General features: G+C 42.4%; 2 protein-coding genes across 2 annotated transcripts in view; both read left to right on the forward strand.

Moving 5' to 3' along the window:
* The first annotated feature begins 17132 nt into the window (after nt 1-17132).
* atf7ip (activating transcription factor 7 interacting protein) lies at nt 17133-51102 on the forward strand. Its single transcript, XM_030352819.1, has 13 exons — nt 17133-17712; nt 39501-39989; nt 40331-40835; nt 41053-41231; nt 41334-41471; nt 41582-41653; nt 41736-41869; nt 43627-43697; nt 48526-49104; nt 49317-49418; nt 49505-49576; nt 49848-49927; nt 50208-51102. Exons 2-13 carry the CDS (start codon nt 39507-39509, stop codon nt 50652-50654), a joined length of 2862 nt encoding a protein of 953 aa, XP_030208679.1. The 5' UTR covers nt 17133-17712; nt 39501-39506; the 3' UTR covers nt 50655-51102.
* Nucleotides 51103-69046: 17944 nt separating this feature from the next.
* Nucleotides 69047-72089, forward strand: part of grin2bb (glutamate receptor, ionotropic, N-methyl D-aspartate 2B, genome duplicate b) — a gene marked incomplete at its 3' end in the record, with an annotated part of 81764 nt that continues 78721 nt past the window's right edge. The window contains 1 exon segment of the mRNA XM_030352816.1: nt 69047-69827.

The following is a 72089-nucleotide window of genomic DNA, read 5'->3' on the forward strand; positions in this document are numbered from 1 at the left end:
TGAATCAGGCAATAAATCCACTTTCCTTGACAGCGGTGAAGTTCGGTGTGCTTAAAAGTACCGACGGAGCTTAGTGGAATTGCGAACTACTGCGGCTGCTCTAAGTTAAACCCCAATCTATGCGGAATAAGTGTATACATGGCGATTTAAAACGGACTACACCACCTATTCTATTCGGCATAGAATCTATGCCGAACAGATAATTGTATTCCGAATGAGGCGTATACATGACCATTTTCTATGCCGCATAGATGTGTCCATGTAAACGCGGCTACAACAGACGTCTCTACCAAAGAGTGTGTGATCGTCTACAGCCGCATTTTGCGCAAAGGGAGAGTGGTCAACATTTTAATTGTGTAATACTTTAAGCACAAAAAAAGTTTTATTTTGCTTAATGGTTTAGTTCGAAATGTTCAATTTCAGCTCAGTGAAGCACTTTAAACACCTTATTTTTCTTTTTATTTATAATTGTGCTTCAAATAAAGACATGCCTTTCTCTACACCTTATTCTTGTTTAAAAATCATTCACATTATATGAAAGTTATGAAAAGAGATATAAAGGTGACCTCATGGCGTCTGGAGCCCTGTGAAGTATTGATAAATGTAATGCATTCGTTAGCCCACCCACCCAAAATCACCACCAGCCGCCACTGTGTGTAATTAATTACTACATGTAATATAGTCGTGTATTCGCTTAAGCAAGTCATGGCATGTCAGTGAGCACAGTTAGATGCCAGGACTAGTGCTATTCCGGTTTTAAACGAAATATTGGCGCCCGTAATAGTAACTGTTCACTGTCATGCCATGACGCAAGTGACGTTTATGTTACAAAAATAGGATTTGATTAGCCTACTTCTTGATATTAATCATAGGGCATAGCCTCTGCTGAGGTGGATACATAGAAAAATCGTATATTGTGTTTCTTTGTTGTTGGTTTATTATATTTATTTTAATGTGTGTGTGTGTAATTTATGTTTTCAGGGATAAGAAGAATAGTGTGGAAAATTACTTTCGCAAGAAAAATACAACCACCTGCACCCCCCAGGAGGCTGCCATACTTACTGAGAGTGTCTTATCAATGATTTGTAAAGACATGAGGCCGATTTCTGTGGTTGAGGGCGAGGGATTTAAAGAAATGCTGACGTACTACAAAAGCACTAAGAATATCTGCTTTGAGGTAACTGCTTGCCTCTGTATGATTACATTTAGATTTAAGACCGCTCCTGACTTACTTCTGACCAATCAGGACATGTCATCCCTGAAAGGTTTGGGGTATCTATCTGGCCTGAGGGGGGGGTCGTTTCCAGTTTTACCGCTATGTTAAGATGTACAAGCTTACACTGTTTGATTGTATGCAAACCAACTGTAGGACTTTGATAGATCTGGCAAATTATAACGTTGTCTACTGCTTACATCAGCAACTTGATGCTGATGTAAGCTGTCAAAAGCAAAATTAAAAGTGTTATGGATTGGTGATGAGTGCCACGCAGCAACATGTGCAGGGTAATGTCCATTTGAGAGGGAGGGTTTTTTTTTGGGTTCGAGTTTCTAAATTTTTCTCTCCTCCTTGTCAAAAAAAAACAAAAAAACAAGTATAATGTTTAAGACTTGACTCGTTGATGATACATTTTCCTTGAAAAACCCAGCTTACCTTATATATTTGGTGACCTTGGCTGTGTCCATGATCACTAATTACACGCTATATGTATGGTATATATTATACATAATCCTCCATATATTGGGAATTTTATGTATATGCATTACGCTATTAAGGCACATATTTCGATGTGAAGTGTGGTGTGGTGCGATGTGGTGCCACATGTGGACGATGTTGCAAAATGTATTCACCTGAGAGTTATGTGTTAGTATAATCACACCCCTGTGCTTATTTGAATGGCCCAAGTGTGCTCCATCTGAGGCAGAAATTGTGAGAAATGGCACAACCAGCCATGACCTTCACTGCAGAAACAGGGTGCACTTCCAGAGCCTTGAAAATATAGATTGCCTCTTGGTCTTCATAATGTCAAATGCCATTTCGGTCATAGAACAGACCTTTGGCTGGTGCATGTGGAACCTTGCTGCAACTGTACTCCTCACTGGCTCCCTGTAAGGTGTTGAGTGTGATTGACCGTGCCATAGAGGGATGTCCACCATTTGGAATAATTTGGAATAATTCTGGAATCATGGAGCCTTGGTAGCCAACAAATAAATTCAGAAACTGACACTGGGGATCAGCCACTGCTTGCATCGGTACGGAGTAAAACAATTCAATTTTTAATTGATTCTTATTACAGCATCAGTGCTGCCCAAAACTGTGGCGCATTGAGCAGATGCAGCTAGACTATGGAGGTAGATTTGTGTCTTTATTATGCAATCAAAAATAATAGGTTTGAGAGCGAAACTTTCCACACTGCAATCAAAAAATAGGTTTGTGAGCAAAACTTTCTACACTGCAATCAAAAAATAGATTTGAGAGCAAAACTATCGACACTGCAATCAAAAAATGTTTTATTGCAAGATAAATTAATGTGATAAAAAAAATATTAATGGGAATCCAAAAGTTTTGTTTGCAAATCCAAAAGTTTTGTTTGCGAATCCAAAAAGTTTTGTTTGCGAATCAAAAAGTTTTGTTTGCGAATCCCAAAGTTTTGCTTGCAAATCCAAAAGCTTTGCTTGCTGTTGAGCTGAATCTCGTGGGCGGGACCTACGCCGAAAGATGTAAGTCTCCATTGGCCAGTCTCGATCGGATTGACAGCTTGGCAACATCCACAGTTAGTCACGAGAGAGGGAGCGCCCGATTCACGCTCTGTCTCATCATGGACTTCAAAACTCCCTCTCTCGTTACTAACTGTGGATGTTGCCAAGTCACTCCGATCGAGACTGGCCAATAGAGACGTGTCTTACATCTTTCGGCGTAGGTCCCGCCCACGAAATTCAGCTCAACAGCAAGCAAAGCTTTTGGATTTGCAAGCAAAACTTTAGGATTCGCAAACAAAACTTTTTGATTCGCAAACAAAACTTTTGGATTTGCAAACAAAACTTTTGGATTTGCAAACAAAACTTTTGGATTTGCAAACAAAACTTTTGGATTCCCATTAATAATTTTTTATCACATTAATTTATCTTGCAATAAAACATTTTTTGATTGCAGTGTCGATAGTTTTGCTCTCAAATCTATTTTTTGATTGCAGTGTGGAAAGTTTTGCTCTCAAACCTATTTTTTGATTGCAGTGTGGAAAGTTTCGCTCTCAAACCTATTATTTTTGATTGCATAATAAAGACACAAATCTACCTCCATACTAGACCAGGGGTGCCCAACCTTTTTTGACCCAAGATCTACTTTTCAAGCAGCCAACCTCCCGAGATCTACTCGGGAGGTTGGGGGGGGGGGGGATGATAACATTCACAGCCAAATGTGGGATGCAAAACACTCTTGACACAGTAAGAAACTTGCAGGCCAACAGCTTATATCCAATGTTTGACCTATCTACAGTGTTGGGCTTAACTAGGCTAAGTTACACTGACTTACCTCTCCTCTCCACAACGGAATTAATAGTACTCTATGTAGGCAGTAACTTGCAGATACTAAAACGAATGTGCAGTGATCCATGTCATCCATGGTCCCTGGCGTGACCGCAACCGGTTTCAGGTTCAGTCAGGGGAAGATCGTAACGATTAAAACCGGAATTCCTAGGACTTTTTATCTAAGGTGTGAAACTATCTAATTTGCTGCTCTCATGGTTTTTCCGCCCGTGTGCATATATAAACCAAGGATCCTACAGCTTAAGTCTTTGTCAAACTTGGTCCCACCTCTGCCTGGGCAGATAGTCAATCATAGTTTAAGGGTTACCCGTGCCACCCCTGAAGACAACCTTGCACTGTAAATAAAGACAACATGGCATCATGTAATGAGATGTGACTAAAAGCTATGTGACAATGCAATCACACCCTGTAATTGTTTAATGTTTGTGAAACATTTACATTTACATTTAGGGCATTTAGCAGACGCTTTTATCCAAAGCGACTTACAATAAGTACATTTTTCATAAGAAGTGCATCAATATATCGCTGTCGGTACAGAAAGGATGTTCATAGAACCAAGTGCAAGTACCACAATCGCTAGGCTAATCAATTCCCCGTATTACAGACATGACAGCAGCTGCTGCAGTTGCTACACAGTTAAGTGCTACAATACAATACAATACACTATTATTAAGTGCTACAATACAATACAATACAATACAATACACTACAGTGTACAATGGTGGTCAGAAAAAAAACAAAATTATATATATACACTATATATATACACTATATATATACACTATATATATATATATATATATATATATATATATATATATATATATATATATATATATATATATAGTAAATAAAACTGCAAAGGCCTAGCATCATCATCATTTCCCCCAAATCATCAACGTCTTGCTAGTGCAGCAAGAGTAGCACATCTCAGTTTGCTTTTGTCACTGTCTAGTAATTAGTTTTTTTCTCAAAAATATTTGAATGATACTGCGAACAAACAAGGAAAGGTTGATATTGGAAGACATTTGCACATAGTCCTAAAAGCTTTTTATAACGTTTTTTTTATGAAAGCTGGTTTATAGTATTGTATAGTAATGGTTGCGGACGAAGCCCATGTCTTATGGTACGGCCACACCAACCGCGTTGCTCGCGTTAGGGGCGTTGAAAATCGGCATTTTTGCATAGGGAACCATTGGTTTAGGCGCGGTACACGCGTTGAAGCGTTGAAGCGTTGCGTTGGGGGCGTTAGGCGCGGCAGTTGCACGTAATTACGCACGTAAACGCAGTAACGCGCCCAACGCACCAACGCCCGGAGTTCAGAAAATTGAACTTTCAACGCTCCAACGCGTGACGCTAAGCCGCGGTAGCCAATCAGCGTGGAGCTTGACCCGACGTCACTGGCAGAGAGTAGTGAGCTTGCACAGAAGCATACGGCCGACATCTTTCTTTTTTCTGGGTGGAAATAGTAACATAGTTACGCCATTAAATGCGTTTATGGAAACATTTCTAGCGAGAAATGTGCATTTTACTTTCATAATGTTCGCTCGGTGAATGTGAAGGATGTTTGGTTTGATAGTTATGACGAAGAGGGAACGCTCCGTTCACTTGCATGGACAGAGTCTCTGGTTGCTAAGCAACCTCAACGTCTTGGCGGACTGCTTCTCTGCTGATCAACACTGCGAATGCTGGAAACACACCAGACACACCATGTGAAGTTATTTAACCCGATTATTGTTATTTATATCCGAGATTATTTAATCTAACCCGATCTAAACTCTATCACCCAAACACGGCGGCGTTTGGGTTTCCTACATCGGACTCCAGCGCAGCCACGGCCGACATTTTTCTTTATTCTGGGTGGAAATAGTAACATAGTTACGCCATTAAATGCGTTTATGGAAACATTTTTAGTGAGAAATGTGCATTTTACTTTCATAATGTTCGCTCAGTGAATGTGAAGGATGTTTGGTTTGATAGTTATGACGAAGAGGGAACGCTCCGTTCACTTGCATGGACATGGACTCATCTAGCTGCGTTGGCGCGTTGACGCGTTGGAAGCGTTGAACCACCACACACTGGTCAAGCGTCAGGTTAGGCGCGTTACTCGCGTTGTCCAACGCGAGTAACGCGGTTGGTGTGGCCGCACCATAAGCTTGCATATTAATTCCAAGCTGGCAGAGGGAGGCTTGTTATTTCCATATACTGAAAACTCATTCTTTCTTTTTACCGTTTTGTATTGGAAGATTGAGATAAACCATGTCATGGCAACCAATGATCATAACTGCTCTGGGGCCGTATTCACAAAGGATCTTAGGGCTAAAAGTAGGTCCTAACTGGCGAATTTAGGAGTAACTCCTAAAAAGAATGGGCGTGTCACTCTTAAATTTAGGACTCCTAACTTTTTTCACTAAGAGCAATTCACAAACTATTTTAGGCCTAAAAGTAGCACCTAAGTCTAGGAGAGCCTAAAAGTCCTCAAGAGGACTCCTAACTCAGTAAGACCTATTCACAAAGAATCGTAAAATGCCTGCGAGACGAAATGTTAGGGTATTAAACTTGTTGTGGAGTTAATGCGCGATGCAATAATATCCCCGACTAACAGGAATAATCCGATTAGTCCCGAAATAAAATGTTTGGCCACACTACGTTTTTTAGCAACAGGGGAAATGCAACTTTGCAATGCCGACGATTTAAAAAAACCGCAACCATCAGTCAGCCGTGCCATAAACTTTCCTTTGGACATTCAACAATTACACAGGATCAAAGCCAACTTCATGGCAATTGCAGGTATGCCCGGTGTGGTCGGTGCTATTGACGGGACGCACATAAAAATAATTGCGCCATCAAAAGACGAGGACGTGTTCGTCAATAGGAAGAAAGTGCATTCCATCAACACGCAGGTTGTTTTTGATGCAAATTTTAACATAGCCTACTGGATGTTGTTGCAAATTGGCTTGGATCTTCAGCTACCCATGATTCGCGCATTTTAATGGTGAGCGGTCTGATGCAGCTTTTTGAGATGTAGGCCTACCAGTTGGGTGTCACTTGCTGGGTGACAGTGGCTATCCATGCAAGACGTGGCTTTAGACACCCTACCTCAATCCACAACTGGGAGCACAGTTTAAGTATAGCCTAACATGTAAGTGATTACGCAGATTACGCTTAGTCCTATGCGTAAAACACATCGTATTGGCCCTTTGACGCCTTTTATTTGTTGAATCCATATTTATTATTGTTTACTGATCATTTCTTCCATATATGCTAGCACACACAAACATACACGAAATGTTGTGGAGAGAGGAATTGGGCAGATGAAACGTCGGTTTCATGTCCTCAACGGCGAAATACGCCTCACCCCAGAGAGGGCAAGCACAGTAATCACTGTTTGTGCCATTCCACACAACCTCTGCAAGCGGAGGAACATTCCACAGCCAGACGGTGATTTAGGGATCACTTTGAAAACACATTTTAGGTAAACACCTTGGCACAAATCAGTCAACACTTGTGTAGTACATAACATTTATTTTCTTTTAAATTTTACGTATTTTTATTGTTTGCTTTCTCTCTCTCTTGAACGTGCAGGCTACAACGTCATTATCGTGGTCTGCACAAAATTGTCATCATGCGTGTATTCTGCTAACTGCACTATAACTACTTAATAGGAATTCATTTCTAGCCTAGGCTATTTCCTTGTTTTTCGGTGATTCAGTGGGCTCGTCTGAACAACCAATCACCGAACTGACCGCTTCTAAACTCGTGCACGAGAATTGACGTAATCCATAGCAACGGCGCGTCACTCTTAGTTCACTCTTTGTGATTTATCCTTCGTAAGAGTAGGTCTCAGCGGCTTTGTGAATAACTTTTAAGAAAAAACTCTTACGTAAAATGTTTTAGCGCGAGTTAGGAGCACTCCTAGCGGTAAGATAAAATGCTTTGTGAATACGGCCCCTGATGTTTATTTTATTATGATGATCATCATTAAAAAATGATTACCCAAGTTCTGGTTTAGGAAAATCGAAGTGTGTCTGAACTTGATTCGTTAGTGCAACATATATCTCAATATTTGTATACTACACAGTGTTTTTGTGTAGATTTGAACATACCAGAGTTTGCGTTGTCCTATAATTACCGGTCATTGACTGGAAAGAAATTAGGAGGACCGAAAATTCTAAATGTCTCCGGTCAGAATGACCAATGGAAATAATTCTCTGCACAATTTGAATTGTGTTTAAATATGCTACAGTGGTCATTTGTTTAGCCAATTCATGTTAAACAATGAGGGTTAACCGACCCGCCGATATTTCCCACCACTATCCTTGAGCCAGGCCGGGCCGGGCCTTTGATCGAGCGTGTGTTTTTTTATTTTTATCATTGCTTTATTGGCCTAATCTGAGGATAAATCTATGCCATGAATTAGAAATATTATAGGCTTTATTACACGGGTCTTCTCAATGCCGTGGAACACTCCGTTCACTTGCATCGGTAGTAGTCCGGTAACTTCGCAACCCCAGCGTCTTCGGTTGCTAAGCAACGTCAATGTGTTTGGCGGACTATTTCACTGCTGATCAACACTATGAATGCTGGCAACGAAAATATTGTAAAAAGACACACCATGTGAATTTTTTTTTTTTCGTTTTGGCAAGTAGCCGGGTAATAAGCGGGATAATGTATAGAACGTCGCCAGTCATTATCGGAATAAGCCCCTTAAGGGCGAAGCAAGACACATCTGCTGCGCATCGGGGTCCTGTTCGCCCTGTCGGGGCTTATTTTCCCGATAATGACCGACGTTCTATACATTATTCCTTACATATATACATTTAGCAGAGTAGGCCTAAGTAACAAATGTGTACAAAGTTACACATGTATTAAAGAAAATGTTGGGTTGAAACCGGGTTCGGGCTCATAATTACAGTTAATGTGTCGGGCCAGGCTGGGCTTGGGCCGGTGCGGGCTTGATTTTCTGGGCCCGATACAAGCTCTAATAAAGACTGCTCAGCGAAGCCGCCTTGGGGAAGGACGATTCATGAGGCTTATGCGCTTCGCAAGCAGCAGAGACGCTCTCGATACATTTTACTTTAAGTCAGCAGCGGCACGCTTCACAGCTGCCAAATATCGAAAGAAGTCAAAAAAAAAAGACCGGCACCAATTTTTTCTAGCGGAAACACTGATAAAGATATCTATCTATAATATGATATCATTTAAATATAGAGCTCCAGGACTCCCATGTGTTCTAGAATATTTACAGAACACGGCTTAAGGCTGTGTGCGCCTCACCATTGCGATACATCCACTGTAAACAGAGCGTATGGTACCGTGGCTGCAAGCTGCTCAGGGCCACACCCCCATCCTCCTCCTTGACCCGCCTCTCTCCTCCTCATTTGCATTAAAGCTACAGACACCGGAACGGCACATTTGGGGAAAGCTCAATGTGCGACTGGCTCGTAGTTGCTGTAATTCCACAACATGGCTGAATTCGGGAACGTCTTCAAATACTGTGTTTGGGGCCTACTAATCTATATTAAAGCATCCATAAAGTAGCATGCGATGGGACCTTTAAAGGAGACATATTATGGTGTTTTCCCAACAAGTAAACATAATATATGAGTTCCAGAAAACATTTGTTTGAAGCTGTTTGCTGGAAATAGCTTTTAGGAAAAAAAATCTCACCTATTGATATTTCCCGCTGTTTCAGTCCCTTCAGAATGTGCTGTTTCAGGTGTCTGTAGCTTTAATGCAAATGAGCTGCTGCCCATTGACCAATGAGCTGTCAGAGTGAACCACAGCATGGAGAAGAGGTGATCGTTGCCGTTTGCGGACTCCTTGAGCTTTATATCTATATAATAAAATATAATATAAAATATATGTATTTATTTAATATCATATCTAATATCACGGCCAAAAGCTATGTGCACCTCGGATGGTATTATGAATTATAAAGGCTGCGTCTGACGTCTCTGGTACTTCCACAACAAGTAAAGACTCGTAGTGGGGGTTATCATAGCCATGGTTGAGAAGAATTCGGGGAAAGGGACTTTGGCCTTGACTCTCTGAAGTCCATATTGAACTGCGACATGGAGGAGAAAGGGATTGTACTCCCAAAGCTGAGCTGCCAGACTGCCGCCAAGCTCCCCCCGCCGGAGCTGCAGGACTGACGCCGAAGCTTCCGGCGGAAGTGTGGCAGCTCAGCTCCAGGAGTACAATCCCTTTCTCCGCCGGAGCAGCCGGACTGCCGCCGAGCTCCCCCCGCCGTAGCTGCCGGACTGCCGGCAGTCTGGCAGCTCCGCCGGACTCCTTGCCAGGCAATCACATGGCAAACTGACAAATTAGACATCTATTTCTGTATGGAATATTCCTGCCTCTGGAATGCGCGAACAACTCCACTCAGCGCTCGTCTGCTGGTCCACAAAATCGCAGCTATGCCCTGATTGGAGGGGGTTGGGGAAGTGGGAGGTAATATTCAAAGGTACCCCCTTCCTAAGTAGAATGGGGCGCCAAAACTGACTCGCTCATTTGGTAGCTGTAGGCGGGGTACTTAAAGAAATGCATATCTCACTCCAAAAATCGTGTACAGATTTTTATTAAGGTTTGTAAGCGTGTGGGGGCGCCAGAGACCCAAAACAACACCCTAAATCCCAGCAAAGTGCTGTTTTCATATTATGTCCCCTTTTAAGTTAAAATATATCCATGCGTCGTCTCTGGTACTACCACAACAAGTAAAGACTCGTAGTGGTTATCTCGGCCATGGTTGAGAAGGAATTGGGGGAAAGAAACTTTGGCTTTGACTCCCTGAAGTCCAGATTTAACTGCAACATGGAGGAGAAAGGGATTGTTGCTGTTTGCATCCCGGAGCTCCCTTACTCCGGGATGTATATACTATATAATATATACATACTATAAAACTATAATATAATATCTATATAATATCTAATATTACGGCCAAAAGCTGTTGGCGCCTCCGGATGATATTATGAATCCCAAACGATTGAGGTGGGTTCTTCGACGTCTCTGGTACTTCCACAACCAGTAAAGAATCACTCCCACGAGTAAAGTTTGTATACTCACACAAGCAAACTCACGAACACGCAAAAATATTTATTTTGATGTGAATGCACGGTTACACACTACCGACGTGTATGTTCCAGGGTTTCCACCATTCTTTTTTTTACTTCTTTCGATATTTGGCAGCTGTGAAGCGTGCCGCAGCTGCCTTAAAGTCAAAGGTATCGAGAGTGTCTCTGCTGCTTGCAATGCGCATAAGCCTCGTGACTCTTCCCTCCCCAAGGCGGCTTCGCTGAGCAGTCTTTATTAGAGCTTGTATCGGGCCCAGAAAATCAAGCCCGCACCGGCCCGAGCCCAGCCTAGCCCGACACATTAACTGTAATTATGAGCCCGAGCCCGATTTGAACTAGGGATGGGCATGATTAATCGACGATCGACTAATTGATCGTAAAGAATTTCGTCGATTACATATATTTTTCATCGATTAAACTAATGCAGTGTGCAATTAAACATTTACCACACGGGGGCAATATTGAAATTTACGCCTCCTCCCCCGCAATAAACATCCCGCTTTGAACGGTGAACTCTTTACGCCTAGCAGCTATAAAAACTGCAAAATGACTATTAATGCAGGCTATGTGGAAAATGCGCCGACTTTGGCTCAGGCTGGCTCTGCCCTCTTCCGCTACGTAGCTAAGATGGCTGCCGTTGAGTACGAAAAGTGTACATCGCCAAACACTTCGCGATTTGACCGTTTTCTGTACACTTATTTTCGCCCGATCTGAATCGGAACGCCCTACGTACTCAAACTTAGGCTAGTAAGTACGGATAGTATGGATATTGGAACACGGCGATGTAATCATGAAGCGGACGAGGCCACGGCGAAGTCTGGTCTGGGACCATTATGATAAAAAAAATTACTTCTTGGGGAGCACTATAGACCTACCACTCATGACGAGGTTAGCATCGAAGCAGAAATAAAGAACTTTCTGAGCCCCTGGATTGTGGAAAGTTGTTCCCCCGCCTTGCCAAGTTAGCACGGAGGTATTTGTGCATCACGGCAACGTCGGTCCCCTCAGAGCGGGTGTTTTCGGCGGCTGGACTGACGGTCACCAGGCTGCGGTCGCGTCTGACCCCAGAGCATGTCAACATGCTCATCTTTCTGAACAAAAATCCGTAGACTGGTTGGTTAAGTTATAACATTATTGTTTAACATGAATTGGCTAAACAAACTACCACTGTAGCATATTTAAACACAATTCGAGCTGCATGCTCCGTTGCTTAGAGCAGAGTAGCGCTAACTATTAGTAACTATTGAACGGATCTGGTTTAACTGAGTTGTTCATCTAATAATAAAGATCCCATTGAAGAAAACACGCTGCTTTCGTATTTTCATTTCATTTTGAATATAGCATGTAAATACTCAAGTAATATCACACGAGAGGGAGTGCGTTGTATCAGCACGGCTGTGATTGTGCCGAAGATAATCACAGCTGTGCTGATATTCACTACCACAGCACGACCTCGAGTGTGATACTGCTTTTATACAACAGTTCTAGAAGCACCATTAATTAGTTAACATTTGTTTGTTTATTTAATTATTTATTTGGCACCGCCAACATAAATGGATCCGCGACTGGGACTGAACTGTTGCAAAGCAACACACACACTAGCTAGCAGAACATAAATAGCGGAGCTATACATGTATAGTTAAAAGTCCCGGATACTTGGTCGGAGCTAAATTTTTATGTAAAATATTAACGATTATTCAACTAATTGATAATTGTTAATTCTCCCGACGATCGACTAAGACCACTTAATCGAATGCCCATCCCTAATTTCAACCCAACATTTTTTTTAATACATGTGTAACTTTGCACACATTTGACGCGCAGCGGAGGTATCTTGCTTCGCCCTTAGGGGCTTATTTCCGATAATGACTGGCGACATTATATACATTATCCCGCGTATTACACGGCTACTTGCCAAAACAAAAAAAATAACCTCACATGGAGTGTCTTTTTACAATTTATTCATTGCCAGCATTCGTAGTGTTGACCAGCAGTGAAATAGTCTGCCAAACACGTTGACGTCGCTTAGCAACCGAAGACGCTGGGGTTGCCAAGTTACCGGACTACTACCCATGCAATTGAACGGAGTGTTCCACGGCATTGAGAAGACCCGTGTAATAAAGCCTTTAATATTTCTGTTTATAGCATAGATTTCTCCTCAGATTAGGCCAATAAAGCAATGATAAAAAAACAACAACACAAACGCTTGATAAAAGGCCCGGCCCGGCCCGGCTCAAGGATATTGGTGGGAAATATCGGCGGGCCGGGTCGGGCCAATCAAAACCGCCATTGTTTAACATGTATTGGACAAATGACCACTGTAGCATATTTAAACACAAATCAAATTGTGCAGAGAACTATTTCCATTGGTCATTCTGACCGGAGACATTTAGAATTTTCGGATAATTACCGGAAAACGGAAACTCTGATCTATATCATATAATATTATCACGACCAAAAGCTGTGTGAGCCACCAGACGATGTTATGAATCTCAAACGACCGCGTCGGGTTTTCCAACGTCTCTGGTTCTTCCACGTCCGCATCAATCTGAAGTAGACTGGACCACGACGTGGAGGAGAAAGGGATGCTGCCCGTGATTGTTGACCTTGGTGGTCTCTCGCCGGGGCCTCGCTGTCTAGGCTGAAGTAGACTGAACCGCTCGCTGCCTGCAGCCGGCTGCCCGATGCCGGGTGGTGGTGCTTCGCGGCGGTGGTGCCACGCAGCAACCGGCAGCAGGCAGCCTGTTGCAGTTCATGTACTTCAGGGAGCAAAAGCCAAAGTTCCTTTCCCCAAATTCCTTCTCAACCATGGCTGAGATAACCCCAACTACAGTCTTGTTGTGGAAATACAAGAGACGTCAAAGAACCCACGCGTTACGGCCGCGGAACGGCTGGGCCGCGGAATGGCTGCGACTTCTGCCCTGTGTGCATTTCCACCGCGCGCGTTACGGCAGGGCAGCGCTGCCTTGCGAGCCAGCCGTATTCACGCGAGATCACAAGATCACGCGATAATCCTAAACCTAATGTACTCACCTTCCACTCCCAAGACTACTGCAATTAAATGCCACGCTTTGTCCTTCCGGCCATTGTCCTTATAAAAAGGATGATTTGGTACATAAATGACTCCATGTTCAGACCTGCAAACTCCTCAGAGGAAAAAAGGGGACAGTGTCACGGGGGAATTTTTTTTGATTGTAATATGCAAATGACACTAGTCTGAGCGTGACTTAACAAAACTCAGCATACTTTATCAAAAATCAATGTCAAAACATCCTTGAGGCTTATAAAAAATATTTTATTTACAACTGCCACAATTATTATTTTTTGTCTCTTAGCCTGGGGGGTATACCACGAACCTCGCTGAACATACCCAGGCTTTCTTGGGAAAACCTGGCTCGACAGAGCCGCAACTCGCAATCAGAGTTAAATGGTACCACAACGCTCCCTTTAGATTCAGTTAGTTGAACCAGGTTTTCCGCTTTAGGTTCAATGCACGTTCACATAAAAGGGGCGTTTATCGCGTCATTTGACTCACCCTTACACAAAATGAATCGAGCGAGAGCGGTGTATTTCACCCAAGGCGAGCAGTGAATTATTATGAACTCCTACGAGGAATTCAAAGTTCAAATCACAGCCAAGGGGAACACGGGTGCCCATAATATGGCCAGGGTGGCGTGCTGGCAAAAAATAGCTGACCGTGTTATTTCGTAAGTGAAATGATTCTGCATATTGTCTAAAAAAGATCATGTATTATCATGCGTTTTACCCCCATATGTGGTGCCAGCACGCTCCTACGAACATGGGGCCAAGTCAAAAATATATATAAAAATATTTTTCAATGTGGTAAGATGTAAGCATCCATTTGAATAATTTCAGGTGAATCTAGCCTATGATTTGCAATGGCCTAGGCTCCAACCTTTAATCTCATGTTGATTACCTGTAGCAAATAAAAAGAAAACCCAAATTAATACCGCTCCACCGCCCTTCACCACTTCGGAGGAGCTGGCTCTCGGCAATATCGAAGGTCGGCCGATGATGGTGGGGGGATGTCCTCTGACCCCACTGCCTCGACATCCAAGGCGTTTGTAATGAGTATTCATGTATTGGCAAAGGACATAAATAATTGTCTTGCTAATCAAATGTGAAATGATTGAGGGTAAAATAATTCATTTTTAGTTGAAGGTAACATTATTTTGGAGGAGCCGCCGACAATCAATCTCCAATCAGAGGTATATAACTATCAAAGCAAAGTATCACGTATTCTTCTAAATGTTTAATTTTTGCAAAGAATGTCTAGGTTTCCCTGATTCTTGCAGGAGACTGTCGCCCTGTGACTCCCGGGCGACTATGGAGGTGATTTTTTTTAACAATTCTCACAGCTATAATATGAATTTGTAGAATAAAAAATGCCTACATAGCGGCTATGTAAGGGATAATGGACAACACGGCACTTCACTATAGGTTAATGTACGTTGAACGTGCGGGGCCACCTTCGAACTTGAAACACAGACACACTGCGCAACAGTAAGTGCACGGCTTCTTTGTGTAGCATTGCCTACATACGGTCCTACAAGGACGATCAAACAACGAATACCCTCTGATGAGAATCTGTATCTCTCATAAAGAATATCGTCAGACAATGCCGAGGGATCGGTTCTGTCCCGAAAAACCCTGTCTCCGGAGAGACGCCTGTACGATAAGTGCGCCGTGGTCCACCGTCCACGGGAACACCCAAAAATGGTGACGCCATTGTCGGAGGAGGGGCTAGGAAAATGCGCATGCCGATTTAAGTAGCCGATCTCCGGCTAGACTAAGCTGAAAAGATGCTCCCGACCAGGTTTGGTTGCGAGCATAAGTCCCCATGGTGATACAGCGACGCTTAAAGAGATCGACTTTCGTGCTACAGCAAACCCATGCTTTCAGCTCAACATACCTCGCTAACCCTCTAATCGAGCTTCGTAGTACAGGCCCCTGGACGAGTGTTTTGCAAGCTCTCTTGCGTTGTTTAGCCGCATGCGCGGTAGCCAGGCGACCGTCTCATCCAATGGCGAGCTCAGTTGGCACTGTGTGCTTCAAGATTCCGATTGGCGCAGAGAAATGTCAATTATAAGAAAGATTCTGAAGCAAGTGCTGAGAGTCCGATTGGCCCAGAGAAATGTCCATTATAAGAATTATAATTGGCGATTGTCGCCGAAAAGCGACAAGTTTGCAGCTTTGCATGTTGCTGAACTTCGACAATGAGTCTCTCGTCATCCATGTTGCCGACCCTCTGAGACCCTTTGATTGATTGACTGCTGACCTGGTGCCACCGGTCATGATGTAACAATGTTGATGTGAAGTTGTGATAGGCTACATGAGCTGAGTATTGTGTTTTATTCAGAAAATTGACCGGATGCTCTATGACTTTTACTTTTTCACTTCCTGCCAGGTTCGATCTGCTCTGTTGAAATTGACGCGGTTCAGCAACGGTTTGCGTTGCTGAAAAATAGAAGTGCTACGGAATGATAGCGCTGCGGCGCGGCGAGCCGCTCCTGGGACGCTGATGAGACGTTCCGCAGCCGTGCCCTGTGGAAATGGTCTCATTGATTAGAGTGGAAGCTATCTGCTGCGGTTACCGCGGCCCAGCCGTGCTGCAGCCGTAACGCGGCCATAACGCGTCCGGTGGAATCGGGCCGTTATGCGCCACAACACCAACAGCAAACACTTGCGTTACAGTGTGTGTAATCACACACACACACACACGTGGCGCTCGCACGGTCGTGTCTCATTGGCGCGGGCAAAATTCTCTGGGCGGGCAAGGCAGAGAAAGGGGAGGAGCTTAGAATCCATATGACGACTTAAGGGACCACATTCAAAATCATCGCTTGAGCCTCCGCTTTGTCAAATGCGAGCAGAACACCTAGTGCTCGTTTTACACCGAAAGCAAGTTTTAGCCACTAGGGGACCATAGGCAAGCTAGGGGAATTCATATTTATGTAAGAAAACCTCATAAATTGAATAAAGTGAGATTCTCATGCCATGGGACCTTTAAATATTAAGTTCCCCCTGCTGGCCACAACTGAACCTACATATCCCCAGTGTACATGGTTGAACACAAAATGGCTGACCTTTTATTACAATACTCTAAATGTGTTTTGTGTTTGTGGTAATATCGATGCAATGTAATGCTATAACAGCAGAAGATTTTTATTTTTATCAAGGAAATTTTGAGTACTTGTACTGTTGCTTTTATTTAATTATATAATTTAACCAAAGCAAAGAACCCTGTGGTTTTGGGAATGTTTATGAAATACATTATGTGTCAGGAGCGAATAAAAGGTTATGTGATTTAATGAATATTTTGTATTATAGAGACATAAACTGTCGTTTTTTCATGAGTTTCACAACAATGGTCCCGACTATTCTTAGCTAGGCTCCTCCCACCGGACCCTTCCCCCACAGTCCGCTTCGCTTTAACAATGAGATAAAAATCCCCCTCTCATAGAATGAAACCTCTCTTCTGCTTCTTGCTGATCCGACGTTGCTTCACCGTCGTTGTTAGTGTTTCACACGTTACGGGCAAATGGTCAACTCCTGGTCTAGCTTGTCACCTGTGTCAATTTCGTCCTTGTAGATAGAGAAATCGCGTCCCCTTATTGACAATACTTACCCTTATCAAACAATTTCAACATCGGGTCCGTTTGATAACTCGTGTAGACTAATAGGAATATCAATTTCAACCCCGGGACTGCTTGGCGTCTCACGTAGACTACCGCGAAAACGGTTGCAGTGTTGCAGCTGACTCCTTCCATTTGGGAGCTCTATGCAGACTCTTCCTTCCCCCTCCCCCGCTAAAGAGGAGGAGTCTATAAATGTGGCAGACCGATAGTGGTAGAGGCAGTCTTGAAAGCACGCTGAAACGCTTTTTGTTTTGGTAGCTCTGCTAGTCTGGCCGGGGAGCGCTGAAGTATACCGGCGGTACATGAGCTCTGCATCTAGTCATTTGCCCGTGGAACTGTCGTTGTGACGGACCTGGGAGCGCAGCAGCGGGAAGCGGCGGATATCAGTAAATGCTTGGGTAGAATTCGCGGGAACGTGGCCGAGTAACTAAGAATCGGTAAGTACTCTATGTAGTTCATGTTATCGAGACACTTTCTAGCTTCGCCCGTTATCTTCAGCAAAAAGACACAGTTTTGCAAATGTTAAATAAATGAATAGCAGTATAAATCCGCTCTTAGATGTCCTGAGCTTGAAATCGTGAGCTTTATCCTGGTTTTAGGACTACAGTGACCCCTGCAGGTAAGGATTAGAAGCAGTATTCACAAAAAGAAAGCTAATTTTGCGTGGAGCGTAATTGTCAGTTAGCAACTAGCATACAATATTATCGTTTTAATATATGTAATAAACGAGTTGTCAAGTGTGTTGTTGATGGAGTTTTATAAACAATACACTTCGTTTTCAGAATACATTGGCTATTATCTAGCAAGCCGAAAATGTGTTGTATTAAATCAAACTTAGGCAAACAAGTTGCACACCATTTGTACATGCAGTAACACCCACACATGACAACACTGGTAAAGGCTGATTTTTTGGGGGTTGCTTTTTTTGGGATGCGGCATTTCATTCCAATTCCAACCAACATTTAGATCCCCATAGTCTGTTGTACATGTAAGGTTAGAAAACTGATGTCAAAGTTTCACAAACTTAAAGTTGGACTTACTTTAGTACTTGAACATACATGGTACAGTCCTGCAGTAGTTTTCAATTGAGGAAGTAGATCTAGGATATGGGTGTGGCTTAATGTCTACCCCGTTGCAGCTGCATTTCCTGTTCATTAATACAATTTGGGTAAAAGTAAAGTCAATATCTAAGGATTTCTGGCATGCTACAGTGTAACAAGGCTCACACTATTGTGTTCTGTCAGTCCTCCTTGATAAGGACTCAAGCCCCGTCTTGACTCAAATGGAAGCCAAACAATACTTTTCTGCTGCAACCTGGTTCCACCCACTCATCATAAGTTTCTGAGTTAATTTTCATCTGCCCATTATATGCTTACTTTATGTACGCATAAAGTAAGCATATAATGTATGCTTACTTTGGTCTAACTGCAGGGCCCCTAAAATTGAAACATACCCTATGAATCAAAATGTAGAAATTATTCACATGCATAGTGCTCCAGTAGGCCAATAAGAGCATATTCTTCATTCTAAACAACTGCTGTAGACCTGCAAAAGCCAGCTGGAACCAGATTAAACCAGTGCCTTTGAAAATCCCTATGATATATTAAGTCATGCCTTGAAAGCCTCACTTCTAGTAATACACAACGTTACAAAATACCTGGTTAAAGGAGTGATATTATTCGACCATGTTTGAGTGTGGTTAGCCATTAATAATCTGCCTTTTCCTTAGGTGAACATTCCGACTTGTGACGTCACTAAAACGCAAGAAGAGGCAGAATTTCAAACGGCTTGTAATGGCTAATCACAGTAACACCTGGTCGCCTAATATCACAGTTTAAGACTGAAAATCTCTTGTTTAATCTCTGTTGAATGAGTTTAAAAGGAAACCATCATGGCCAGATTTAGAGTAATGCTTCTTAAACGTGTGGTGGAGGAATTGTCATCTGCAACATTAACGCTTTTTCAAAAAAACATGGATGGTCTAACTTTTTACCTTCTTTCCAATATAAACTTCTTTTTTTCACATTTCATGTTACAACATTGCACTCAAAGCCAGGGCATGAAGGATCTGAGAAAAACCTAGGGCCTATGTAAGTTGCGATGCTATTCAATATGGTAATGTCAGTACAGAAGCCATAATGACTGCTTTCGCAGTAGCGTACCCAAACCTTTTCAGTACGCCTTCCCCAAACTCCCTAAAAACCCTTAAACCAAGATGAACCATTTATAAAAGGTTCTGAATAATGAAGCATGATGTTGGGTGGATGTTACGCCAAAATTCAGGCTGAAAAAAACCTTGATCTTTTAAGTCACAAAACGTGTCCTCCTCATATTGTGGCATAACATTGCAATTACATTGTGCAAATAAATCTAAACTCGATCCTACATGTCGTTAATTAAGATTAAATTACTACTATACAGGCCATTGGTCCTGCGCCTGCTTCTAGCAGATTCTCTGCTTTTGGGGTGGTTGTATTTTGTAGCATCAATGCAACCGTTCACACAGTACTTCATCTATCACATGCTCATCTTAGTCTGGCAGACTGTACATTTCATATTGGAGAAACACATAACATAGATGGGATGCGTTTGTCTTTTAATAATTCAATGATGGACGACATTCAATTTCACGGAACTACTCCACAGATGCAACTGAATGAGACAGAATCAGTTGCTGAGCAGGGCAATGGGTCAAAGGAACATACCCTGCTTTTTTAGGTTACATAATGTAAAGGTTGATGTTGATAGCCATGGAGCTAAGGAGGCACAGTTAAACCCCCTTGTGTTTTGTGGAAAGACATTCTCTTAGTGTCACATGGAGCTGCGCTTAGTTACAGTGGTGGCCATTTTGAGTTCAGCATGCACACAAAAAAAATCCATCTAGAAGGGGGGGATGGGCAACATATCGAAGCTAGCTCAGTGGATTTTTACAGGAATAAGAAATAAATCCTGTAACCTACATATTTATTTCAGTTTTAAAGGAAGTGAACAATGTTATCCTGTACTTGATAGTGAAAATGCCATGATTGTGATCACAATAATATACAAATAGTATTTAATGAATCAGGTGGAACATGTCAGAGCTGATATCCCTTATGGTTTTCCTCTAGCTGGGGTTTTTGCTTCAGCCAGGGCACAGCAAAGGAGAGTAACAACGGATTTCTCTTTTGCCCGTTCGGCTCAATGGCTGCTTAAAGGAAGCACCCCCCTGCTAAATTGGTACAGTCCGTTCTCTGCTGTTAAACTCTAGGGACCACGTGACTGAGTGGGGGATGGGTATGTGGATGAGTGGGGGAAGGGTATTTGTGCACTCGCTGTCAGTCTGTGGACTGCAAAACCTGCTGTGCTGCTAGCTAGATGAGCTTGTGTGGACATCAAGCTGGATTTCTTTCTCAATCCAGTGTGTAAAGAAAAAGTCATCTTTATTTTGAATGTTTGCAGACTTTTAGCTTCGATTGCCTTTCTTACATTTATAGCATGATATTTATAACTCCTCCAATGTAGGGTACCCAGGTTATGTGAAATAACCCTTTTTATATACGTCTATAGTGGTTATTTAGTAGGAATAGTACATGCTAATATGACGATATCCCTGAGCTGCGCATGCCTAAAGAAATGTACAACCACGTGCCTGCCTCAGATGGAAGCTTCTGGCTTCCCCCTCCCTCCCTCCCTTTCTGTGTTCTCTCTATTCAGCGCTGGTTAGCGTATCAAAACCAGAGGAAATCTTGCGCACCACTTCCGCTCAATAGTAATCTTGAGTGATTATTCTTATTATCTGCATACATTGCCTTTGGGGGATTTTGTCATTTATAACAATGCATTTAATTTAAGTTATACTAATTTTACCTTATTATAATGCGTCAAAGCCCACTTGTGTAAAGTATCTGTACAATCGTTTTAATATCTACTTATTAAATAGAAGCTGGTAATGATTTAAATAAACAGACCTGTTGGCGCTGACACACGAGAAATGGGATTAAGCATTCATGATCATGAATGTTTATGAATATAAATAATTATTTATAATAAATCTTCATAACCAAAACGTACAAAGCAAATTAATGTGAATTTGCTTTATGTCGTGATGCCAGTACTCACAGTAGGTTGCATAGGGGCATTTATTGCAATGTAAAAAAGGACCCATTCGTGAAGTATAAACAAGAATCCAAGATCTACCAATAGTACTTATGCATAACCGATTTTAACAATGTGGCGGTAAAGTAGCAGGATTGGTAGTGACGTTACTTTGCAGACAGTAAGTAACATGTGGATGGGGTGACTTTGCATTGAGTGCCGCTAGCCATACAAGTTCAAACGGTGTGGTGCAGGCTCAGTTTTCTCTGGGGTGCTCTGTCATTCTTACAAGATGTTTTCGTTTCTAATGGACAATTGAAAATATGCATGTCATTTCATGCATATCCTAGTTCAGATATTGGCATTTAGCTTGGGGATTTGGAACAGCTCTCTGCAGCAAATGCCAGATGTAACCACTTCACTGCCTCTTGCATAGAAACCACATACTCAGAGATTTCGTTTCATATTCAGGGCTGAGCAACTATACTCCCTGAAATAGAAAAGTACACAATTGTTCGACACATTGTCGACTACCATTCATAGTGCGACCGAATCAAATGGTAAAGTATACCATTTTATTTGACTGTGATCCATGTTGAGTACGATGCCTTCAGCAACATGGGTGGCCATTTCGTGTTTCGGCATAGACTGAGAGTCAAAGATGAACTAGATTGGCTTGATTCACACTACTGTTCAAGATTTTGGTGTCACTTACAAATGTCTTATTTTTGATGGTAAACATTTTTTTTCAATGAAGATAGCATTAAATTAATCAGAAAAACAGTCTAGACATGGTTAATGTGGTAAATTATATGGTATTCTAGCTGCAAACTGCTGATTTGTTATGGAATATCTATATGTATACAGAGGAACACTTCGAGCAACCATCAATCCGGTGTTCTAATGGTACATTGTTTTGTTAAACGTGTTAGAAGGCTAATTGATGATTTAGAAAACCCTTGTGCAATTATGTTGCACATGAAATTGTCTCTGTATTATGTAATAGGACCACCTCTTGCATAATGCTTTACACCTTCTGTATTCTTAGCAGCTTATTTTAGACTGGGGGAAGGGAACTCTACTGTAGACTACCCTTCTTTTTAGTGTGCATGTGTGCTCGGGCCCAGTTTATGTTCTGCTAGATGCTTCTTTGTTAGCTGCTTCTTTGTTAGTTCCGTGTTTGCTAGCTGCTTCTTTGTCAGCTGCTTGTTTGCTAGCTGCCTCTTTGTTAGCTCTGTTTGTTAGCTGCTTGTTTGTTAGCTGCTTGTTTGCTAGCTGCTTGTTTGTTAGCTGCTTATTTGATAGCTGCTTCTTTGACAAACTGCATTTTGCTAGCAAGCGGCTGATTGCTGGTGGCACAATGTTAAACTTTGATGATATATGTTTTTGCTTATTTTCTGGATGATTCTTATGATCACCAATAACGTAGTAATTCCAATTGGTTTGCATGAAGGCTACGTTCGGCAAGTTAAATTTATAAACTAGAATTCACCTCTTCCTCCAAATTTCTTTCATTTTCTTCACCCACCATGTGCTTGCTTGAGTCATTTTGCTACCCTCTTTGCAAATGCTCCAAAACAGGTCTTAAAATTGCAGTTTGAGAACATGTTTAGTATTTCAGTTTTGAATTGGACCTAGTTTTCTTCCAAACCGTTGTATGGCTTGACGGTTAAATTATCTGATTTGCTAGCTAGAAGATGTTGGAGGTTGTGGTTGTAGGTTGCTTCCAATCTCCAATATCAGTGGTTGCTAGGCTGTCATATCAGCATTATCTTTAGCAAATCCCCAAAATGTCAAACTGACACTTCGTGGGTAGAAGCTTGAAGGGAGATATTAAAGTGCATGGCCATTTACTTGATGAGGAGAAGATAGGTCCAGACTTTGATAGGTGCTTATTAAAAACTTCCAAGATGATAGGTTGGCTGTACATTTACTGCTGATGCCAAGCTAAAGTAGTACTCTGATAATTGTTTTGCCCAAAAAATTTAAACTCACCATTTGGCCATTACTCTCCAGTTGATTTTGCTTCACTCTACTACTCTCCCCTAACTCGTGTATATTGTTTAACCGTGAAGTTGTCATTCTAAGGCAATTAGCACACAACTTCTCAACTTGTGGCTTTGGATGCTTCATGCATTTGGGGACAGTAACCGAATGTCAAATCAGGCTATATGAACAACATTTATAAAGCCTTTATATATTTATGTGTTAATAAGTTAATAAGCATACCGGACTTAAATTACCTTAAGTGCTTACTTGGAGAAACCTGAACAAGTAATAATTATGTGTACACTCTTCTTTTAACTACTAGTGGCCGTGCACAATATAAAGTTGGGAGTGTTGGAGCCCCCCGTCCCCATTATAATGGTTCAGTCCACCCTGTGCACTAACATTCCTCTATGGGGTTGAGCTGGTGCTAGAGGGGGATGGGTGTTGCTACACTACCCTGTGCTAGTCTAACCTTCGACTTGCCTTAAAAAAAGTCGCAGGATTTTAAACAAGCTTGTATGTATCTGTTACTTATTAGTGTTATTATTTATGACTTTGGAGATCTATTCTTGTTTTTTTTAGTTGTTCAACAACGTCGTTGATGGTATAGTCAATTTTAAGCTCCTCCCTTTATTCCTTCCATGGCCTCCCTGAAAGTGCCAAAGAATTGGATCCTTCTAGTGAGTCATATCATAGTCATTGTTCCCTACCATACTCAAGATATATTTTCCAATTTCTTGAGATCAGATCTATTCATTGCCATCAAACTATTTTACCATTGTAAATCAGATGCCCCCCCTGGTGAAATGGTTTAGTCCATGTGTGAGAACAGCAGTGGTTGTTCCAGAGTGGGGGATGGGAGCTGCTCTACGGGGTGTGCGCTAGTTTGGACTGCCAGCTAGCTTCCCAATGGGCAGATTACTTTGGACATGCAATGTTACTGAATTGTGTTGTGTTCATTGAGGCGTTTTAAATGTTGCGTAAATCTATTGGTCTTTAGTGTTTAATCCTTAAAGTATTCATTAACAATACGTCCCTCTGAAAAAGTGCAATGGTACAGCTTGTATTTAGTCCCGCCTCTTTAAATCAGTGTTATTTAGCCATGTGCTGCCGTAATAAGCAGTTCTTATAGGCCTGCCAACCACCCCTCAAACTCTTAAAGGCTGCTTCGAAAGGTGAACTTTTCTCTCTTAATTAACCATTTGACCATTTCTGATACCTGAGGTAATTGACGGATAAACTTCTCTTCTTCTTTCTGAAACGTTTAGGGTTTAGGGTTATTTAATCAGCAGAACTTTCTGGAACAAACAAGGTTCAATTCTATTCTACCATTCAAGTTTTGGCAACTGCTTTCCATAACTACAGACAGAAAACACCCCAAAGCTGAAGGTTGTGTCCTTCCTTCCTGGACTATAAAAAAATTCAGATGGAACGATGTTTATTAATTGAAAACCCACAGCACAAATGCCATCAGTCTATTCAAATATTCCTGTGATCTTAACATCCATTCAATATGTATGCATGTGGACATGGAGAACCCGCCTGTAGGCTTATTGAAGGGGCAGTTCTGGTGTCATTGGAAGTATAATTAAGTCTTTATTTGGATAAACATGGAATAAAGGGTTAGGGTATTTACATCGGTGCAGAAGACAAAAATTGGGCACCGGAGACAGACAGTTAAAGTTTGTGAATAAGCTGTAGGAATTTGAATGCAATTTAGGGTTAGGCAAAACTAAATTAAAAAAAATGGTCATATTGTGCAATCGTAAAGCACACTAAGAACACGAATTTGATTCCGCTTGTTGGCCTATTCAGTGATGAATGAAACAAACCTTCCTTTTGCTTCTATTTTTGCACTAGTGTTAATAATGGGACATAGATAAGCAAAATAACCGTGAGCCGAAATGTTGCTTTAAGTATTTTGCGTAATGGATCCCTTGATATTTGTCGTAATGGTTTAGTCCGTGCCTGGCTGTAACTTTCCATCACGTGGCAATGACTGCGCTAGAGAGGGGGATGGGTGTTGCTAAGGGCCAGACTGTGCAGTGCTCTTCTCCAGTGTGATGCTAGCTAGTCTGTGTTGGTTGTTAACATGTAGTGAATATGCAGTTTTTCGGTGTGCCATGTTTATGTCATTAACATATTATTCTTCCTGCATAGTAACAACAGAAATTTCAATTTAGTAAACTTGGTATAGTCCAAGTATGGCTCTTTTTTTTTTTCTTCCATTGTGTTCCTGGCCTCGTGCTCCCTCAACCAACAAAATAACCAGAGTGGGGGAGGGGAGCTGCACTGTGGAAGAGCAGGGTGTCAGGGTGTTGTGTTCTCTAGTTTGGACTGCTAGCTAGGTTGAGTTGAGGAAAATATGTGTACCATTCAGACCAATTACACGACCACTGATTCAGACCAAGTCGATTTATTGGACATTTTGCATTCCATGATTGTTCATTAAGAGTATAACAGCAGTGGGACATTAAACTATACATGTATCACTCCGCTTTACAGGTGTTTCTAAAGGTACGGCCACACCAACCGCTTTACTCGCGTTGGATAACGCGAGTAACGCACCTAACCTGACGCTTGATCAGTGTGTGGTGGTTCAACGCTTCCAACGCGCCAACGCAGCTAGATGAGTCCATGTCCATGCAAGTGAACGGAGCGTTCCCTCTTCGTCATAACTATCAAACCAAACATCCTTCACATTCACCGAGCGAACATTATGAAAGTAAAATGCACATTTCACGCTAAAAATGTTTCCATAAACGCATTTAATGGCGTAACTATGTTACGATTTCCACCCAGAATAAAGAAAGATGTCGACCGTATGCTTCTGTGCAAGCGTCACTACTCTCTGCCTGTGACGTCGGGTCAAGCGCCACGCTGATTGGCTATCGTGGCTAAAGCGTCACGCGTTGGAGCGTTGAAAGTTCAATTTTTGAACTCCGGGCGTTGATGCGTTGGGCGCGTTACTGCATTTACGTGCGCAATTACGTGCAACTGCCGCGTCTAAAGGTACGGCCACACCAACCGCGTTACTCGCGTTAGGGGCGTCGAAAATTGGCATTTTTGCATAGGGAACCATTGGTCTAGGCGCGTAGACGCGATACATGCGTTGTAGCGTTGCGTTAGGGGCGTTAGACGCGGCAGACGCACGTAATTACGCACGTAAACGCAGTAACGCACCAACGCCCGGAGTTCAAAAAATTTAACTTTCAACGCTCCAACGTGTGACGCTTAGCCGCGATAGCCAATTGGCGTGGAGCTTGACCCGACGTCACTGGCAGAGAGTAGTGACGCTTGCACAAAAGCATACGGCCGACATTTTTCTTTAATCTGGGTGGAAATAGTAACATAGTTACGACATTAAATGCGTTTATGGAAACATTTTTAGCGAGAAATGTGCATTTTACTTTCATAATGTTCGCTCGGTGAATGTGAAGGATGTTTGGTTTGATAGTTATGACGAAGAGTGAACGCTCCGTTCACTTGCATGGACAGTCTCTGGTTGCTAAGCAACCTCAACGTCTTGGCGGACCATTTCTCTGCTGATCAACACTACGAATGCTAGAAACACACCATGTGAAGTTATTAAACCCGATTATCGTTATTTATATCCGAGATTATTTAATCTAACCCGATCTAAACTCTATCATGCACCCAAACACGGCGGCGTTTGGGTTTCCTACCTCGGACTCTAGCGCAGCCACAGGCGCGTTGGGCGCGTTGAACCATTTTTGTGATACACAATGATCAAGCGTCAGGTTAGGCGCGTTACTCGCGTTATCCAACGTGAGTAACACGGTTGGTGTGGCGGTACCATAACGCCCCTAACGCGACGCTTCAACGTGTGTTACGCGTCTACGCGCCTAAACCAATGGTTCCCAATGCAAAAATGCCGATTTTCGACGCCCCTAACGCGAGTAACGCGGTTGGTGTGGCCGTACCTTTAGAACCATAATTACATTGACCATCGTAAGCAGTTCGCTCATCGGAATCACACATAACATCTACATTTAGGGAATTCAGCAGACGCTTTAACCAAAGCGACTTACGATAAGTACATTTGTCAGAAACCAAAAGTGACTGTCAACAGACTTTTATTTCACTGGCTGCAAAATATGTGTTTCTGGCCATGTCTCTCATATTTGGCCACTTTTTAAGGAGAAGTTGTAATTTCAAACATTCAGATAAAAAAATCGATATATGGACCCCACAGACGGCTACAGATGCTTAACTTACTACTAGTTAGCAGAAATGTGACATTTATTAAAAATATAGTGGATTAAGCTCTTATGGTTACTCTGCTTTGCTCTCAGGACGAATCAATAAAATCGATGGCAGACACGGTGTCTGTGCAAATGTATACTACGCTATTGGAAAGCATAATTGCTTCAATTTGTTGGCCTATTAAATCATAGGCCAACAAATTGGCCTATGATTTTGCTGATATTTTACTGTTGTTAATAAGGAGACATAGATAAGCTTAAACCCCCAGAGTCTTACCCTCACCAATTCTTAAAAATGTTGATAAGTATTTTATGTAATGATCCTTCGACCTTTGCCATAATGGTTTAATCCATGCTTTCTGTAACTTTCCGTCACGTGGCAATGCCGCTGGAGAGGGGGATGGGTGTTGCTGTGAGTCAGACTGCGCACTGCACTTCTCCAGTCTGCTGCTAGCTAGTCTGGTTTGGTTATTAACTATTTGTAGTGATATGAGTTTGCAGTTTTTCGGTGTACCATGTTTATGTCTACAGTAAATTATTTTCTTTTTTTATTGTAAAAATAGAAGAATACACTTGGTATAGTCCAAGTTGGCTCCTCCTAGTTTTTCTTGTTCTCTGTTTGTGTGGCTGGCCTCTTTCTCCCTGAATGTGCAAAAGAAACACTTACATTTCATAGTCATTACACGATGTTTGCTATCATTCAGAAAAACTAGTTTTTCCACACCCTTGATCATTAACATTTAATGTATTTTTATGAATCTTGTCTGTTATTGCTCAACTCAAAAAGATCCCCCTCTGGTTTAATGGTTTAGTCCCTGTGTGAGAACAGCAGTGGTTGTTCCAGAGTGGGGGATGGGAGCTGCTCTACGGGGTGTGCGCTAGTTTGGACTGCCAGCTAGCTTCGCAATGGGCAGATTACTTTGGACATGCAATGTTACTGAATTGTGTTGTGTTCATTGAGGCGTTTTAAATGTTGCGTAAATCTATTGGTCTATAGTGTTTAATCCTTAAAGTATTCATTAACAATACGTCCCTCTGAAAAAGTGCAATGGTACAGCTTGTATTTAGTCCTGCCTCTTTAAATCAGTGTTATTTAGCCATGTGCTGCCGTAATTAGCAGTTCTTTTAGGCCTGCCAACCACCCCTCAAACTCTTAAAGGCTGCTTCGAAAGGTGAACTTTTCTCTCTTACTTAACCATTTGACCATTTCTGATACCTGAGGTAGTTGACAGATGAACTTCTCTTACTTATGAATTGTGAACGGTTCTGAAACGTTAAGTAATTGAAGCAAAATGTTAATTGAAGTGACACGCCCCTAGTATGGTTTGCAGAAAGGTTTAGGGTTATTTAATCAGCAGAACTTTCTGGAACAAACAAGGTTCAATTCTATTCTACCATTCAAGTTTTGGCAACTGCTTTCCATAACTACAGACAGAAAACACCCCAAAGCTGAAGGTTGAACCCCCTGCTCATTGCGTAGATGTAAACTTTGTGTTGTCCAAAGAAAAGGATTCCTTACACAGTCAGGCGTAGAATATGTTTGGAATTCTGTGTCCTTCCTTCCTGGACTAAAAAAAAATTCAGATGGAAAGATGTTTATTAATTGAAAACCCACAGCACAAATGCCATCAGTCTATTCAAATATTCCTGTGATCTTAACATCCATTCAATATGTATGCATTTGGACATGGAGAACCCGCCTGTAGGCTTATTGAAGGGGCAGTTCTGGTGTCATTGGAAGTATAATTAAGTCTTTATTTGGATAAACATGGAATAAAGGGTTAGGGTATTTACATCGGTGCAGAAGACAAAAATTGGGCACCGGAGACACACAGTTAAAGTTTGTGAATAAGCTGTAGGAATTTGAATGCAGTTTAGGGTTAGAGAAAAACTAAATTAAAAAAAAAGGTAATATTGTGCAATCGTAAAGCACACTAAGAACACGAATTTGATTCCGCTTGTTGGCCTATTCAGTGATGAATGAAACAAACCTTCCTTTTGCTTCTATTTTTGCACTAGTGTTAATAATGGGACAGAGATAAGCAAAATAACCGTGAGCCGAAATGTTGCTTTAAGTATTTTGCGTAATGGATCCCTTGATATTTGTCGTAATGGTTTAGTCCGTGCCTGGCTGTAACTTTCCATCACGTGGCAATGACTGCGCTAGAGAGGGGGATGGGTGTTGCTAAGGGCCAGACTGTGCAGTGCTCTTCTCCAGTGTGATGCTAGCTAGTCTGTGTTGGTTGTTAACATGTAGTGAATATGCAGTTTTTCGGTGTGCCATGTTTATGTCATTAATATATTATTCTTCCTGCATAGTAACAACAGAAATTTCAATTTAGTAAACTTGGTATAGTCCAAGTATGGCTCTTTTTTTATTCTTCTATTGTGTTCCTGGCCTCGTGCTCCCTCAACCAACAAAATAACTTTAATGTCACACAGCTCCTACTTTGCTATCTTGATGAAAAACAAGTTTTTTCACATCCTGATCGTTAACATTGATTGTGTTTGTATATATCTTTAGTGTTTTTGCTAAACTTCAAAACATCTCCCTCTGGTTGGATGGTTTAAGTCCAAGTCTGACTGCATCATGGGTTGTTCCAGAGTGGGGGAGGGGAGCTGCACTCTGGAAGAGCAGGGTGTCAGGGTGTTGTGTTCTCTAGTTTGGACTGCTAGCTAGGTTGAGTTGAGGAAAATATGTGTACCATTCAGACCAATTACACGACCACTGGTTCAGACCAAGTCGATTTATTGGAGATCTTGCATTCCATGATTGTTCATTAAGAGTATAAAAGCAGTGGGACATTAAACTATACATGTATCACGGTGTGGGCGGCAGTAGCTCAGGAGGTAGAGCGGGTTGGCTGGTAACCTGAAGGTTGCCGGTTCAATCCCCGGCTCCCACTAGCTGAGTGTCGAGGTGTCCTTGAGCAAGGCACCCTGACTGTTAGCTCCCAACGAGCTGGCTGTCGCCTTGCATGGTTGACTCCGCTGTCGGTGTGTGAATGTGTGCGTGAATGGTGAATGTGAGGCAACATTGTGAAGCGCTTTGGGTGGCCGATGGTCAGAAAAGCGCTATATAAATGCAGTCCATTTACATTTACATTTACATCACTCCGCTTTACAGGTGTTTCTAAGAACCATAATTACATTGACGATCGTAAGCAGTTCGCTCATCGGAATCACACATAACATTTACGAATTTAGCCGACGCTTTAACCAAAGCGACTTACCAGATATCAGATAAGATAAGTATCAGATAAGTACATTTGTCAGAAACCAAAAGTGACTGTCAACAGACTTTTATTTCACTGGCTGCAAAATATGTATGTTTCTGGCCATGTCTCTCATGTTTGGCCACTTTTTAAGGAGAAGTTGTAATTTCAAACATTTAGATTAAAAAATCGATATATGGACCCCACAGACGGCTACAGATGCATAACTTATTACTAGTTAGCAGAAATTTGACATTTATTAAAATTATAGTGGATTATGGTTACTCTGCTTTTCTCACAGGACGAATCAATAAAAACGATGGCAGACACGGTGTCTGTGCAAATGTATACTACGCTATTGGAAAGCATAATTGCTTAAATTTGTTGGCCTATTAAATCATAGGCCAACAAATTGGCCTATGATTTTGCTGATATTTTACTGTTAATAAGGAGACATAGATAAGCTTAAACCCCCAGAGTCTTACCCTCACCAATTCTTAAAAATGTTGATAAGTATTTTATGTAATGATCCTTCGACCTTTGCCATAATGGTTTAATCCATGCTTTCTGTAACTTTCCGTCACGTGGCAATGCCGCTGGAGAGGGGGATGGGTGTTGCTGTGAGTCAGACTGCGCACTGCACTTCTCCAGTCTGCTGCTAGCTAGTCTGGTTTGGTTATTAACTATTTGTAGTGATATGAGTTTGCAGTTTTTCGGTGTACCATGTTTATGTCTACAGTAAATTATTTTCTTTTTTTATTGTAAAAATAGAAGAATACACTTGGTATAGTCCAAGTTGGCTCCTCCTAGTTTTTCTTGTTCTCTGTTTGTGTGGCTGGCCTCTTTCTCCCTGAATGTGCAAAAGAAACACTTACATTTCATAGTCATTACACGATATTTGCTATCATTTAGAAAAACTAGTTTTTCCACACCCTTGATCGTTAACATTTTATGTATTTTTATCAATCTTGTCTGTTATTGCTCAACTCAAAAAGATCCCCCTCTGGTTTAATGGTTTAGTCCATGTGTGACTGCGGCAAAGGTTGTTCCAGGGTGGGGGAGGGGAGCTGCGCTGCGGAGGAGTAGGATAGCAGGGTGGTGTCTCGTTTGGACTGCTAGCTAGAATGAGTTGAGGAAACAATGTGTACTGTTCAGACCCATTACACTACTACGCTGGTTCAGACCAAGTCAATTTATTGGACATGTGGCATTACATGGTTGTTGATTAAGAGTATACCAGTATCAGGACTTTAACTATACATGTATCAATCCGCTTTAGAGGTGTTTTTAAGGACTAAATTACATTGACGATTGCAAGCTGTTAGCTCATCGACAACACACGTGCCACTAAAGTGACTGTTAACACTCTTATTTCACTGGCTGCACAATATGCATGCTTTTGGCCATGGATATCCCATATTTGGACCCTTTTTTAAGGGGGAAGTTGTAATTCTAAAGTCAACATTTGGCAAAACATAAATGTATCATCAAAAGAGAAAAAGCGGGCATCAGACAGCCACAGGTGCAGTAGTTACTAATAGTAAGCGGAAATGTGTTATTTATTATAAGCTATTGTGGAATAAGCTCTAATGGTTACCGTGCTTTTTTGTCAAGCCGACTCAATAAAAAAATAGTAATGGTGTTGTCTTTGCACATGTACAGGTGGGTACACTATTGGAAAGCACAATTGCTTCTTGGCCCATTTATTAATAGCAAAGCACTCTTGTCCTTATATTTGCTCTAGTTTTGATAACGGGACAGAGATGTGCTTAAAACCCCAGAGTCTTACCCTCACCAATTCATAAAAATGTTGATAAGTATTTTGTGTAATTTATCCTTCGACCTCTGCCATAATGGTTTTATGCTAACTTTCCATCACGTGACAATGAAGCTGCTAGAGGGGGATGGGTGTTCTGAGAGCCAGACTGTGCACTGCACTTCTCCAGTGTGCTGCTAGCTAGTCTGTGTTGGTTTTAAACAACTCGTAGTGGTATTGTAATTGCAATTAATCAGTGTACCATGTTTATATCACCAGTAAACGATTATTCTTGAATTGTAAGAATGGAAGAGTTGGTATAGTCACTTGGTATATTCCAAGTTTGGCTCCTCCTTGTTTTCTCCCTTTGTGTAGCTGGGCTCATGCCAGCTGCATCTGCAAAAGAAACGACACTTTGATTTCATACATTGTCTGATACTTTCTAATGTTGGCTATCATTGAGAAAATAATGTTTTTCCACACTTGTGATAATTTACATTTCATGTCTTTGTATGAATCTTGTGTTTTATTGCTTAACTCAAAAACAACCCCCTTTTGTTGAATGGTTTAGTCCATGTGTGTCTGCGGCAGAGGTTGTTCCAGAGTGGGGGAGGGGAGCTGCTCTGGAGGAGTAGGATTGCAGGGTGTGCAGTCGTTTGGACTGCTAGCTAGGTTGAGGTGACTGAACAAGGTTCACCTTTTAAGACTCATTATACAACAGCTCTATCCGAACAAGTCATTTGATTGGAGAAAAGGCAATCCATAAGTAATGATAGGAAGTATAACAGCACTGGGACTTTTTACAATACATGTATCATTCTTCCTTTAAAGTTGTTTTTAATGACCGTTGATTACGTTAACGGCTCTGAGCTGCTTACTTATCGGAATAACACATGTCTCAAAAGCGACTGTAACAAGACTCTTATTTCACTAGCTGTGCAATACGCACGCTTGTGGCCGAGGAGATCCCTTATGTATACCCTTTCAAGGGGGAAGTTGCAATTCTTAAGTCTAAATATATGGATGAAAAAATTCATCAAAATACTAAAAGTAACGCCAGAGACGGCCACAGATGCAGTAGTTACTACTAGTTATTCATTTTTTATCAAACAAATATGCTCTTCGGTTTACCATGCCATTTTATCCAGCGGACTAAACATATGGTAATGTTATTTGTGCAAATGTTGAGCACGCTAAAGGCAAGCCTAATTGATTCACCTGTTTTCCCTATAAAATCAAAGAAAACACACTGTTCTTGTGCTGCTTTTTTGCTCTAGTGATTATGGGACAGAGATATGCCTGAAACCCCAGAGTCATACTCTAAATATTTAGTAATAATGATGCGGAATAATAAAGTATTTGAGTAATGAATCCTTTGCCATAATGGTTCCCTGACCTTTGCCATAATGGTTTAGTCCATGCTTTGCTGTAACTTTCCATCACGTGGCAATGCCGCTAGAGAGGGGGATGGGTGTTGCTAAGGGACAGACTGTGCAGTGCTCTTCTCCAGTGTGCTGCTAGCTAGTCTGTGTTGGTTGTTAACAACTTGTAGTGAATGTGCAGTTATTCTTTGTACCATGTTTATTTCACCAATATACAGTATTCTTCTTGCATCGTAACAATGGAAGATTATTCATTTAGTAAACTTGTAATAGTATGAGTTTGGCACCTCCTCGTTTTTCTCCCTTAGTGGTGCTGGCCTCATGCTCCCTGAAAGAGCAAAAAACACGCAACACTTTAATATTTTTTAGAAAAACAAGTCCTTCCAAACCCTGATCACAATGTGTTTGTGCGAATCTTAAGTGTTTTTGCCATCTTAAAAAAACACCCCCTTTGCTTGAATGGTTTACTCCAAGTGTGACTGCGGCAGAGGTTGTTCCAGAGTGGGGGAGGGGAGCTGCACTGTGGAAGAGCAGGGTGTCAGTTGGTGCACTCATTTGGACTGCTAGGTGGAGTTCAGGAAACAATGTGAACCGTTAAGTCTCATATGACCAAACTGGTTCCAAACAAGTACATTTTTTTGTGGCATTCCTGCTGATTAATAGTAAAACCGCACCGGGACTTTTGACTATGCATGTATCACTCCGCTTTACAGGGGTCTCAAGAACTGTTAATTACATTGATTGTAAGCTGTTAGCTCATCAGAATCACACGTGCCACCAAAGTGTTTGTTGTCAGATTTATTTCACTGGCTACACAATAAATGGAAATGTACGGATATATGTATATGATATAAAGTAGCTGGCCTGGGGTGACGTGAAGAATAGACAAACAAAATGTGGAAGGAAAAATGTTCGTCGCATGAATACAGGCCAATCCTTATTCATTTGGGGGAACTACTTTTGTGGACTGAGCCTAATAAATGATTAAATAAACACATCACAAACTGTCACTTATTTTTAACTAATGCATGACACTTGTAGAACTCTTGTGCTTTTCTACGGCCTCATACCTACGACCGAATCACAGCGGTGCTGACATTCAGTATAACAGCACTCCCCCTGGTGTAATATTGCTTTAATAGCTCTGCGACTATTTATTGTATTCATGAAGGACAGGTTTGTCTTATCAAATCTTAATCAGCAGGTGATCGGGTAACCCTCGCCACAGCCAATATGAGGTTCTGTATGCCAAAACATGTGTTTACCCCCACCAATCAAGAGCAAGTGTTGTATAACTCAAAGAAATCTACAAGTTGTGTTTTTTAGAAAACTTGAATTGAACGACATAACCAATTAGGTTTTCAGAAATGTACTTCATTGAATTGTATTACTTTGTTGAGAAAGCTCATTCTTTTTCTTAGTTTCTATGCATTTTGACATGGATTTCCCTTCTTTTGATCCTTTTTTAAGAGGAAGTTTTGACAGGTTTCTATATTTGGATGAACTTTCTTATCAAAAGAGCAAAAGTAGGCAGCAGTTTCCGCCACTTATGCAAGTGACTACAAGCTAACGATAATTAGGTATTTATTAAAAAGATTGTGTGGGGTAAGCTTTGGGGTTAAAATGCAATATTGTCTTGTAAACTAAATAACAAAAAAATGGTGAATGTTTTTTTTTTTACAAATGTATAGCACACTTTAGAAAGGGAGTTGATTCCACTTGTTGTGCTGGAAAATCGTAGAAAACAAACATTTTTTTAATTTTTTTTCTCATGCTAATAAGATATGCTGGAAGTCCTACACTCGATATTTCGTCAAAATGTTGCTCCAGTACTTTGCGTAATGGATCCTTTGACCTTGGCCATAATGGTTTAGTCCATGCTTTGCTGTAGCTTTCCGTCACGTGGCAATGACTGTGCTATAGAGGGGGATGGGTGTCCCTGCCAGACTGTGCAGTGCACTTCTCCAGTGTGCTGCTATCTAGTCTTTGTTGGTTGCAGGTAACTCATAGTGATGAATGAATGCATGCAATTATTCAGTGTACCATGTTTGTGTCCTCTAAGAAATAGTCTTAGTTTGGCTTGGTTTGGCTCCTCGTTTTTTTGCCTTTGTGTTGCTGGCCTAGTGCTCCCTCACACAGTGCCTAGTTTTAGCTAGCATTTTGAAAAAAATTTTTTCTAAAACCCTGATAATATATATTGTGTGTTAGTAAGACCCTTTAGTGTGTTTGATAAACAAATAATATAGAATCCCCGTCTGATTGAATGGTTTAGTCCACGTGTGACTGCGGATGAGGTTTTTCCAGAGTGGGGGATGGGAGCTGCTCTGTGGTGGAGTAGGATAGCAGGGTGTACTCTTGTTTGAACTGCTAGCTAGGTTGAGTTGAGGAAACCATGTGCTCTGCTACTAGTTATTGTTTTGTATATAGGACACATGTGTCGGATCACACTTAATCAGCAGATGACCATAGCCATAAGAGGTTAGGCGTGCCATAGCATATGAATAGTATTCGGAGGGGGGGAAGGGTGGCTCGGAGGTACACTGCAGTGCACTGCTAGCTAGTCAGAGTTGGTTGTCAACAAACTTGTATGGATTGTGAATCTGCAGATATTTGGTGCGCCATGTTTGCGTCATGTCAAAAAAATATGCTTGCATGGGAAATACAAAAGATTACATTTACTTGGTAAAGTCTTAGTTTGGCTCCTCCTGGTTTTCTCCCTTTTGTGTAGCTGGCCTCTGGCTCCCTCAAACACCAGAAGAAACGCACTTGAATTTCACACACAGCCTAGTATTTAGCTATCATTTAGATAATATCGTTTTTCCACACCCTAATAAATTATCTATAATTTAATATTCTTAAGAATCATGTGTTTTTGTTCAACCAAAAAAAATTCCCCTCTGGTTGAATGGTTTGGCCCATGTGTGACTGCAGCAGATGTTGTTCTAGAGTGGGGGAAGGGAGCTGCTCTGTGGAGGAGTATTATGTTCGGGTGTGCATTCGTTTTAACTGCTAGCTAGGTTGAATTGACGGAACAATGTGCACCGCTAAGACTCATCAGCTGTGGTAACAGTTGGCATTTTCTTTGTTTGACCTTGATTGCATTTCCTTTTAGAAAGTTAATATATTTAAAGGTATGATTGATGAAAAAATGCATTATCAATCTGCATCTATCAAACTTGTCACCTGGTTTCAAAGTTAATAATAATGTATTTATTGAAGATCAGCAAAAAGTGAGACGTCACAATCTTTGCCCAGCCCCGCCCACTTTTTGCCTTTCTTCCTCGCACCCCAGCAGTGCGTATTTTCACTCTGACTCAATGAATGACTGGCCAAACTAACTTTTGTTTTTGGAATTGTACAGATTGAATTACAAAAAAACAATGCTTTAGTATTGTATGGTTTGAAATAACTTTCGTGTTTGAAAGCAAGCTAATGTCTAATGTACAAATTGAGAAAATATTTTAGCTGACTAAGATGGAGGACTTTTGATTGAGGGACCTGTAAGGGAAATGCCACAGAATGTACTCGAGTCTGGTTCCTATTTCAACTGCTATTACCAACAGAATTTGAAAATATGTAGATGGTGAAGGCCTGAATCACCACTTTTCAGGAGATGATTGGCTATGCTGTGTTGGATTGCAGCGTAAAGCCTAGATAAAGATATATTCCAGTTATTCTAATTAATCAATTTAGATTAGCAGGTCACAAGTGAAACTAAATCAATCAATTATTTAAATTATGTTGCTTTAGAAAATAATTGCCATTGTGTGGCACATTGCTATAGCTAGAGCTGGTAACACTGGTGGCCATTTTGTGTATCTGCTGTCTGTTCTGACAAATAAAAATGGTGGACTCTGTCCACAGGACTATCCGGAGGCTTTTCATCTTAATGTCAGAGTAACATTTAAAGAAATATTGTTTAGGCATTTTATGCTTGTTGAAAAAGGTTTTCCCTTTTCTTTGCATCTTGTAAGACTGAGAAAACTGAATTATTCTGCTGTTGGTGATGGTATGAGGTGTTTGGCAGTTAAACCTTATTCATACTATTATCAGTATTAAGATTAATTTTTTTTTTAAACGATGAAGTCATTGCCACCCACCTGCTGGGGGACGTCAGAGTTGCGTTGAATTTTCTATTTTTTTTTTTATTTGTATTTTTGAACCACGGGAAACTACGTTTCAGGTCCGTGTGGACGGGGCCTGAAAGAGGTCAGTTTGTGCTAGCTTGGGCCGTAAGCGCTGCGGAACGGCTGTGCCGCGGTCACCGCTGCTGATCGCTGTCACTCTAATCAATGAAACCATTTCCACCGGGCGCGCTGCGGAACGTCTCAGCAGTGTCCCAGGGGCGGTACGCCGCGCCGCAGCGCTATCATTGCGTAGCATTTCTATTTTTGACGCAAGCCGTTGCTGAACCGCGTCAATTTCAACAGAGCGGATTGAGCCGGACAGGAAGGGAAAAAGTAAAAGCCATAGAGCATCCGGTCAATTTTCCAAATAAAACGCAATTCTCAGCTCATGTAGCCTATCACAACTTCACATCAACATCACGTCATGACCGGTGACACAGATCAGCAGTCAATCAATCAAAGGGTCTTAGAGGGTCGGCAACGTGGACGACGAGAGGCTGATTGTCGAAGTGGAGCAACATAAAATAATTTATGAAATAAATCATCCTTTTTATAAGGACAATGTGAGAAAGGACAAAGCCTAGCATTTAATTGCAGTCGTTTTGGGAGTGGAAGGAGAGTACATTAGGTTTAGGATTATCGCGTGATCTCGCGTGAATACGGCTTGCTCGCAAGAAAGCGCTACGTTACGTGCCCGGTGGAAATTGCCGCAGGGCAGAGTTCGCAGACGTTCCGCGGCGCGTACGTCCCCGGGGGCTGGCTGTGCATGGCATAGAGAAGCCATTTTAGCTTCCTGCAATGATTTTCCGGCACGGTTATTGAATAGGAATGGTGGGGGAAGGTGGGGTGACTGCATTTTGAAGTGTGCGCATTAATGCTGCAGTGTTGACACGGAATGCTAGGAAATAAGCCCCATCCGTTTTTGGAACATGTCACGTCACGATCATTAGGATATTTTGCTCTGATAAGGAAAATGAGTATGAGGCGCTTTTTAGGTTAAGGGAGGGATTTGGCAGCTTTGATTGGTTGAACATGTGTCGGATAGGAACATGGAGGCCTGGTAAGCAACAGCATTGAGCCAAAAATCCTGTTGAGGATGTTATTTCCTGGCTAGGCCAGCTTTTATGTAACGTGGAGAAAGATATCTTGCTGACTGAATTTCTATTTAAGCCTTTCTTCCAGGATCAATACATGTTTTGGAAGTCAGGAAAGACTGGCATCGAAGATATTTGTAATTGGAGAATACCTTTTCGGGACAAATTATTTAAACCACAGAAACCGAGCTCCTTCTAGCACACAACAGTGATAGGACACTACAGTGACCTCCAGTGTTTCTTCCGAAGCAGTGCTTGGGAAACTCCATTTTAGACTTGGATTAAGGCATAATGTAATCATTTGGTTGAACATTTTTAAAGTCACTAAAACTAAAAACCTATTTCTTGTTACTTTTCAGGTAAAAATGGAAGTCGCTGTTGCAGAGGAGAAGAAGAAAATTTTCCGTGCCAGGAAAACCATGAAGATCAGTGATCGCCAACAACTTGAGACACTTCACAGCACCTTGTTGTCGAGCGGGGCCACCCTGTCTAATCCCTCTCCGCCTCCTATGCAGAATGGAAGGCACAAGGAGGACGGGCATAAAGCGCTGGATAAGGAACGCCACGACACATCCGACTCCCAGGCTATGTCGCCAACCTCACCAGGGTCCTGCGGCTCGCCCACACCTTCGCTGTCCCTCAACTTGTCCCCCTCCCCTCCTATTTGTGAGGCTACCACTTTCCCCACGTCCCCATTCCGTTCGCTGAACTTTGACCTCGGCAAGAGCGCTGACGGGGTCATGGAAGGCTCTCCATCCAATGGCAGCTCGGCGGCGGCTCCAACGCAGCCCAAGGCTGGCAATGACGCCAAGGCCGCCAAAATGGATACCATCACTGAAAACAAAAAGGTAATCTATTTATCTAAAGTTGCAGATTCAGGGATTTTCATTTTGATCCTTTTAGCGAGACCTTTGGCGGAATGTGGTATATTTTCCGGGAGATACAAACGTGTGTCGCAACAAACGCCCAGTTCGTAACATTCGTGGTACTGGCAAACTCGAGGGCTTTCATCAGTGAAAGCTAAATCCCCATTGTATTCAGTGATGGATGAAAGTCTTTGAGATTGCCACTTAAACTCTGAATGTAACCAAAGACCCTTATTTGAGTAACGTGGTTAATTTGGTTCCATTTCTTTTTCTTGTAATCTTAGCTTTTATTTTCTTGGTTAACTTTGCGTTCTCTACTTCAGGATGAAAAAGCTACAGCAGAGCCACCAGCCACAGACTCTTCGAAAGAGTCGGGTAAAAATTCAGTGTCGAATTCTTCGCCTCCCACCCCTCCCCCCATCAAAAAAGTGGAGAAAGACGGCCGTTCAGAGTCGGGCTTCACACAGGACATGGAAGTGGTTGGTGACACTACGATAGCGAAAAACTCAACAGCAAAAACGAAAACAGACAAACCCTCTTCACCAAAACCCTCTCCATCTCCATCCACCTCCACGACTCCGATGAAGCAGCACGAAATCAAAGTTCTGGAACCAAAAGAGGAGAAGAAGGTGCCGGGAAAAAGTAAACAGAAGGACGCCAAAGACGAGGTCATTAAGGATGTTAAAGAGGATGGTAAGAAGGGGGCTACAAAGGCGGAGAAGATGGAGGTTGACTTTGTGAAGGTTGACGCAAAGAAGGAAAAGAAGGATGCTGCTGTAAAGACCCCAAAGTCGTTTCGTCCCTCCTTCACCCCTCTGGTATATCCAGGTAAGGGGATTAGGATGGGTCAAATAGCTGGTTGTTTTATCAATGGTATTGAGGTATTGATCTTATAAATGCATGACAATAAAATTATCTGAAACGATCATAATAAATAAGTGTACTGCATATGTGTATGCTATATAGCATGTGCAGTTGTTTTTTTTTCTTTGATTGATTGAACGTATTATAAAAAAAAATTGTGGCGGTTACTTTGTTCTCATAGACGTGCAGGAAAAGAGCAACACCGTAGGTCTGAAGCGAGTGTTGTCCGAGGGCGAGGAGAAGGAGAAAGAGAAGGTTGAGCGGGATGGGAAACGGCCCAAGATCGACGGAGTGGAACTAGAAGCTCAACTGGAGCTCAAGATTACTGCAAAAGCTGGCAGTCGCCTTAAACTTGAAAAGGTTTGTCTGGCCAACTATGGCTGTCCAGTTGTCTCTTTATTGCAAGATGCGTGCAAAATGAGGAATAGGATTTGTTGTTAACGATCCCCTTTTGTTTGCTAGGTGGTGCAGCAGTTGGTCGAGGATCGGTTGCGAGTCTTGCAGCAAACTGTTTTTGACCAGAACTTACAAGAACTGAAGGAGAGAGTACTGAAGATCGACTCTGCCACCAAACACCAATCAACACTAAACACACTTCAAGTAAGTGGATTGTTGCTCGAGTAATCAATTCGACATTAAAGCTGAAATAAATAAAATGCGTTTATAGAAGAAAAATTAAATCATGAGCATCTCTATTCTTTTCGTTTCAGGCAAAGATATCCCGGCTCACTAAGAAGTTTGGCGAGGCAAACCAGGCCTTGGAGAACAAAAGAAAACAGGAGGCAAGTTATAATCATGGTCTTTCACACAAAAGTAGTTTCTTTCCAGTCCTGTGTTCTCACTATGAACTACTGGGCTCTGCAGGTTATTGCTGCGGCAACTGCTGCCGCCACGGCAACTGCCGCTACCAGTGCAACCACAGCCGCTGCTATGGCAGTCCAAACCGCTGCTGCTGTTGCCAGGGCTCCGGGACCGTCGGGTTCTCCTTCAATCCCACGGTGAGTCCAATGTCATGCAGCTTCCTTGCAGTTTTAACCAAAGGTCTTTGTGTCACTGGCGACCAAAACATAGCTAAGATATATAGTTTAGATCTCGGACATAAATTAAAAATAAAAAGATGTCCACATGATAACTTTTTGATAATTGATCATGTTAAGTATATTCCATGCAAAATATGATGTGCTGTTTCATGTGTTGGTATTTTGTATACATCTTGCCAATGGGCTTTTGTATGAACGTGACAATACCGGCCTGAAGCCCGTATTACACCCGGAGACATTGCCACTGCATATATTTAACATTGTCATGGATTACTATCTGTAATCCCTTGTGACTGGAAAACTGAAATCTAATGGAAACAGAATAAAGACTGCAAACCTTCCATCTCCCAAAACCATACTTTTGGAGTACAAGATTTCACGTTGCGTTTACCCTTTGAGGATCTACCTCCTTTTTCCGTCCCATTATTTACGTCACCAAAAATTTGAAATTGACACACACTCTTCGGTCTCTTTTTTTTTTTTTTGCCATCTGCATTTGTTACCCCTGAGTGGGTGTGGGTCCAGGGTCTTGTGACGTTCTACAATTTGAAGCCTGAGAGCACTACCTCAGGCAATGCAGAGTGTAGTAAAAACTGCACCTCTCCTCCCCAACAGCCTGCTCCGTCGGCACTCAGAGGAGTCCCAGCCCAGGACCCCCAGAGAGGGACTAGCGCCTTCTGGTGGCAAGACTTCCACACTGACACTCAAGATGAAGAAGAAGAAATTGATGATGAGGATGCGGGAAAAGAAGGCGATGAAGATGCAGGAGAAGAAAGCCACCATGATGCAGGAGCAAAAAGTGTTGATGCTGAAGCAGAAGTCAAAGACGCAGGAGAAGAAGGAGGGATATGGCGGAGGAGGAGACATTGGTCCACAGAACACTGGGCTGGCCGACCGCTTGTCAAATTTCAGCGAGGGGGATTGCAGAGCGGATGTCAAACTTCGACCAATCAGCTCTCAATGCGAGAAATGGGTCTTCAAACTTTGCAGAGGAAGCTGGCCAACCCCTCGGGCCGACCGCTATGCCTCCTATATTTTCCGGAACTTGGTCCACTATGAAACATACTGTGACTGGGTGTTAAAAGTCAACTATATTGGCGTATTGGGCAAGGACGCACTGCCCAGGAACTTGAGGAAGACGTTGAGGACTTACATAGAGAAACGCTTTAAAGAGATGACGTGTGACCACTGGAGAGAGATTCGAGATTCCATTAATGAATTACTGAGAGTAGAGAGGAGACCAGAGTTTTTTCAGACCTCTGAAGAAAAGATCCCTTCAAAATATACTGAGAGTACCCTGACATGACCTCTTGACCATTTTTGTTTTAAGAAGGGCTAAGCTGTATTTGACCAGTTGTAATGTTGTAAAAACATTTAAATTAGTTGTCTTTATTTTTATTATGCACCTTGGGCCTCTCCGATGTTATTTTATGGAAATAAAGCTTACTTAAAAGTTGCTCTGTAAACTAAACTGATTTGTGATCATTATTTCGTTTTTTGTCAAACCAAATGCAGCCGTTGCACATTGCAATGTACTTGACAGAACTATGCCTATTTAATGGATACACACCCAAGTGTTCACCAAAGATGGCAAAGGACGGAAATGTAATGTGTTGAGAGTGGACACATCTAACACATCTAATATCTTTATATCCATGCTTTGGAGGAGCCTTCTGCTGTGTAAATGACTAAGTGTGAGCCATCTGTTCAAACAGGCTAGTCCGGACGTCCATGGAGATAAAGCAGACAATGGCAGGCCCTGCTTCCGCTACTACTACTACTACTGGTGAGTAGCATAGACTGTAATATGCCATTGATCAGTTTCCAGTATTTCCTTGTGGAAGAGCTTTAAAAGCAAATTGACCAAAGGCTTGGATGATATTGGCAAACTCTATAACAATATTTCAACCAGATTTATAATAAAGCATTCACTGATCTAAAAAAAAAATTGGTAAAGTAGTTCAGCACAACAAACTGCATGCCCAGTAGGGCCGAGCCCCAGGAGCGACTATGGAAAGGCCGGAGCCTTCGCAACGTATTCCACGGTTTTGCCATGGATTTCCTCCCATCGGTTGACCTGTGGCGGTGGTATTTGTTTGCTATGCTCTTTATTATTATTATTATTATTATTACTATTTCTATTGTTACAGCTACAAAAATTCTCCCGTTGTGTGCCGAATGGGTGCAAGGGAAACTTCGAACAATGTCCAGACCTAATTCTCTAGAAGTTGTCTAGAGAATTTCTAAACTTTAGAACAGAGAATGGTACCAATAGTATGTAAAGTGAACCACTCTCTAGGCAGCGACAGACTTGGCAAATGCCAGAGGGGCGGTCCGATTTTCGGCTGGACTTGCAGGCCCCAATAATAACATAAAAAAATAAATAAAAAGATTTGTTAGGTAAAAGTAATTAAAGTGTCTTGGCCACATTATCGACCAGCCCACATCCCTGCCTCTTCCATAGTGAGGTGGTCAGAGTTTATAAATTCAAAAGAACTGCGGTTCTAGTAGACAGTAAACATGGGGGAATAATAGCATCAAGGCTATAATCCATGGTTTCTCAACGGGGGCGGTACCGGCCCCCTTGAGGGCGTCCGCCCAACCTAGGAGGGCGCTGGGAACGAGATTTTAAACTTTTTTTTCATTTTTTTTGGCTACCTGAAATAAATAGCCTATTTTCATTTATCGGTTTCTAACCCCTCTACCGTCTCCTACTTTTTACTGTCTATGCGCAGTGTAACAGTTGTCATACAGCGCGGTTCGGTGCTGCACACGCCCGGACTCCCGTTACATCAGCTATCTTCATGATCTCTATAGTAACGCTGATAAACATAACCCAAGTTTGTGGGTTCAATAACCAACACAACACAATCAAACATGGGGGGATAGCAAAAGAAAAACAACTAATTTTGTTTCAGCCCGTTTTCCTCCTTCCTCTTGCTGTTGTTGGGTTCCAACTGCTCTGAGCGTAGTCTCCACGAAAAGACTTGCATTTCAAATACAAAATATATTTGTATTTGCATGTCATGAATATTCATGAATATTTATTTATATTTTCTTCACCAAAACCAATTCAGAGGGCATTCATTGCTATTAGTGACCACCGCAAAATCAATGAATAACGATGCAATGACACCTTTAACCAATATAACATGAGTGTGAGTGGGGTTGTTAGTTTATTTATTTATTTTTATTGGGGGGGGGGGGGCACCAGGGGATCAGGGTAAGGTAAGGGGGGCGTTTGCTCAAAAAGGGTTGAGAACCACTGCTCTAATCAAACAAAACTTAAATAGGGCTTCTTAAAAAATATTATTCTGGGGCCCTCTGAATTTAACTGGGCAAAGAATACTGAAATATTCACTGAACTTGCCCAAACATATTAAATGTTGTAGGTTACTTTGCCCGCTCCCACCACCATGAAATAGATATTGTCCCCATGCATTTTTTTACCACCACCGAGGCCGTGAATAAATCATTGGGAAAGTATCAGAAAAGAGCACTGATGAAATGACACTAATGTGTCTCTGAGGTAAGACAAGCATGTCATTATTCTATGGCGTTCATCGTCGTTTCATTCAGATGCATGGCTAAGTGTCTGTGTGTTTATGTTTGTGTGTGTTACTTGGAACAATTTCTTGGTTGAATCGTCTGTTTTTCCACTTTTTTTTTTTTAATTATGGTTGGGCAAGGTTTTGATGCTTTGAATCTCGTTGATTTGATGGGTAGTGTGCGGCAAGGTAAGCTGTGAGGCTGGGGCTAGGACTTGAGAGGCATTCAGCAAAGTGTTCTGATAAAAGTGAGCGAGATATTCGGCCAATCAGAATATGCAATAACAACTCTTTCCGCTTATAATGGCATGAGCCATAATAACAAGCTATGTAAAACGCATGCAGCACAGGGATTAAATTCATAATTGTATATATAGAAAGGCTACATTAGAGTTCTAGCCTTGATCTTTTTTGATGTTTTGACACAGCCCTATCATGTCAGCAACATCCTTTCGAGGTAGTTTAGCGAACAAGTCAAATTCGAAATATTCAGCACGCTGAATTCTTTCTTTTTTGGAATCTTCCCCTAGCACTGTCGGGTACGTAATTTTAACACAATTCAATAATAAATGATCTATTTTATATGAAACACCAATTTTGAATTGTTTTCTAATGGACCTATTGGCTACCACTCATTCCCATTGTGGTCATTTATACAAACAATCTGGGCCCTGAACATAAATAATTGCTATTGAGAGTACCAATTTTGCATTTTATTCATTGGTAAACTGAAAGCTTGTTGGACTTGTTTAAGTCGAAAAACACTTAAAAATATGTAATTTGTAATGAGTAGACTGGCAAAGACATTTCTGGAAAAATACAAATTAATACTTGATATAAAACCATGATATAATGTCTATCCCTCACAACGTTTTGAAAAATTATGTTTCACTAAATGCATTTGCTGTGCTTGGCTTAATTAAATGTTTTACGTGGAATTCTATATGGGTAAATAAATGTAAGAAGACTAAATTCCCGTTTTATAAAGCATAGCTAACTTTATTAAATTCCCGTTTTATAACGCATAGCTAACTTTATTTTCAGCAGGAAACATACCATGTCTCTCTTGCATTTTTTTTTACAGAGCAAGTGGGATATGTCCTCAAATTAAAATCTTGTATTCCTATATTCAAATCTTCTTACTTTTCTTTTGGGGAATTGGGTCTTCTCTTTTCTTTTTTTTAGGATTTTGTCTTTAACAAAGCCATCAGCATATCCGACCACTCAGCAGTGCTCCACTAGAGCACCATTCCAGGAGAGAGTTGTTGTTCTTGCAAGAGTAGCCCTTGACAGGTGGCTTGTCGGGCATTTTGGAGACAAAGTCTTTATTGAGCTCGATTTTGAAGACTTCGAGGTCCTTCACCGAGGATACATTGGCTGGGATGAGGTTCCACAGCTTGGGACGAGTACTGCGAAAGATGTATCGTACATCGTCTGGTGTTTCGCCTTGCCCGACTTCGAGAGTTTTGGGAGCTTTGCGGTGATCCCGTTGCGTTTTAGAGCTTTGAAACTCGATCCCAATGTTGTTAGGATGGTGTCCGTTGAGAATCTTCCACATAGTCATGATGACATAGCGCTCCCTTCGCCTTAGGAATGACATGAGTTTCAGGCTTTTGAGTCTCTCCCAGTAATTCATGTCTTGGCATTGTGCAAGTCTAGCAGTGAAGGTTCGTTGAAGGGCCTCGATCTTCTGGGTGAGACCAACCTTTGACGAGACTTTTGTGTAGAACAATACGACTGCTGGACAACTTCTGGGACTATTTTCAAGATTAGTATTATTTTTATTTTCTTTCCAGATTCCATTGAGGAACTAAATTCCTTTTACATTGAAGAATGTGAAGAAATTGCATGTTTTGCATGTGAACACTATCACCAAAAAGGCCATCCATTTTATGAATCGCACCAGATTTAAGGCCACACCGGTCCGATGACCATAATGTCAACAGCCTTACAAATATGAACGACAACTCATTGCAAATTGCTACTGCCAAAATTGTGGTTAATATTCAGCCAATTGACTCAAGGACTGATCAAAGAGAAAATATGAAAATTAAAACGCACCATGGTCCTATTGGACCTTGCATAAGGGTAATGGGGCTGCACTGCAGACATGGATTGTATGACAATGTCAAGAACTATGAACGTGAGCCTGGGTATATTGTAGATTTTCCAATAATCGTATCACAAACCTACACTGGCATAAAGACATTGAGAACTTGGATGCATGTTGGGTCAAAGATGAGGAACCTTTCAAAATGTATGATGCAGATCATTCACCAATCACCAACCACAAACACACTTACCAACTGAGAAGCAGTATTCATAATGTGATGTCTATTGTTTTATGGAAAAACATTTAACACACATGCCACAATAGTATGTGGTTTGACCTATAATGAAAATGCACATTTTCATTATTGGATGGCTGTGTTGATTTATCAAACATGTAATACTGGTATTATGCAGTTCTCCTGTATTGGCAAGAATATTGTATTGTATAAGGATCATGAACCATCTGTAAAGGTGTTGATACAATCATAAAGAGACATTTTAATAAAGAAAATGCAACAAACAAAATTATTCTGGTGTAAGACTTCTGTTCACCACTACCATCTTAAATACATCATTTCCGTTTAGTTTTCAATTCAGCAAACCAAGCAAGGCAAATAGCTTTTGGCCACAAAAGTTTTACACTTTTATTGGCAGCTGTAGCCATCAAACCCCTGTCAAGTCATCTGAGCCAAATAAGGGTTACACTGGTTTCCTGTGATTTGGTCTAAAAGATGCCAAATTGCTAAACTTTTCCCGTCAACATTTTAACCTGTATTTTGATTAGTTATTAGGATAATGTCCTCTGCATTATATGTAGTCCGTCAACTTCTAAAAAGGTCTCGGCTGAACATTCCCTTTCTGAAGGCAAAGAATTGTGTGTGTGCTAATTTAAATATATTTTTATTTGGAAAGCGTATCCAGTAAGCCACACGTGTCGCCAGCCTCTTCTAAATACCTCATATATTTGCGACTGATCCGATTTGATTGCTATATATTTTTTTCGTATCTTTCCAGCTACTCCTGCCCAATCTCTGACGACCCAAGCACTCGTCCCCGCCACCTCAGTGGTCTCTGCCCACACCCCGATCCTCCAGCTGATCACCTCCAGCGCCAACACCCTCTCCTCCCTTACCTCGGGAAGTATCACCACTCAAAGCCCCACAGGAACCCTCCTGGTCAAGGCCACCTCCGGGAGTGGCATGGTGGGCCAGGGGCAGCAGCTGCTTATCCAGCTTCCGTTGGTGTCGTCCTTCTCCGCCGGCTCTTCCCTCAACAAGGCAAAGACCACCACCCCCACCACCACGTTCATACTGAAGCCAGCCACCGCCACCGTCATGACGGCCCTGCAGAACAGTACAGGTCAGATGTCCCCGGCACAGATCTCCCTGGCACGGGCCGTCTACCAGGGCGGAGCCGGGGGCATTGGCTCTCCAAACGCCGGGGTGTCGATAACCACAGCCAGAGCCCCAGCACAGCTGATGTCTGTGGCTGGAGCAGTTACATCCACCTTGAGCCTTGCCACCTCCGGACCGGCCGCAACTGGCTCCACGGCCCCGGGACCTCCACAGGGGACATCTTTGACCTCCAAGACAGGTGGGGCGTAGTTGATGCTACATATCAAAGCCAATGGAATTGGTCTTGCGAGTCTGTTGATAGACTTAGGATAAAGAAACCCAGAATAGGCCAAAGTGAACATGGCAAGGGCAGAGTGCCAAACATTGTAATTAATTATACCATAGAGGTGACCTGTTGGACTCGGAGGCATGCGTTTTCTTTTGTTGTAATTGGCGCTTTCCCATTTTCAGACAATCAAACTCCAAGTGGCACTCCAACCAAGGTAGCATTGTCCACACCAAGACCTAAAGGTTCGGTCATAGACCTTACTGAGGACGATGACGATGTGCAAGGTAACCCTGAGAACCCTTTTGGATTCCATTTCGTTTTGTATCATTAGAAAATGGTGGACTTCATTCTGTGTTTTGTTTGTGATAAGTGATGGGAGTTAAGAAGGCCACAGTCCCGCCCTCGCCTGTTACCGCACGTCCTGTGATCACCATCCCTAACAGTAAGACTTCTCCCACCATCTCTGAGTGTTCACTAGCATGTGCAAAGAAATGCGTTATTCTTGGGTGGGTTGGTTGGTTGGTTGTATGTCTGTCGAAAGAGCGGAGTGAAACATTAAAAGAGGCTGAGCTTAGGAAAAATAATATTGCCAGTCCTTCAAACTACTAATGTGTATAATTTTAAAGCTATTGGTTACATAAGGAGAGCATCTCATAGCCAGACTATTTTGGGGTCTTGAAATCAGTGGATTAATTGATGTCATATCTGCCTAGATCCTGCATCAAGGTCATCGCCACAAATCCATCTGATCGGTGCAAATAGTCCTCAAGTGACAGTCCATCACCCTCCAGTGGTAAGATATTTGAACTGCATTTTACATGGTTTTCAAACTCAACTTTTTGTTGGCATTATTCGACACGTGCTCGAAGGTGCCCCAACTTATTGTTTTACAACCTGTTTAGCGGACACAGCCAAAGAAAGCTTCCTTTAGCATTATTGGACAATTCCAATCTATGATTTAAAAAATCGTCATCTCATAAATAGTAAAAAAATAAGTCCTTACAATTTTTTAATATAGTATAGAATTAAACTCTTGAGGCGAAAATAATCATGTATAATCTTTGCACTCTCAGGATCGCCCTGCAACCACACCTACAAGCCGGCCCCCACCCACTGTGCTACCTCCCCTCCCCATGGCCCAGCAGCCCGTGGGACGTCTTCCCATAGAGGCCATCCAGACCTCTCCCCCACAGCAGCCCCAGCTCAAGCTAGTGCCCAGCCCGACCGGCATCGTGCTGTCCTGGTGCGTGGCAGAAACTGACCGCTCCTGTGCTGCCGTCGACAGCTACCACCTGTTCGCCTTCCACCAGGACAACGCCAACTCCAACAGTTCTGCCCAGCAGCATTGGAAGAGGATTGGGGAGGTGAAGGCCCTCCCACTGCCCATGGCCTGCACACTCACCCAGTTCCAGTCTGGCTCCACCTACCACTTTGCTGTGCGAGCCAAAGACATCTATGGCCGCTTTGGCTCCTTCTGTGAGCCCCAGTGTACCAATGTCATCCATTCCAACACCAGTTGAGCTTAGAAGCTATCATGGATAGAAGTGTTTTGGTGAGTGATAAGTCATGGTGACTCCTTTCACCGCATCGATGGTGTTAAGAACATTTTACCTTCCTATTACCAAAATGCAAAGGTGTTGAACATTTTTGGTATCTGCAAGTGATTCTGGCGGCTATGGTTAGTGTGCTGCCCAGGGATACGTTGTTTATTGCCAGTATAGGCAGTTGTACATAATGAAATTGTTTAGACCCTACTGAATCAGATATTTATGATGTTGACATCTGTTCTGCTGACTCATGTTATGTTCCTGTTCTGGACAGTAGACGACAGAACAATCAATGTTAGAATTTGCAGAATTGCATACAAATGCAAATATGCTCAGTAGAAACTGAATGATTGTATGTTTTTTATGTTTTGTCTGGCAACCAGACTTTGACAAACACAATAAATGTTTTTTTATAAAGTGATTTTCTTTATGCTTAATTACAATCTAATTTGACAAAAGCATTACCCTTTTTTTTACAGGTGACTTGTCTTTTTTTCTTCTGTAATTATATTAGTAAATGTGGGCTGAAGTTTGTCTAAACTTACAAAGGCACTGTCAAGCAGTAGCTAAGGAAGTAGAGGGTGAAGGAATTAAGGCTGGTCCAATACTCCGCACCTAGCCAAGGCTCTGACGGGTTTCCCTGGCTCGAAACCGAATCCTAACTCCTGAGATAGTGTGACAGGTCTGTGAATGTCTGTGAATGTGAGGCTCGATTTGTAAAAGGTGTTGAGTGGTCCTATATATAAATACAATCCATTTAGCTTTAGTTGTAAATATAGAGGTTACCGGATTGGCAGGCTGTATAATTGTTTTAACCAAAACAATTCAATCGGGACACATTTGTTATCCTATAAAGAAGTGGAAAAGTGATGTGAAGGGGCTGCCCTTGTTTCTTTAAGTGGCAAATTTTACGTTTTTTCGGAAGAGCATTTATTCATGCTTCTGAAATAGTAATGGCTGACATGTGAAAAGTTTAAAACGCATGTCATGTAGTGTAGGGAAAATAAACATTTATGCACATGCGTTTATAAAACGAATGCATTGCTCACTTTAAGAAGTAGCCTACTAAACTTGCAAACCAATTACAATTTAAACTTACATTAATATGGTTTGAAAAAACAATGTCTTACCCTACGCGTCTGTCTGGCGTTTGGCCATTCTGATTTACAAGGATGACTTCATTGTTGTCGATGCTGCACAATTTTACAACATTATACAACGGATAGGCCCGAACAAGATTGGACAAGAGACATTCCATGAATGCTGATAGAGTTGCTTATTATTACTGTTCATTAATAAATTGTGCGTCAGAACTGTGAAAGTCATGCGGTTACAACTTACACGGAATATCCGCAAGACTGGGACTGCGGTCTCGTACCCAAAACAGAATCACAGTCGTGCTGATATTCGGTGCAACAGCAGCAGTCCCCCTCGTGTGATATATCGGCTGTTTCCCAATTTGAAGGCTGCAGCCTTGCTAGGACGCGTCCTTGCTAGTCAGGTCCTATGGAGATGAGACTAGAGTGCTAGCTCGAGTGCTTTCGTTTGTAACGTTCAGACTTTAGAACGACTTGCTAGTGTGGAAGCGCTTCCGCTGCACAACATGGCAGCAATCAAGCTGATCTATATTTATTTCACTTTTGTCTGTTATGAATGCAGTCATGTCTCCTTCGCATGGAGCCTCTTTGAGGAGGTCACAAAAGCTTTGTTGTGGTTGATCGAATCGTCTTTATTAAAAAGAAAATACATTACATTTTTATAAAACTAAGTGAAATTGTCTGAGAACTTAATTCATGCATCACATTTACAGTACGGTTGATTACTATTACGCGGGGGAAAACAGACAAAGAAAGATGATAAACATGTATTTATTTGGATATATTATTTAACTGATCTAATTCATTCATTCATATATGCCTACAATCTACCAGTGCTTTGAACACAAGTATATCATGTAAAATACAATTATATACGTTCATTACAAATTACAAACATTGCAAATGATCGGCGGTGCATTTATTTTACAACATTGGATAGTGGCAGTATCCCTTCCACCGGTAAACAAATGTTTGTGCGCCACTCTAATGCCGCTTTTCCACTGCATGGTACCAGCTCGACACGACTCGACTCAGCTCGCCTTTTTTGCGTTTCCACCGCGAAAACATGGTATCTGGTACCTGAAGTGGCTGCTTTTTCTAGTACCGCCTCGCTCTAGGTTCCAAGCGGCTGAGCCGATGCTAAAAGGTGACGTCGGCAGACGGCCGGCCACTGATTGGCCAGAGAGTGTGACGAAGTCACGAGAGCGACATGGCAACCATGCTGGTAACAGCCATAGCAGCGCCGCAGCCAACATATTCCACTTCTTCAACATGCCAGCTAATAATACGAACACGAATACCATCGCATCGATGTTCTCCATTGTTGTTATGTGGGTTCTGTCCATGTGTGGGTTACGTAGGTGTTGTTTGCGTCGCATACAAAAATACGTCACGGCCCTTTCGCGCAGCCGACCCCGCCCACGTCCCGGAGGTACTATTTGCGGTGGAAAAGGACCCGCGCTGCTACCGTGTCGAGTCGTGTCGAGTCGTGTCGTGTCGTGTCGAGTCGAGCTACATGTGCGGTGGAAAAGCGGCATAAGGTGCGGTGCACATTCCACAAAACCCTCTGTTTGCTGGGCTGATCCTAAAAAAAAGATTAAACACAAACATAAATAGATTAAACACAAACATATTGGTGACAGTGGTGTTTAACACCAGCTACGTCCATGCATAGCAACGTATCATTAAGTTGAAAAAACGTTTGAAAAAGTGGCACAGGTCTTTAATCTTGATTATTTGCATTAACATGATGAATCTATAAAAACCAATACGGCACAAAATATTTCTGAAAACTTTAATATAACTTCACTTAAGGTACGTACACACCAAACGCGTATCCCGCGTATAAAATCGGCAATTTTTCCATAGGGAACCATTGGTTTACGCGCGTATGAGCTGCGTACACGCGTTACATGCGCTAAAGCACCATTTTACCCGCGTTAGCCGCGCGTAAATATACGCGCGTACATATACGCGCGTACATATACGCGCGTACATATACGAGCGTACGCGAGGAGTTCAAAAAATCTAACTTTTTACGCTCATACGCATGACGATTAGCCGCGTTGCCCAATCAGCGTTGAGCTTGACCCGACGTCACTGGCAGAGGGTAGTGAGCTTGGACAGAAGCATACGGCCGACATCTTTCTTTATTCTGTGTGGAAATAGTAACATAGTTACGCCATTAAATGCTTTTATGGAAACATTTTTAGCGAGAAATGTGCATTTTACTTTCATAATGTTCGCTCGGTGAATGTGAAGGATGTTTGGTTTGATAGTTATGACGAAGAGGGAACGCTCCGTTCACATGCATGGACAGAGTCTCTGGTTACTAAGCAACCTCAACGTCTTGGCGGACTATATATCTGCTGATCAACACTACGAATGCTGGAAACACACCAGACGCACCATGTGAAGTTATTTAACCCGATTATTGTTATTTATATCCGAGATTATTTAATCTAACCCGATCTAAACTCTATCACCCAAACACGGCGGCGTTTGGGTGTCCTACCTCGGACTCCAGCGCAGCCACGGCCGACAACTTTCTTTATTCTGGGTGGAAATAGTAACATAGTTACGCCATTATATGCGTTTATGGAAACATTTTTAGCGAGAAATGTGCATTTTACTTTCGTAATGTTCACTCGGTGAATGTGAAGGATGTTTGGTTTGATAGTTATGACGAAGAGGGAACGCTCTATTCACTTGCATGGACATGGACTCATCTAGGAGCGTAGGCGCGTAGCTGCATAGGACCATTTTTGACACAAAATGGTCAAGCAACATTTTAGCTGCGTTACGCGCGTAAATCTTTACGCGGGTACGCGTTTGGTGTGTTCGTACCTTTACATTTGAACGTGCACTGCTTTATGCCATTTTTTATATCCTGTGCAGCGTGTGAACGCAGAGGATTGTGGGTATTTTTGTCTCGTCTATGGCCGTTTCTCAATTTGCGTACTTGTGCGTGCTCGTGTCTCGTGGACTCGTGAAACATCATCAGTCGTTGCCCGAGCACTGTTACAATTCGAAGCACGCATCAAGCGAGTACTGTCGTAAAACCCGGAAGTGTTCTTGATGCGTGCTCGATCTCGCCGTTTCACCGAGCATGCATCGGAGGTGGCTCTTGTGTACTTGCAACCGCTATAAATCCCAGGATGCATTTCGCGCTCGCAGCAGTACGATGGCGGACAATATGGAGAAGACGCACAACTGTAGCTTAAGTTGCTCTTAACTTATATATATATTATATAATATAATAATAATAATAATAATATAAGATAATATATAAATATATATATATAAAGTCGTGTGTGTATAGCTCATACACATGACAGGACGCATATCTTTTCAATTTTTATTCATTCAGAATATTTACATACTATTTGAAAATGAAAGAGGCTGGGATTTTGTTTTATATCATTTGTTTATATTGTTCAGTAGTATATGCCTAAATGAGGCCGTAGCACAGTTAACGGACAAGCAGAGGTGGTGACGTCATCGAGTCCGCTGCTGTTCCAATTGCAGGTACGTACTCGCATGCTCGCAAGTCTGTGCTTGAAGTACGGACTTGCCAAGTACGTGCTTGCAAGTCATCGAGTCCGTAGTACGCGTGCTAGGAATTGAGAAACGGCCTATGGCCGTTTCTCAATTCGCATACTTGTGCGTGCTCGTGTGCTCGTGGACTCGTGAAACGTCATCAGTCGTTGCCCGAGCACTGTTCCCAGGTGCGTTCGAGTATTCTCTGCGAACCGACTCGGATCTCGGATCTGACGCCACGCCCACACTTCAAGCGTTTTATTATTTCACTCGGTCGTTGGAGGAAAACATGGACGCCCCCCGGAAAGCTGTTGTCGCGGTAGCATTGGCAGAGGACCAGGCGATCCAATATAAGTAGGCTATAGGCCAAAGTCAAGTCAAGTTAGGTTTATTTATATAGCACATTTAAAACAACAGTAGTTGACCAAAGTGCTGTACACAAATACAATATATTTGTGTACATAGGCAGAGATACGGACGCAGTAAGGTATAGGGCGCGGGATCCGCGTTGCATTGTGGGACGTGGCGGCCATGTTGATGGCTACGCGAACGTTAACATAACTCTGACATAACGTTGTTGAACGAAGAGAAGTAGCAGTAGAGTTGAGAAAGAATAGCTAGAAAAAATATGTTAACATCCCGAAAAGGATCTGGAATTTACCGGGACACATTAAATAGAGATGCCAGGGACCGGTATGGTGACAAAATCAGCATTATTAATAATTTGGATCCATATGAAGTTCCAAACGGCAGGTAGCGGTAAAGGAGGCCATCAACATGGCGGCCACGCAAAGTAATTACGTCATGACACCCAAGCCCTATTGCAGTAATACGAGTGATTGAAATTACCATTTAAACCACCAAAGTGGTCCAAGCACAATGAAAACAGTTCATACTTCAAGTCACAATGGGCGCAGCCATCTTGAATTCTGTCTCGGAATTTCGCTCGGTCACCACTGAGTTCAACCGAGATGGCGAGATCGCCGTCCGAGGAAAAGGGGCGTGTTTGTGCGTGTCGCTAGGCAACGTCCTCGGACCTCCGAGACGGATGGATATTAAAACGCACCACAATTTGAAGCACGCATCAAGCGAGTACTGTCGTAAAACCCGGAAGTGTTCTTGATGCATGCTCGATCTCGCCGTTTCACCATGGTTTCACCATGCGTTTCACCGAGCATGCATCGGAGGTGGCTCGTGTGTACTTGCAACCGCTATAAATCCCAGGATGCATTTCGCACTCGCAGCAGTACGATGGCGGACAATATGGAGAAGACGCACAACTGTAGCTTAAGTTACTTATATATATATTTATATAATATAATAATAATATAAGATAATATATAAATATATATAAAGTTGTGTGTGTGTGTATAGCTCATACACATGACAGGACACGCATATCTTTTCAATTTTTATTCATTCAGAATATTTACATACTATTTGAAAATGAAAGAGGCTGGGATTTTGTTTTATATCATTTGTTTATATTGTTCAGTAGTATATAGGGTAGTCGATAGGGTTTACATGTTTAAATGTGGTCGATAGTGTTTATATATGGTCGATAGGGTTTACATGTGGTCGATAGGGTTTAAATGTGGTCCATAGTGTTTAAATGTGGTCCATAGTGTTTAAATGTGGGCGATAGTGTTTAAATGTGGTCGATAGGGTTTACGTGTGGTCCATAGTGTTTAAATGTGGGTGATAGTGTTTAAATGTGGGCGATAGTGTTTACATGTGGTCGATAGGGTTTACATGTGGTCCATAGTGTTTAAATGTGGTCGATAGTGTTTACATGTGGTCGATATTGTTTAAATGTGATCGATAGTGTTAAATGTTCTTTTCCCTCACTCTCAACCTCATCCCTAACTCTCCACCTCAAGCTGGTGTGTAGTGAGCGTTCTGGCACCGATTGGCTGCCGTGCATCACCCAAGTGGGTGCTACATATTGGTGGTGGTTAGTGAGGTCCCCCCTTCACTTTAGGCGTCTTTGAGTGTTATTAATTAATATTATTCTTCATGTTTAACCTCCGTTTTCCTTTTATTCCTAGTCTGTTTTACATAGTTTTGAATGATGACTATATGCTCTGTAAGGTGACCTTGGGTGTCTTGAAAGGCGCCTCTAAATTAAATGTATTATTATTATTATTATTATATGCCTGAATGAGGCCGTAGCACAGTTAACGGACGAGCAGAGGTGGTGACGTCATTGAGTCTGCTGCTGTTCCAATTGCAGGTACGTACTCACGTGCTCGCAAGTCTGTGCTTGAAGTACGGACTTGCCAAGTACGTACTTGCAAGTCATCGAGTCTGTAGTACGCGTGCTAGGAATTGAGAAACGGCCAAAGTACGCATCAGGCGAAGTACTGTTGTGATCGCGGGCGAGTCCAGAATGGGAGTCTATGGGGCTAGAGGGCTAAATATGTCTCTTTCACCTGCTTGTCGTTGAAATAGCGAACATTTTATTGTAGATTCCGCAAGTTCAATATAGATTATAGTTCAAAAGTCGAATGAATGAATACTTATGTCCTTTCGATTTCTTAGTTTGGGCCGTTGTTGGCCGTACACGCTAGCATTCTGCTAATGAATGCTGATTGCAGACCTGCAAACTCCTCAGAGGAAAAAAGGTGACAGTTTCACAAGGGGATTTTTTTGTTGTTGTAATGTACAAATGACACTACTCTAAGCGTGACTTAACAAAACTCTTTATCAAAAATCAATGTCAAAACATCCTTAAGGCTTATAAAAAATATTTTATTTACAACTGTCACCATTTTTTTTTTTGTCTCTTATTATTGGAGAGACAAAAAATAATTATTATTCTGTGAAGTTGATGAATTGTCACTTTTAGGTTTTCTACCCAGTTACCAAAAAAATAAACATTTGGAATAGTATGCGCTGTGGCAAGCACATGGTTTGCATGCGTTACTTCGAAGGCAAAAAAAATCTAAAATACAAGAAAACACAAAAACCTACATTCAACCAGTGGGGTATGGCCCCTGACTCTCTGAGGAGGTAGGTACCTCCAGGTACCACCTCCATGCCAGGGCGCCCTGAATTTATGTTTATTAACAGCTCCTCCACCGGGGTCAAGACAACTTGAGGGCCAGATCCAGTCTGCCGACTGTCAGCCTATTCACGATTTGCTTAAAAAAATGGCTAATTTAAATTTATACCAATACGATGGTGGCAAAAGCTTACCAGTTTTTATGTTTTTTATACTTCATTTCTATAGGCCTACTTGATCCGCTGACCGCTTGGAAGCCATCGGTGTACATATTTTTTTAGAAGAAAGGGGTTATGTGGTAGGATCTTTAAGAATGCTTAACTGGGATATTTATATATTCATGGCTCAAATATTAAGGATCATGCTTTTGAGGTGTAACTAACGCATTTACGCGGTCAGCGATCCGCTGCCAGGCTTTGGTTCTCCGGGTTGCAGAGGCTTTAGCGTTCCCTTTTCTTGTGATAATGTCCTTCTCCTCGTCATAGCTCTCCAGGGGAACCTGAAGTTCCATTTCATTGAAATAAGCGGCCCGTTTCGCCATTTCGAACAGGGTTTCCATGATCCATACATCACGTCTTTTTAGGTTTGGCGGTGACGCGCACAACCCTGTGTTAACCAACCGAGTTGATTGAACTAATGCATAACCGCTGCTGTGGAACCGAAAACTCTGGGTTAGTCGGCACAGGGTAAATCAACCTAGAGTTCAGCGTTAACTCAGTGTTTGGTAAACCTCCGTTCGCGGAACACCCCTCTGGACGAGGGTTTCGCAAGCTCTCTTGCGTTGTTTGGCGAGCATGAGCGGTAGGCGACCGTCTCATCCAATGGCGAGCTCAGTTGGCGCTGTGTGCTTCAAGATTCCGATTGGCCCAGAGAAATGTCAATTATAAGAAAGATTCTGAAGCAAGTGCTGAGATTCCGATTGGCCCAGAGAAATGTCAATTATAAGAACGATCCAATACTTTTTCGCAATTCTGGACCCCCCCCTCCCCCCAAAAACAAAACTCTCCGGTTCTACACGATTCACGTGAATGACCAAATTGACCAAGAAAACGGCGATTGTCGCCGAAAAGCGACAAGTCTGCAGCTCTGTGATTGGTCAGGGACGGACTTGCGACTGATTACGACCAGAGACCCCTCTTGACGGCATCTGAAGCTGAAGCACGATCAGAAACATTCCGTCAGTTATTTTTTTGCGTACTGTATTTATATTTTCCTGCAGGCCCTTTATTTTTTATATAGTTATGTATGGTGAAAGTACATGGGCATAATGGAATTTCTTCCATTTCTTGTGTTCAATGTTCAATGTGTTATATACATGGTAGGTACGGTATGACCACGTTAAATAATACAGTCAATGTCCCGCTCAATATCATTTCATCTGTCATTGTCTATTTTTCGAAAATAAAGATAGATTTTTCGAAAATAAATGCATCGTAAATCTGCAATGATAAACTGCTCTAACGGTGGAAACGGATTGTCCGTCTTTTCGTTTCCCAAGGACAGAAAAAGGTAACGTTCTTGCTTGCTCCTGTATGAATGGTCCTAGGCTACCTGAGGCTGCACCTGGTAGGGAAAGTTGCGCTGGAGCCCGGGTAAAATCGCGAGTGTCGAGACTCAAGCACTTAACTTACCTTAACCGATTGTTCCATACAAATTGTTTGTTAACGATTTAACAACTTCAACATCTGCTATTACTGTAGTTCCTTTTTTGTAGGACTTACTTGGGCTAATGACCTTGCACAGAGCGAAAACCATCTACACCACTGGTCATTGATTGCTATGCATTCACTGATCTTTACAGATGGGTTTGTTTTAAGCCATTGAATATAATTGCTCTGCCCTGCAACACATTATAAGCTACGCATGTTTGTTAAATGAGAAATACGGTCTGCGTCACATTGAAACAGTAACAGTTGTATAACAGTAATTATACAAACATTATACCAACATTGCAACAGGCAAGTTTATTCAAACATCACAATAACAAGAACACAATAAGAACAGTAACTAATAGTAAATAAAATAAAAAAAGATAAATGATTTAACAACACTGAACATACAGAACAGAGGCAGGGAAAAAGGACAGAGGAAGAAGATTTGTCCGTTGTCACAGCATCAATGTCCAACTGTAGAGATCAAGAAAGGAAGAGGCATGAGGAGGAGCACAACAGAACACTGCTCTCTAGGAAATTGTTTACTGATGTAAACTTAGTTGATGCAGTCTTAAAATTACGATTCTAATCCAGGTTTCTATTTCAGGAGAAAGAAATGGCTCATAATCGTTACTAAAAAAAAAGCTTTATCATCGGCACTAGTGAGGATTAAAAAAAAATACTTTGTAAGTTACATACATATGTAAAACATTCGCGCATTTCTTTTTTTTTACATTAGCTCACTAAAACTCTGTAACTAGTAAGCAAGAAAAAGCCTTACCTCCAACAGCTGGTATTATCGTTGCGGGAAATGCGGAAGTGCTTCAGAAACTGCCGTAAAGCAGTACCTCTGACAGTATGACAATGTGTGACGTCATCATATTTTTTTAACACCTTTTTAGTACAGATACGTGACCTTAAAAAATGCAATATTCAGCTGAGTTTATTATTTTAGCCCCACCTTTTGAACGCAACTTTCAAATTACTTGACAAAAAATTACATCGTGAGAAAAGTGGATTCTGAGGATTAAACCCCATAGGCTCCCATTCATTCTGGACTCGCCTACGAGCGCCCCGCGTGGACAGAGATTATTACTGCAACCATTCCAGAAAACCGGAATTAACCAGCGAGTGCCCATTCTCCTCATATTAGAAATTCTCTGATATTATGGAGCCAGTTTCCTGCCATAATTCAAACCTGAAAAAAAAAGCTTTTTTACCTTGTAAAAAAGGTTTTGCAACACTGAAAAAAGAGATTATAACCTGAAAAAAATTCAAACAAAAATTCAAACATCTGTAAACATGATTTTGTGTTCTATTTTATCTTCTTCATCATTTTCACCAACACATTTTCAAAGTATTTTTTTTTTCACAAACATGTTTTCAAAGTTAAAACAATTTCACCAGCGCATTTGCAGAGTTTCAAATCTGGCACTGTTCTAACAGTGTATTTCATTGTTTCCGGGTTTTGAAACCTTGTAAATGGGATTCTGCAAACAGGTGTTCATACATTGAGAAATAAGTTTTGAAAGGTTGAATATTTATTTTTTAAAACTTGTAAAGGTGTACGTTTACGCCATTGAAATGTATTTTTTCAGAACTGACTTTTCGGCACTGACTTTTCAGAGATTTGACCACACAGGCTCAAGCTTTGAGTCACGTGAATATTGGCAGTGTTCTGTCGCTCATTCGTTTTGAAACTCCTGACAGTCAAAGTCGGAAGAAAAAAAAAACATTCCTGGGGCGGGACCATTTAGCTCTAAACCTATTGGTTGCTCTCGGCTGACGTACATTCCAATCACATGTGCCGTTCCCCGGGCTGTGCGTGATTGACAGTGCTCTGCCGATGAAAAGAATGTGATTGGAATGTACGTCAGCCGAGAGTACGTCAGACTTTGACTGTCAGGAGTTTCAAAACGAATGCGCGACAGAACACTGCCAATATTCACGTGACTCAAAGCTTGCGCCTGTGTGGTCAAATCTCTGAAAAGTAAGTGCTGAAAAGTCAGTTCTGAAATTTCGGAGTTTTTAAAAATAAATATTCAACCTTTCAAAACTTATTTCTCAATGTATGAACACCTGTTTGCAGAATCCCATTTACAAGGTTTCAAAACCCGGAAACAATGAAATACACTGTTAGAACAGTGCCAAATTTGAAACTGCAAATGCGCTGGTGAAATTGTTTGAACTTTGAAAACATGTTTGTGAAAAAAAAATACTTTGAAAATGTGTTAGTGAAAATGATGAAGATAAAATAGAACACAAAATCATGTTTACAGATGTTTGAATTTTTGTTTGAATTTTTTTCAGGTTATAATCTCTTTTTTCAGTGTTGCAAAACCTTTTTTACAAGGTGTTGAGTTTTCCAACCCAGACTTACAAGCCTTTGAAACTTTTTTTTTCAGGTTTGAATTATGGCAGGAAACTGGCTCCATAAAATATCGAGCCTGCATCGATGGTGACTTGTGTGGACTTGGGACCGTTAAATATCCCAGTGTAGTGCCGGAGGAAAAGGAGGACGTAGGCAACTTAATTATAACCGTTTAATCCAAGAAAACAGAGCAGAACAATCAGTCACAGTGCATGGCTAGATCTCACGTGCAACCGCATAACCCGTCCCCCTGGACCCCGTGACTTATAACCAGTTCCCTCCCACTCGATCAGTAAGAGGGGAACACGAACCCATAATGTAGTCACTACACCAACCCCCCCAGTGTTCACCTCAATACTCAAAATCCCAGAGGCGAGGAGGGCGTATGGCCCGGCCCCCACGACTGTAGGCAAAGTCAGGAGGTGCGGGAGGAGGCGTGACATCGTCCATCACATCCCCATGTTGGGGGGGGCGGGGGGCCGCGACGACCGGAGGGCCGCAAGCTGTGGGGGCTTGTAGGGGTTGGAGGGGGGAATGGCCACGGCGTGGCAGGGGGGGGTAGGACAGGAGGGCGGCCCCTGCGCGGTGGCAGAGCCAAATCCGGGGGCAGTTCAAGGTCCAAGTGAGCCGGTTTGAGGCGATCAACAGACACACACTCAGGCTTACCCCCCATGTCAACCATGAAGTTCTTGGCTCCTGCCTTGATGACACGGAAGGGTCCGTCATAGGGAGGTCGTAGCGGAGCTCTGTGGCCGTCGTGGCGAATGAAACCTGCGGACTGCAGCTCCGGGGGCACCCGCGAAGCAGGGACGCCATGCTGCGTGGTTGGGACCGGGGCAAAGGTCCTGGCACCGTCCAGCAGGGAGGCGCGCTGAGCGGAGGCGGACCTGGGCTCCGTCGACTTGGGGATGAAGTCACCAGGGACCCGCAGCGGCTGTCCGAACACCAGCTCGGCCGACGACGACCGGAGGTCCTCCTTGGGCGCTGTCCTGAGCCCCAGCATGACCCACGGCAGTTTGTCGAGCCAGTTGCTGTCCGTGAGGCTTGCTCGAAGGGGGGCCTTCATGGAGCGATGAAAGCGCTCAACAAGTCCGTTAGCCTGCGGGTGGTAGGCGGTAGTGCGGTGGAGCTTGACCCCCAGATTTTCCGCCACTGCCGCCCACAGCCCCGAAATAAACTGCGGGCCACGGTCAGAGGAGAGGTCAGCAGGAGTGCCGTAGCGGGAGACCCACACCGCGATGAACGCCCCGGGCCAGGTCGGGGGCTGTCGTTGAGGATAGCGGGACTGCCTCCGGCCAGCGCGTCGTCCTGTCCACCGATAAGTGCGTCGAGGTACACGGGAACACCCACAAATGGTGACGCCATTGTCGGAGGAGGGGCTAGGAAGCTGCGCACGCCGATTTAAGTAGCCGATCTCCGGGTAGACCAAGCTGAAAACCTGCTCCCGACCAGGTTTGGTTGCGAGCATAAGTCACCATGTATGGAGCCAGTTTCCTGCCATAATTCAAACCTGAAAAAAAAAGTTTCAAAGGCTTGTAAGTCTGGGTTTGAAAACTCAACACCTTGTAAAAAAGGTTTTACAACACTGAAAAAATAGATTATAACCTGAAAAAAATTCAAACAAAAATTCAAACATCTGTAAACATGATTTTGTGTTCTATTTTATCTTCTTCATCATTTTCACCAACACATTTTCAAAGTATTTTTTTTTTCACAAACATGTTTTCAAAGTTCAAACAATATCACCAGCGCATTTGCAGAGTTTCAAATCTGGCACTGTTCTAACAGTGTATTACATTGTTTCCCGGTTTTTAAACCTTGTAAATGGGATTCTGCAAACAGGTGTTCATACATTGAGAAATACGTTTTGAAAGGTTGAATATTTATTTTTAAAAACTTGTAAAGGTGTACGTACATTCATGTGATTGGAATGTACGTCATCCGAGAGCACCCAATAGGTTTAGAGCTAAATGGTCCCGCCCCAAGGAATTATTTTTTTTTTCTTCCGACTTTGACTGTCAGGAGTTTCAAAACGAATGCGCGACAGAACACTGCCAATATTCATGTGACTCAAAGCTTGCGCCTGTGTGGTTAAATCTCTGAAAAGTCAGTGCCGAAAAAGTACATTGCAATGGCGTAAACGTACACCTTTACAAGTTTTTAAAAATAAATATTCAACCTTTCAAAACTTATTTCTCAATGTATGAACACCTGTTTGCAGAATCCCATTTACAAGGTTTGAATACCGGGAAACAATGAAATACACTGTTAGAACAGTGCCAGATTTGAAACTCTGCAAATGCGCTGGTGATATTGTTTGAACTTTGGCAAAAAACTTTGGCAAAAACTTGTAAAAAAGGCAAAACCTTTTTTACAAGTTTTCAAACCCAGACTTACAAGCCTTTGAAACTTTTTTTTTCAGGTTTGAATTATGGCAGGAAACTGGCTCCATAACCATGGTGATACAACGACGCTAAAAGAGATCGACTTCCGTGGTCCAGCTAACCCAGGCTTTGAGCTCAACATACCTCACTAACACTCTAATCGAGGTTTGTAGTACAGGCCCCAGAACTGGGAAATACCTGGCGTTTGTTGACAGCTTGATATTGAGGCTTTGTGTTTTGTGCTATGCATGTGGGACTCCAATGCTTTCCTTCTCATCGTGCCGAGCTTGAAACATTTCTTGCACAAAATACACCGTACCTCATATAAATTGCCGGGTACCGGTTTCAGCCAGGCTGAATAATCCTTGTTGGATAGCCAAATTTCGTTGAATTGACACTTTCCCATGATGCGGGCCGACTGCTACTCATGCTGCTACTGCTACCTGAACGATGTGCATCTACTCTGAGAGTCACGGCCACAAACAAATGTTTTGTTTGTTCTGCTCTCATGATTGCGCGACATTACTGCTATTAATTTATATTAAAAAAAAAATGTTACAGATAATTTTTTAGATTTGAGACTAATTCTAATCATAAAGTCCTATTTACCATGTATTAACATTTTTAAGACTTTTGAAAGATGGATTTAAGAATTTTTAATGCTATTTAAGGCCTTATCTTTAGATTTATGAATTTAAGACTTTTTAAGGATCCGCGGGAACCCTGGAGAAAATAAGAAAAAAAGCAACTCTAATGTTCAAAAAACAAGAAGATTAAATCAAGTAATAATAATACATAATATTATACATAATACACAATACAATATATAAAAGGATATATTTTTAGCCTTATGATGATACACATACTCTTTGGATTGGGAACCGGGAAGCTGAAGAGGGATGGAATAACACCATCAAGTAGTCTGACAATCTGACCCGTCCTGTCAAAATCAGCCTGCTTAAAATGTTGACTGCAGACAACTGAATAATCACTTGCAGTGAATCCTTCTCTCCTCAAAGCCCCTTCCCACTTCTTCCTCACATCTTTATCTTTAGGAAACCTTCAAAAGTGTCAGATGTAATCTAGGTCAGTGCTTATGGAATATGATTTATTAATAAGTATCAGTTCATAGCCGGGTGAACACATAGCCTAGTTCAACAGTAATCCCAAGATTACCCCATTCCAGGTGTCAGGTGTGGCAGGGCCTTTTCCTGTTTATCATACATTTTGTCCCACACATTTCACGAAGGTGGGCTACACAAAAATGGGTTGGAAAGCTATACTAGCTATACTGCGTATAGCCACTGTCCATCTGATTGCGTAGTTAGTTAACATATATAAGCCCCCCTACAAAATCTGGACTGTGGTCCTAACTTTTATCCCTATTGGCTTTTACAATCTTTATCATCATCATTTATTTATTTAAGTATTTTTTCATTGAATTGACAAGCAATTATATTATGGCCATACTCTTGTTTATTAGCCTAGCTGGCTATGATTTCAGTTTTATCGAAGATAAAAATACTGGTAACATTCCTTTCACAAAATACAACCAATAGTACGGTAATTTTAAATCTTACTTGTGAAAAGAAATCCCCCGATTCCTATGGTGGATGGACCGCCGATTTGAGCAGGAATACGCTGAACAACAGCCCGGCATTCTGTTTCTGCTGTAGACGCCACCCGCTGCTGCTCCCGGTTGACCACTCCAAGATGGCGGCCGTATTTCTCGCGTCCCAGCAGCCAATGCTGCGTCTATGCTATAAGATGCCTATGGTTGAGCATGCTTCCTTGACATTGGGAAACAGCCATTGTCTCCTTACGCCATGGTCTACTGCCTGCCGTTTTGTATCTTGTACCACTCTGTGGCGCCTGGCGCATCAATACATCGCTTAAAGGCTCGATTCCACCGGAGGCGTACGCGCCGCGGCACGGCTGCGCCGCGGTCACCGCTGCTGATCGCTTCCCCTCTAATCAATGAGACCATTTCCACCCGGCGAGCCGCGGAACGTTTCAGCAGCGTCCCAGGAGCGGTGTGCCGCGCCGCGGCGCTATCTTTCCGTCGCACTTCTATTTTTGCCGCAATCCAGCCATGTATTTAAGCCCTGCTTTTGCCTATGTTCAGTGCTTAGTCTTTCTGTCAGAATTGGGGGTCGAGCCCGGATCTGCAAATCCACAGTTCTACTCTGAACCCAGTTAACAAAAAGGGAACGGTATAGAGTCAAGTGCAGAGAGGGTTTAACTGAAAGGTTGTTTATTACAACAAAGTCTTTGGGCAAAAACACAGAAGATCACAAATTCCAAAACGAGGGCAAAATCCAAAAAGAGCAAAAAATCCAACAGAGAAGGCAAAAGGAAAACTCTTTTGACAGGTAGATCCTCATCAAAAGACAAAAGTCCAAAACGTCAGACCAAAGGGGCAAATCCAAGTGGGTAATCTAGAGGGCAGGCAAGCAGTCAAAACACAAGGGATCAATAATAATTTTCAATACAAGACTTTAGCTTCGGTCAGAGTACGAAGTGGCACATCAAAGACTAAGCACTGAACATAGGCAAAAGCAGGGCTTAAATACATGGCTTGATTGGTCATGTGACCGGAGCAAAAAGACACAGGTGACAGGGCTAATTGGCAAAGCAAGGGAACAGAAAATACTTCAATAATACATGTACGGCCACTTGATGCCGCCAAAGTGCAAAAAACATTATTCAAAACCATGACAGACACCTCACGCTCACCAGAACACCGCCATCAGGACCTGTATAAGCAGTGAAGGGCTAGAATCTCAACAGACTCAACTGTTTAGAGACCTGCTCCAAAAATCCAAGGACTATTCCCCTTTCCCCTGCATTGAAGTTGCCCTCGACCGAATCACATGGTCACAGTATTTCTTTTCACTGACCTACGTAGTGGCTACTGGCAAGTGGAACACGAAGTCAGACCCAAGACGGCTTTAACCATTGGCCAAGGACTCTGGCAGTTTTGTATTTTGTCCTCAGCTTTTGCAACGCCCCTTCCACGCTTGAGAGCTGATGGGGAGGATACTGCCAGGGCCTCCAAGCTAAGCCATTCGGGGGGCAAGCCTGCGCCTGAACATCAATGCCGATGCCCTCTCCCAACAAACAGTCCTCTCCTAAGAGGCCTGGTCTATCTTGTTGGCATCAAGATGACAACAGTGCATGCCCCCTCCGTGACTGATACCTACTTTTGGAGGCCAGGGGGGTGTATCGGGTCTGTGTGCCAGGGGAGTGTAACCAGGCCTGGCTTGCTTCAGGCCAAGGAGGAGGTGTAAAGAAGGTACTGGTGCCCAAGGACTTGTGCCAAAGGCTGCTACACGCAGTCCGGGCAAGTCGTTATGGGGTGGCAAGAAAATTACTGAAATCTGCTCCTCTGCAGCACATTCTTGGTCCATTTCCCACGATGGGCAAGGGAAGCCGCTTTATCCTTGCGGCCATCGACTATTTTGGCCTATGCAGTGTCTTACCAGAGCACTGTTAACACAGCAGAGAGGCTGGTGTTTTAAATGTTGTCTGTTCAGAGCCCCTGAGCATCTACACAGCCACCAGGGGCGGGCCATCACAGGCCTAGCTGTTTGCAGAAGTGGGCCAGTCAATGGGTGTGTGGAAAACACAGGATGACACCCCTCCACTGCCAGAGCGACGGACTGGTGGAGTCTGATTTTCGCAACACATCTGGTTATCATCACCTCAGGACACCAGTGAGACTGGGATCGTCACCAACTGCTGGTCCTGTTGGTGTACCTGTCAGCGGTGCAAGAAAGTACTGGGTGCACCACGGCCACTCATGTTTGGGAGAGAGCTGCAGGCCCTCTGGACAGCTAGTACATGCAGGGCATACAATTACATGGGATGTCAATATTTTGTGGGTGTATGACCCTCGTTGTCTGTCCTTCTCTTCTGGAGAGGTGTGGGTGTATAACCAATCTCAAAAAAAAAAAAGAAGGGGGTCGCCCCGCTCTCAGAAAGAGTGAGCAGTAAGAGTGAGCAGGAAATCGATATTCAGTGTGTGAGTTCATGAAAAGTGGTATTCTGACAGCGGTTAGGTAAGTTAAATGGAGAGAAAAACTAAATCCAAAAGATGCCGGTTAAACAGTCGAAACACCAATAGAGGGCGCCATTAGATTTCACACAGAAAGGATTCTTGACAATTGTTGAAGCAGCGCTCCTCATAGAATTATTTCAGCTTTTATATCTCCTCTCTCTCTCTCTCTCTCTCTCTCTCTCTCTCTCTCTCTCTCTCTCTCTCTCTCTCTCTCTCTCTCTTTCCTCATATATCTCTCTTCCCCCATTGCCCTCTCAATCTCTGAAGAGCAGGAGGAGGAGAGTTGAGCGCAGTGTAGTTGTGACTTGTGCCGTGCGCTCTACCCCAGACTGCAGGTGTGCGTCTTTCTCCAGCGTCCACCATGCAGCCCCACTGCCTCGTCTCACCGCTGCCCTGGTGAAGGCTTACCGCTAATCTGAAAGGAAACGGGTGCACACGGCGACGTCTGAGCGGAGCAAAAAGATGCCGGAGAAGAACTGAACTGTTGCCTAGAGGCTTGGGGAGAAGAAGGAGAAGAAGAAGAAGAAAGAGGGAGTTGTCACCGGTCAGCCTCCCACCCTGTTGGCCCTCTTGATAGAGCAAAGACGGAAGCCTTTGGAGTATTCCATTTTTTCTTTCGTTTTATATTTTTCTTGTTCCTCATTGCAGTGCTGGGAGGCGCTCTATCTTGCCATCTAGTTGCTCTCTCCATCATTTGTCTCCTCATCTATTTCTCCATTTACCTGGTGTACAATTTCCACTACTTTTATGAGTAGGGGAAAAAAATGACTTTTTTATTTTCTTAGAACATTATTTTCCTCTCCGTCTCCATTTGGTGCCATTTCTATGTATCTGTCTATCTATCCTCTCCACATCTTCCTTATCAAGTCAAGCTTCAATCTGACGTGATCTCAACTTGGACTGATTCTTCTTCAAAGAAAACAGCAAAAACTCATCAAAGACACCTTTTTCCCCTCTTCCCCTTCCTTTTGGTCTTTCTAAACTCTCCCCACTCTCCAATGCATCACAATATCGTGGGACCCTTTAATGTTACACTAGGTAGGTTAACTATTGTTTAGTGTCCGTCTATCTGTCTGTCTGTGTGTGTATTTGTGTGTGCTTTTACGTATACATAAAACACACATCAACACACACATACACTCGTACACTAAACTGGCTGAAAGGCGATTGGTCAGCGAGTTCATTTAGCACAGGTCTCACCGCTACATCTTCTACAAGTGACGGCTTGTAGATTGTTATTTTGTACAATCTTTGCTAGGATTCGGCCCTATTTGTATCTTCATTTCCACGAAGAATTCATTGACATCAAATAAGAAAACTATCGTGTTTAGCATTTTCTGGCAGCCTGATCTTAATTGATAACCCTCTTATCAATGAGGTATTCAATTTCAATTAAATTGGTCTCTGGCCTTCAGTTAATGAGGATCTAATATACCGATGATGACCTTTTAATGCATTTATCTTTTTGTTTGTTTTGCACATCCTATCATGTGTCTGCTTCATAACCAGTCATTTTCTTTCCCTCTCCGGTCTCTAAAATTCCCTTCTCTCTCCCGTTCTATCTTTGCACTCTAATTCTCGTTCTTTCCCTCTCTCACCCACAAATACATCCACACCTACACTTTTGGCCCTCCTCCCACCTCCAAGACGTCTACCCACACTCCAACCTGTTCCCTAACACGCCTTGTACCATCACTTAAATCCTCCACTGAACGGTCTTCCATTGTTTTTCCATATCCTTCCATCCAGCCACTCGTCTCTTTGAGTTGTTTTTTTATCCAGAATTGACAATTTTCCATCCTAACATCTCTCTCCCATGCGCCTAGTGTTCAAAGTCATCCCCTCTCTCTCTCTCTTTGTCAGACTAGGATGAGCCGTTGGAAATGGCTGGTGGATTAACAGGCTACTCTCATGTTTCTCCCTGGCTTTGAGGCCTGACAACCCAGAGAGTGTGTGTGTACGTGTGTGTGTGTGTGTGTGTGTGTGTTTGTGTGTGTGTGTGTAGGTTGTAGTTGGAGAAAGACTGACAGGCAGATAAGAATAGATTAGCATCCAAGCTCATCAGCCCCCTACTTCCCCTCAGCCCCCTTGTTCCCTCCTTTCTTTCACCCTCCCTCTCTCTCTCTCCTCCTCATCTCTTCTATATCTTTCCCCCATCACATGCTGCCCAACATAGCCTGGTAGCGATGTTTAAAACAGAACACTGCCTCATCTCCATACAGCCAGTGGTTCTTCACAGAACGCCTATCCATTGTTAACATCCACCCACCCAGGGACATCAATCCGACCTCGACTGTATGTTCAGGACTGACTAAGTACCCACAATAGTTGTAGGTTCCAGCGACCCCCACAACCACACTTTAGCTGGGGACGTATAAAAAGGCCTCATGTGCTCCTCATGTGCGGATACGGGGGAAGGAGGCATGATGATGGAACATACCGGAGGGCTGCCGGGGGCTCTGTGTTTGCTTTTGTGTCCCCACCTCCGCTGCTCTGTAAACGCCTTGACCACAGCCTTTAAGTTATGTGTTAAAGAAAAGAGTGTCTTAGGTGAGTAGTGAAACATTGTCGCGCTCACTCCTTCACCGACTGTTCACCGACCGCACATGCATGAGAAGAAAGAACGATGGTGTGTGTGTGTGTGACGTGTGTGTGTGTGTGTGTGTGTGTGTGTGTGTGTGTGTTTGTGAGCTTATGCCCACGTTGCGAGGGCACGTAAACACGTTGAGGTGTCAATGTGTCGGTTGTCATGGTGCATCTGAGCGGCAGCATGTCGTTTGTGCGGGTTGTGTTCTGCATGAAGTTGTGCGCTTGTACAATGGAACATTTCTTTCTCTCCCTTCAGCTTATTGTTTCTTTCTTTAGGGCACGCCTCATATTTATATATATTTGATGTATTTATAATATATTCACACAATTTAATTTCCCGCACACTGTACGTCAGTACCTGCATATTTATCTTTGCATGTAATTTTCATCCATCTGGTTACATGCAAAACAACATTTTGTTGTCATGGTAATCTGTGTAATTAAATAAAGTTTAATCGTATGGAATGTTGGAATATATAATGGAATATATAATGTTTGTTGTTTTGTGTAGAAAAACTCAAATAGGACTGAATACAAAGTTTATGTATGCATAAATTAAGACAAATAATCATAGCTGCATTCAATCCTGTTTGCCTGTATGCTTACACGCATTACAAGTGCAGGGACTGTATACCCAGACAGGGCTGCAGATGTGGTAATTACCGTTCTCTGCCTCTGGTTCCTGTGGTTCTGCTTGAGGTTCATTATTTG

This window comes from Gadus morhua, chromosome 3 (genome assembly GCF_902167405.1).
Source record: "Gadus morhua chromosome 3, gadMor3.0, whole genome shotgun sequence".
Lineage (NCBI taxonomy): Eukaryota > Metazoa > Chordata > Actinopteri > Gadiformes > Gadidae > Gadus > Gadus morhua.

Bases quoted from the DNA above. Each gene is read 5' to 3' on its own strand.
- atf7ip (XM_030352819.1), top strand. From the start codon at position 39,507: ATGGAAGTCGCTGTTGCAGAGGAGAAGAAGAAAATTTTCCGTGCCAGG. The intron at 41,654-41,735 runs GCAAGTTATAAT...TGGGCTCTGCAG, and splicing joins AGAACAAAAGAAAACAGGAG to GTTATTGCTGCGGCAACTGC. The intron at 49,577-49,847 runs GTAAGACTTCTC...ATATCTGCCTAG, and splicing joins TGTGATCACCATCCCTAACA to ATCCTGCATCAAGGTCATCG.